General features: G+C 35.9%; 4 protein-coding genes across 7 annotated transcripts in view; 2 read left to right on the forward strand and 2 right to left on the reverse strand.

Annotated features, from left to right (window-relative positions):
• The window catches only part of SYN1 (synaptotagmin C2 domain protein, Syn1), a 19,692-nt gene extending 18,883 nt beyond the window's left edge, over positions 1 to 809 (forward strand). The window contains exon 12 of the mRNA XM_051216136.1: positions 1 to 809. This exon is cut by the window's left edge and continues 213 nt beyond it. The gene's annotated coding sequence lies outside the window, so the exon portion shown is untranslated.
• A 2,028-nt stretch (positions 810 to 2,837) lies between these two features.
• Positions 2,838 to 19,070, reverse strand: OS9_1 (Protein OS-9). 2 transcript variants are annotated; one of them, XM_051216137.1, is made up of 10 exons: positions 18,886 to 19,070; positions 18,687 to 18,851; positions 18,514 to 18,645; positions 18,199 to 18,472; positions 16,380 to 16,483; positions 14,346 to 14,592; positions 9,298 to 9,359; positions 9,183 to 9,238; positions 6,963 to 7,113; positions 2,838 to 4,832 (listed from the first exon to the last, which is right to left on the reverse strand). In XM_051216137.1, exons 1-7 carry the CDS (start codon positions 19,003 to 19,005, stop codon positions 9,301 to 9,303), a joined length of 1,101 nt encoding a protein of 366 aa, XP_051066690.1. In that variant the 5' UTR covers positions 19,006 to 19,070; the 3' UTR covers positions 2,838 to 4,832; positions 6,963 to 7,113; positions 9,183 to 9,238; positions 9,298 to 9,300. The 2 variants fall into 2 exon arrangements, with proteins under 2 accessions (XP_051066690.1, XP_051066691.1); XM_051216138.1 differs by lacking the exon at positions 9,298 to 9,359 and having other exon boundaries at positions 3,086 to 3,837; positions 4,192 to 4,832.
• Positions 19,071 to 43,685: 24,615 nt separating this feature from the next.
• On the forward strand, positions 43,686 to 59,522 carry MS3_00000454 (uncharacterized protein). Its single transcript, XM_051208218.1, has 8 exons — positions 43,686 to 43,797; positions 46,538 to 47,132; positions 47,169 to 48,093; positions 48,132 to 48,289; positions 48,325 to 48,429; positions 48,469 to 49,348; positions 52,099 to 54,285; positions 57,365 to 59,522. Exons 1-8 carry the CDS (start codon positions 43,794 to 43,796, stop codon positions 58,196 to 58,198), a joined length of 5,688 nt encoding a protein of 1,895 aa, XP_051066692.1. The 5' UTR covers positions 43,686 to 43,793; the 3' UTR covers positions 58,199 to 59,522.
• An 11,792-nt stretch (positions 59,523 to 71,314) lies between these two features.
• MS3_00007801 (uncharacterized protein) overlaps positions 71,315 to 72,089 on the reverse strand; it is a gene marked incomplete at its 3' end in the record, with an annotated part of 13,213 nt that continues 12,438 nt past the window's right edge. Inside the window, exon 7 of one of the 3 annotated variants that reach the window (XM_051216140.1) lies at positions 71,315 to 71,843. Coding sequence is in view for 2 of the 3 variants with exons in the window: in XM_051216141.1 (XP_051066694.1) it covers positions 71,376 to 71,843 (468 nt within the window). The remainder of the gene's footprint in view (positions 71,844 to 72,089) is intronic. The other 2 variants (XM_051216141.1, XM_051216139.1) reach the window with 2 other exon arrangements.

Here is a 72,089-nt window from a genome sequence, read left to right on the forward strand (position 1 = left end):
AGAATTGTCTTATTTATAACTAACGTATTATTACTAATTATAAATGTTGTATCTTTTAATCAATTTTTTTTCCAAACTACAAAGAATAATGTTATTGCTGCTTGATCAGTTTTTTCATTTTTTTTTTATTTTCTCTTCTTTACTGCAAATATTTGTTTGGTGAAATTTCCAATATAAAATAACTAAATATTTATGTTATTGCATACTTCTTTAACATAGAAAATCTATCTTAGTTTCATCTAATTAATAAAATCAAACAAAAAATCAATATACTTCTAATCATTCTTACCTATCCAATTACTACTAATATTTTGTTGTTCAAGCATTTTTGTTCATACACAAATTCTCTAAATCCATACAATAACAAATTGAAACTCAAGTTAATTAATCTCAAAAAAACAGAATTATTTATCACTACTATTTGTCTAATTATTTACTACTTATAATTTACTTATAAAATAAATTGAAATGTGACAATATTAATCTGTCCAATTGATATTTCAAAGTGCTCATATCAGTTGTTTATTGACCTTTCAAGTATTTACTTATTTCTGTGATGTTTTCTTATTCTGCCTTTCTCTCTCTCCAACTCCCTCTATTCCTCCATTGCTATACTTATTATTTGAAGATATTAAGAAATTTTTATCGTCTTGAGAAGTAATTCGACTAGTGAATCTTATTTAAAAATGGAAGCCGATCCAAACATAATGAATGACCAGAACAATAAAGGTAGGAGATTAATAGGCTTTTGTTTTATTTTTTAAAAGTCTATTGCTTGTTGTTTATCTAGTTAATTTAATTACTATCCTACAAAATTATTAACAAATCATGTACAAAGTGATACCGTTTCAGTGGATGACCAAATGATTGTCAGTCAGTCAGCTACAACTTAGGACCAGGCACATATATGCATCGGTCCAAGTTTCCATACCTCATTAACACAACAAGATGAACACCGGATTCATGAAAGTAGTTAATTCAGTGGTGGTAATATATGAAAGAAAGATTGCATATAAGAATATAGTACAGGAAGAAAGAATTAGTTCGTAGAAAGATATGAAGCAATTTTAATCTCTTAGTTTAAGGGAAGATAGATAGTGTATACACCTACGCCATTGTGATCGATTCTGAGCCATGTCACTCACAGTCTCCAACCATTGGTTACGATAGTCACGCGGATCCCAACCAAGTAGTCTGCATCTACCAACATGGCTCAGACTAGAAGTTAGTGACTTCAAGCACTCATGCCACGTTTTGGTTTGACCGCCCCTAACTTTCTTCCAACTATCCCGAACACCGGTTAGCATTGCACGTCGTGGTAATCGATGTTCGGGCATACGTAACATGTGGCCTAACCATCTCAGTCCATGAAGATTCACAACCTCATTAACTGATTCCCCATCATTCCCTAATACCCTGGGTCTAACCTCACTATTACTTACCCGATGATCCCACCAGACGCCAGTAACATTTCTAAGGCATCTGTGGTCAAATACTAGTAGCTTCGGCTTCCTCCTCAAATGTCATCACAGCCAACGACTCTAGTGCTCAAAACACTGTCCCAGGGATACTGAAACCTCGCTCCAAACTACACATTGGAGCCTTCAACGTATCCATCGTATATCGAATCGGTCAACAGACTTCCTTGGCTAGAACCCTAGAACCTCGTACCATTGATGTATGTTGTGTCTCTGAAACACGCATACAGGATCCCAGTGTGGTCATTCACTTGACCTCACCACGACAAAACGGAGACCCGACGGCCAGCTCTCGTGGACTGGCAGGAGTAGGGATAGCACTAAGCATGAGGGCGGAACAAGCACTGTTAGAGTAGATCCCCGTTAACAGTCGTTTATGTGCTGTTCGGCTAAACCAAATGATTGATTGTCAGTCTGATTTGTTCGTCCGATAATGTGAACTGGTGTTACTAAAATCCCACACAAGCGAAAGACCTATTACTTGGTGTTGAGTACACCATAAGCTTCCAATCATAAATCGATCTCCTTGATTACTAAGGCTAGGCAACTAGAAATTTACTTAAAAATTGAATTTAAGATTCTACTCAAACTTATGAGCAACATTCATTTCAGGTACAGTACCCAAACAATAAAGGAATCTAGTAAATCCGAGTTAGTATAAAGAAACCCCTGAAATTTTTGCTTTTAAATCTGTCATTTCTAATAAAGATCAATTTTGTAAGTGCATAGTGAAATAAGTCAATATTTAAAAAGTAGTAAATTACTAAATCACTTCAGAAAAGCCTCAAATGAGAATAAAATATTTGTCCAGTACTTCCTAGTTTTCAGTGATTATCCAATTGACACCAGCCTTTAATCTAGGCTAACTTCCATCTCAGTCTGATTATTTAAGTCAGTAATCAATCTTCGTAAATTTCTTTACAACGTTACTCCATCGGTTTCGAAGGTAATGATCAATTGGTCGTATTAAACCGACATTTAGGACGATTTTCAAATTAAAACTGAATAACCGACACCAGACTTGGAAGTATCTGGAAATAAGAACACATAATATTGAGAACAAACGTGTTTTCCTATCCATCGGTCAATGTAATACAGGCTCAAAATATTATCTCGATTACACAGATCATTACTACTCCGCTAATTAAGTCTTCTTTGACTCCAAATTAATGGTAAATATTAATCCATATCATTAACTCAATTGTAATTTCAGATCTTATCAGCAGTTTTTAAATATGTTAACTGAAACTTATAATATCACTTCATACACCAAACCATAACCACTATGTTATTAGGTTAGGATAGATACTGTTTATTTAACAGATATTTCCTATTGTTAAAACTTTTAGTATTCCGTCATTGGTCTTATCAGGACCTAATTGATCTTTGTATTCCGTTTCTTGGTAGGGAAGATTTAACAATCACAAACGTCCCATCTTGATAGTAGCATGAGGTTCGAATAGATTGATCTCTTAATGTATTTGAAACGAGTCCAATGAATCCGTCTCATTCCATCACATATTGACGTTCTGATTAGGAATGTCTGTAAAGAATTCAGAGTGGGAACGATAATTCTAAATAATGGAATTGTAGAAAATATATTACGTGACGACGATAAACCATATACGAAAATAAGCTTCACGAGTCTGTAAATCACACCGGAGTGCAGAAGTGGACGATGGTTGAATCCCCCAGCAATACTAGCTGCTGCTTAGTGAAAAATTAAATGAATCTGATTAGATATGGAAATTTACTTTATTACTCGATCGAGAAATACAATGTTTTGAACGGTATACTGACTGTTTTCAAAAAAAAATAGTTCTTAGAAAAGGACATTGAACTCAACATTTCAGAGATAGTACATATTTACACACATAGATGATAGATACACCAATAGGAACATATCACTTGAAGAAAATGGCCAATTAAGAGTTGTGATGATTGACGAGCTTGAGAAAGAAACTGAGACGAATATGACAAGGTCATTAAGGAGGAAGAACGAATTTGTATGACAAAGAAAATAAAACAATTTTTTAAAGAAAATAGGTGAATATAAAACCACACTCAAATTAACTGACAAAAATATTGTGTTAGCAGCAACAGTAGCACATAGTTTAAAAAACTGACTCGACAGATTTAAATATTAACATATTCCGAAGTATATTATTACAGATTATGCAGAAAAACAGATATTGAGAAAAATAGAATGAAAGAGTGCAGGTGACTAAAAGATTACTGATGAAATACAATTTTATGCCATAAATCAATGATACTATATTTCTATTCAGTGGAAAGTAAAGTGATAATTTTGTTCAAGTTTCCTGACGCGTTTTTCTTCCTTCTTTCTAGGTCCACCAGGCTATAAAACATAAATATTAGGGAATGTATATACGAACTCAATAAAACCACCCAATAATAAAAAACTAATATAAAAATCAGACTACAACTTTTGCGATAAAGCTGCATTATGTGACTAGCAATAACGCAAGTGGAATGTTAAACACATAGACTTGACCCCGCTGACATTATCAAATGCTAACATTAACTGTTTAGTGTTCTGTCTCTACATACATCGATATATAGGGTTCATCTACTTTAACTATTTATTATTATCTACTTTAAAATTACTAAGCATTTGAATGAATATGTATAACTCAATGTGTAAAATGGAATCTAAATAATTTTGTATCCAATTATATATTTATGAACTCACCATAATGTAATACGTAGATAAACCTCCTTGATTTTCTGGTTTTTCAACTATATCCACTTCGTCCGATATTTCTGGATCTAAGTTAGTTACGACTTTTTGCATAATCTCTATGATCTCCCGTTGTTTAAGAGATGGCAAAAGATCGCGATCCCATTGATCTGCAGCATCTTGATTATATTTATCTTTCATAATACGATTACCACCTTGTATCACAACAACATTGACATTTGAATCAGTAAGTATATTGGAAAACGTTTGTTTCAGTCGGTTTTCTATATTCTGGCTAAGCTCTATTTTCTTGTGAAGAAAGAAAAGTATCTTGACATATAATTTCGAAGTCTCCAAGAAGAGATCGGTTAAATCTACAACTTTTTTAATTCCATCAAACAACTTCGAGTATTCTTCATAACTTAGAGGATTATCCAACACCTTCCCATCGTACTGTAAGATCTCAATATTCTTGTCTTTATTACTTGAAAATGTGAAGTCTAACTTATACTTTAGGTATGCAGATTTTGCATTGTTTCTCGATTCGGTAGGTAGACGGGTTAAAGGTATATCTTCAACAGTTGGTATATCTAAGTTATGCTTTTTATAAACATGGATCACAGTGGATAACATTGTGTGAGCCTCATTAGGATCTGAATATAAAAAAATAAATTTTCTCTAATAAGATTTGCACAAAAAACTACGATTTTTAGTTCAACAGAGACTATCTTAATGAATTCAACAAACTACATTTCGAAGTCTATCCTCTTGGACATAGTAAGACAATTACACACTAGCACCATGTAGTAATTAAAAGTAAATTATATGAAGTAGACCTCATGGTTTATAGGGTTTAGGGCAGAACTGTGACGAACGCAAACAAAAGGTAACTTACAGATTAGGCGTATCATTTCAAGCCCAGCTATCTATTTGGTGTGGTTATGAAACTGCGTCAGTGCATTACTTTTATGCGCTTCTATTGACTACCTAAATCAATCGTGTCAGCTGCATGAAGTGGACGAACAGACATTGATATGAAGCTTGCCACTTGGATCAAATGACATACAAACTGTTAAAATCCTAAATTAGATCCGTAAGGTAGGTATTAAAAGATAAAAGTTGATTATACATATATATATATATATATATATATACTCTCATAGTAGTTTCAAGGTTTTTGCATAAAGTCTTTAATCATGTGATGCACTTGAAGTTTTCAAGTAACAGATAATTTCACAAGACCTTTCGACAGACTCCATGAAATATCCCCTCTATGTCAAGGAATCCGGTTATAGTCATGTATGTGTCCCAAAACCAAACGAAAAGTAAAAACCTATTTAACACACTTATTTCCATAAACTTGTTCTAAAGCAGAAAATATGAGTTAGATGATTCTTAAGCCTTGGACCTTCAAAAAGATGTTCATGCAAATGATTTTACTGAATGGTTATCACCAAAGAACTTCAGTATTTTTCTATAAGCTGGGACAAGATCAAACCGAAGAAATTCCATCTAATCCCAAAGCTTTAGCTGATACTTCAAGATCACTATCCTTAAACAACTTACTTAGGTTATCGAGGGTAGTTGATTAACACTTAAACTAACACACTTCAATGGACTCCACTTAGTAAAGCACTGGTCTATTTTTCACGGAAACAGTCACCGCCGTTTTCGAAAACACCTTATTGGTGTGTAGACAACCGTTTGTTAACATCTATTTTAGGCAGTTTTCATATTTTTACTTCCGCTACCTACTACCACTCGCAAACTTGAATAATCTTTATTAAAGTGAGGACTTGCTATATTGCAGGACAACGTCAAAAACAATCATGTCTGATACTTATCCATTTTGAAAACATAATGTGCACCCATGATATAGGATTCTGGAGTTTCGGGAAGTGAGACCTGTAATCCGGTTTGACGTAAGTTCCAAACGCCTCAACGCGTAATTTGAATGGTTGTTTCAAGCGACCGTAGATATTGATCCTCAACTTACAGACAGCTATATTCAGAGGCAGTATATGGTAATCAATAGCAAGGAAATTTAGGGGCTAACAAGGAAGATGGTTGATGATAAATAGGATAAAATCTATTATTGTTGACAGATCAGTATTTGACACTCATCAGAAACCAAAACTAAGTTGTTTTGTTCTGGAAAACCTAATAGTCTTATTGATAAGAGTGTGATTACACAGCCCAAGGGATACGCGATTGAGGGTGTTTGCACACAGACTATCGGAAATTCTGAACTACTTTGCATGATGAGCTTTAGAATTTCCCTAGTTTTTTCCTTGACCTTATTACTCCTAAACGTAAGACAGATGATTCTCTCTAGATTCCATATGAAAATAGAACTAGAGATAATCCTTAGGAAATATCTTACTCTCCAGATTATCCACCTTTGAACCTGAGACTCATCATTTTTGGCCCTACCTTCAACCTTTCTTCTATTTTAGGACCTAGAGAAACAACTTTCCAAACAATATATCTTGGTTACGCAATCGAGTCTCCCATATTACGGTAAAAACAAACTTGGATATATCAAATATTTTAAAGCAGCTAAATGAAACGCAATCTATGTACACTGTCTTTCCATAAAATATTGAACATGTACGAAAGGACATGAATGGTATATTAAAGGTAGATGGGGTGAAGTAAGAAACTAGAAAGGAGCTTCCAAACCCTTGACGTTTTTACGAGCACAAAACTAGCAGGACTTCCAAATAGAATTTAAATGATGTCATAATATTTGAAAAAAAACGGGCGTATTATATTATATATACCTGTACAGCTAAATAGTTCACGCCAAATACGACTGATAGATTCGTGGACATCACTAAGATTAAATAGATGTATCATTCCCACTGTTTGCATAGGAGCAGTAAGAAACGTATTGAGCAATTGTCTATAGTCCTCTACTTCCATAATAACGCTCTTGATAGTGGAAAAAAGAAATAAGATATGCAATAACTTAGGCAGGAATTATACTTTAACCATTGAACGGAACTCATATATACAATATTGACCATAGATGAAGCCAGAATTTAAAACTTGGACTTATAGTTCCAAAACCCGGTTACTGACTTACACCGTAAAGTCACGAATAGTAAAAATGATCGTCAAACACCATTTGCTCAAACACGATTTAGGTGAAGATAAAAAATTCCATCAACTATAGATAAATAATGCCACTTTAGTGCTTTTCAACTGCACAGAAATCTGTTAGGGAAAGTATGCACCTTGTTTCCTTATTCTCCTGAATAGTGTTTGACGAAGTTCGTAAAAAACTGGGAACATATAAAATTCGAAAATTATTCTCACGAAGCTGGAGAAATATCTGGCGAATCAATAGATAATGTCGCCAAACTACTTAGAATAAGAAATGAGCAACCACATTTAATGACAAACTAAGAAATCTACAATTGTAAATTCTTGCAGTTTACTTCAGAAAAATTGGTTCATTGTAAATCATTTATACTGCGGGAAATGTCTTAAGATCTTCGGCAATCACAAGAACTTCAGTAACCATTTTGACGAAGATTTTAATAATGTGAAACAACTGCCAACTTAAAATTTGAATTAAACAAATGAACCTTTTAAAAAATGATTCCAGATAAAGAGAAATTCGAAATCGAAGACTAAACACTTTGTATTAGTGAAACCTCTTTAACAAGAAGTAAACTCAGACAAAGAAAAGTTGATAGATGCCCCACAGGATTCCAGTTAGATATTTACTAGTTTTTTAAAGTGTAGTTGTGCTGATGAGGTGTGGCAATTTGAACCGATGCATATATGTGCCTGATCCTATGTTGTACCTGACTAACTGAAGTTTAGTCATTTTAATTTCCATAATCTTGTATCCCTTTTACGAATTGTTTGAGTGTTCAGAAGATCAGTAAAAGCAGGTGAAAAAAGAAATGTAAACGGAATAACGTGTAAAGTATTACGAAGAATATAAAGAATGAAAACATCTACATCATTGTACTAGACTTTGAGTAATTTCTTTTAGTCTCCAAGTACTGATAACTAACATCTTATGAAAATCAAACAAACGACGTACATTTCTCTACACATGTCACATCAACATTAAATGAAATGTGGATTTGTGTCGTTTTCCGGTATTCCAACATTTAACCTTTCTTTAACTTACTTGAACTCCTAACAATATAACACATCAGAGTAGACAACATATGTAGTAAATGTCCGAGCCTCTTACCGAATTCAGAATTTTGTAACCCTAACGGATTAATTATTTCCCCTCTTTAAAGTAATTTATCTATTTATTTAAACACATAAACATTGGTACAAGGAAGCACCAAATATATATGCACCACACAGATCATTCGATTTCTGTGAGGGCTGGAATACTGTCCAGGAGCCCGAACCGAAATAGGTGGTTTTCTTAGAGGACCACTCCCCGAGACTTTCACCTAAAGGTTTAATCTATAAGGTAATGGAGAAACGTTAGGAGATGCAGTTTCATGGTACCTGGTGACCAACAATAGGTTTATATGCCTTTACTCCCTCAGGATACTGGAACCTATGTTCACCACTGGTTTGGAATCAGGATTTTCCGACTCCTCTAGCTGGATCCTCCATCCGTAAATTCAACTGGTTAGTCAATCAATAACAACCCAGGACCTGATACAAATCTGTATCGGTCCAAATCCACATATTTAGACTATCTCAGTAAGAAAAACAAGCGAGTGTGAATAATAATACTAATGGCAATGGCAAAATAATAATAGAAAGTAGAACTCAATCTTTAAAATAAAAAAGTATGTTAAAGGAAACATCCAAGCCACTGTCACTGATTCTTAGCCACATATTAAACAATTCTACATTTTATAGATAAAATCGCGTTCAACAAATTATCAGAAAATTTCAAAACTGAAAACCCAACATCTGATTACTTGCCAGAAAATATTGGTGAAAAGTTATAAAGCTAACTGATAGCAATAGATGAAACAAGTAATGAAAGTATGGTAATTTAGGAAGCTTACCTTAGTTACAATAATGGCTACTTTCACAATATCCAAAGGGACATGACGGTGAGATACTAAAGAAACATAATAGAAATGATAGAGATGTAGATGAAATACACATGCAAACACTTACGTTTTAAAGGGCACGATCTATTTGACCCAAGTAATTTCCAAAGTCAATAAACCAAGGACAATCTTTTCAGTTGCGTTGTTAGAAGCAAAAATAGGTAATGTATTATTAAAGAACTGTAGGAATGATGGTAATAATTTGATAGATTATTAATCAGATGAATTAACAGTAGCTTGTTATTATGAACCCAGCTACTTTTAAGTCAGTACCTAGAAGCTTCGGAAAATAAAGATGAGACTCGACGATTGTTAGTGGGACATAGATTGGATTAAAGCACGTTCCGTGAAAGATGGTATTGGGGCACGCTGATTAGCTATTTCTTATCCAATCAACGCTAGTCGATACTTGGAGAAGACTCTAGAATCTTTTCATGTGAAAACTATAAATATACTAACGTTTCTCTTATTGTGATTCCTACTTACATATACCCTTGTTATTTGGAATATAATTTCGTTCCTGTTCAATCGTGTTCTGATTTGGTGACTTGTCGAGTGAATTTGTATCCAAGAATACTAAGCAATATGAATAGTTGGGTCGTAATAAGAGAAATTATAACAACGATTAATTAGTCATTCAACTAGAACCAGATAAGGATACATTGTTTACTGTGTAGGGTTATAAACACAACAGAATTATATTGTGGTGTAAAACAGAAAAGCACGGAAAACGAAGACAGGAGGGAAAACATTAACACACAAATTCAAAGGAAACTTTCGTTTGACATGAACAATTAAAGAGAATACAGTATATCTGTTAATGACTTCGACCAATCACTAGGAGATGAACCTAAACAATTGATCTTTTTCTTCAACTACTTCTAGAATCAATGAAAAATGTCTAAACATATAGAAGGACATAAGGAAATACACTCTCATCTCAGAACGTAGTGTCATAGGATAGCCTGACTGGAAAAAAACTTATCTTAACGAAAGTATACACCACTTAGCCCAATTATTTGTGTTGCTATGCAGTTTTAGTGAAGATACTGTTTATTATTTAGTTTTAATAGTTGAATTCATGAGTCAATGTAAGTTAAACCACCATTAAAAACCTGGAAGCACGGAATGACCGTTTCGTCTCAGCATGGGACCACTCAGCAGTGCGCATTCACGATCCCGCAATAGGGAATCATATTCAGGACCTTTGGTCTCGCGCAGGAACGCTTAGCTTCTAGGCCACTGAGCCAGCATCCCGCCTTGTCAATGTCTAACTTTAATCGACCCATGATCTTGCGCAAACATTCATCTATTATCTGAGATAGATACCTGTTTCTACCCGACATGAATTGGAGTCGACTGGTGATGGCTTCTCACTTTCAGGTTTTCAATGGTGGTCGACTCTTGAATTCAACTATTAAAAATTACTAAAACCTCCACAACCCCCCCCCATTTTGGTCATATTATTTATCTATTTGAACACATAAACATTGGTACAAGGGGGTATCACATACATATGCGCCATACAATAACAATGACGCCAGTAGTAGTTATCATTGTTTTTTGTGAGAGCTGTGATACTACCCGGGTGCCCAGACCGAAACAGGTGGCCTACGTAGGGGTCACACCCGGAACCTTTGACTTGAATGTCTAATCCACAAGGCAGTGGAGCAACGTCGGGAGACGCAGTCCCATGGTAGCCGGTGACCAATAATAGGTTTATACGCTTTCTGTTCCCTCAGGATCCTGAAGTCCATGTGCACGATTGGTTTGGAATCCGGGTTTTCCAACTCCCCTAGGTGGATCTTCCACATCCACCAAGGCGCCGAAAATTCGCTTTTCCTCCTCTCAATTTCGTTAACAACACAACAACAGCTTTATGGGATTCCAGTAGTGTATTAAGATGATGTTCATGTTTCAGGCTAAAGTCAAAAGTTTGACATTTAGACGAAATGTGAGACCATCGTTCAATAGGATACAAGGACTCACTCATTTCAATAGGATGTAAAGAGGTAGAAATCGGCACACATACAGTAGAATGATCATAAAGGCTAGTATTTTAAAAAGTATATTAACCAAATTGATTCTTTTGTGATAACTGAAAGGGGATTCAGGTCCTTTCTTACAAACTATAACGATTAGTGATCGAGACCAGTTATATAGGATTACATCTAGCTTCCACACTTCAGCTAGTATTTCGATCAACTAAGTTGGTAAAATTGGACCACCACATCCTACGCTAGTCCATTATATTTTACTACGCTACCTTATTTTAGACTAAACATTCTCTTCTAAATCTCACCAAGAGTGGATGGAATTGTGTCAATTTCCCATTCACATTGTTTGGGGATAGTGGGTAACTGAGGGGGGGTAGATGGAAGGCAATTAGCGTGTTTATGTAAACATTCCGTCCACCAATCGAATGTCTTGGACTGAGAAGGAGCAACTGTTCATTTTTTACCGATGTGCCCCGAAGATGGGAGATGATGTGATTAATTTTTGTCCAACGTTGTGTTGATGTTTGGGGGTCGCCAGGTTAGACTGTATGATTAAAGTTTGTACTTGTTAGGAATAATCAGTTGTCTGAGTATAACTCCGGCAGACGGTCACCGTTATTTGTTCATTGAATTGCGACACTATAAGACCCACCCAAGTGTTTGATAGTTTGACTCAGCCTATGACTACTGAGCACCCGAGATTCTTAAAGGGGTCATAAAATTTCATGTAAAACCTATTTTTACTTCATCTGAACTCCAGTTAGCCATAGGCAAAAAAGGCGAAGAGAACTGTGTGTCTCTACCTTTCCGAGTTTTTACTGTTATTGAAATGGAAGGTGCATAAGCGACTACTGATAGGAATCCAGTCGAGAAGTTTCTGTTTTGCTTCTAGACCTAATGTTACACACATAGGTAAGAGCATGAGAAGTCGCATCTCCATATACATGAATGGTATATAGTATTCGCTCTCCATACCCGCCACATGCGGTCAAGTGGATGACTACTCTAGGACCCTATATGTGGGTTTCAGAGACAAGGTATACGTCAATATGAGATCCTAGGATCTTAGTTAGTGACGCCTGTTGTTTGTTTTGACGTAGGGTTCGGACAGTGATAGCTCCAAAATGTAGTTTAAGGCATGATTTCAAGAGAACTAGCGGGGCGGATTTGTGGATTTGAGTCGTTAGTACTGGCAGCACATGTGAAAGAAGTCGAGGACAGACCAAGAGTGATAGTGTAGGTATAAGAAATATCTGGTAATGAAGATGGGACTTGATTATGAAAAAGTTGACCTTGAGTGTTGTTAAGAGTATGAAGGCAGTCGTCACTTCCCAGTTTCCCACACCGTGGAAGGATACCTCTCATTAAGATATCTACTGTAAATAAAAATCGGTTATGAGTAGTCTTGATGGCCTGGGAGCATGAACTCAGTGCCCAAGGACAGTCACACACTTTTCTGAACAATTTTAAACGAATCAACTCATGGGGAACTATCAAAGGAATTAGCAACAACCAATGACAGATTTAACAAATAGACGATTGGAGGATATGCGAACTATAGGTTATCCACTCTTCAGTAGAAGTAATATGAATCGACCAATAAAGAAGCCATTACAAAGAACAGAAGCTATTTCTGGGACGCTGTCTCGCTTGATTCGAGATCTGCACATTACTAACATCTAGTTTTGTTCCTAGTTTATTCTGTGAATCATAAGCCGTTTCATGTATAAATCACTGCCATATTCTTTTCTAACCCAAAACTAGTGATTTAAACGTAACTCTTGCATTTCATGTACCTACTCTGATGGCCTAGTTTGGAAATTGTATTTTACTAGTTCTTTATCCATTGTAATCTCCTCAGTCATATATTATTCATGCGCCTTTTTGGGTTAGTATGAATCCGGAATAAACCGGACAATAGTCTCAGCCAGACTATCTACCTCTACTTGTCAGTCAACCGAGTCACAGGTTAGTGGTAGGGTTGCTTTCTTCTGTCTTCAAGGTTATTCAGTCATAATCAAACTCACTTGATGCAAGTCTCAAAATTGTACTAAGTAACCTATCATATCCAGTTCGTAAACTAGGCCGAGACGATCCTGTACCTCTCTCCTCCTCTGAATATTAAGCACAGAGTCGTGGTCACACAGACCAAGTACGTAACAATAACTAAAGCTTAACTATCAGGCTTAATTATTGCCTCATGTCACGCTCATGCTAGATAAGAATGAGAGGTAACTGAAGAGTAGCTGGAGGCCAGTTAAATCGCCCCTGCTCTGCTCGTTGTTCCAATTTCTTTGGCTGAAAACAGATCGCCATTTCATCTTATCCCTAGAGTCTCACCGATACCTGGCTTCTCAATGCATGTTTCCTTCATGAATCTGAACAATTGTCTAGTGCTATCAATTACCACTGCCCTTTCCATATCTTTTGCTTTTGTTGCCCATCACTGCTCATGATCATTAGGTAAACTTCTTGCCTGTTTGGTTAAGTTTTTTCACTCTTAATTGTTCTTCGAACGTGACAGGATAACACTCTACGAATCTATTTAGTAGAGGTTGTTGAAATACAGTGATCTTTTCAAACCTTTTAGTTCAAATTGTTAACAGACGTCGCTACTGTTTTTAGAAAAGACTAAGAATCTTACCAAGCTACTCCAGAAAACATTCCTTACATGGTAGACTAAGTACTTGGATAGTTATGTCCTAGACAGACCCTTGACTTTTAAACTGAACTCGAAAAGGTTTGATTTTTCTGCGGCCAGTATGGTGTGATATGAGTCCAGATATATACTATGGGAATAACAGTCTTCAGTTGAATTCGTTTAACGATAACTGACAATTACTGTGAATATTATTTTGTAATTTCTCAGATTAGACCTGAAATACTTGAAACGGTAGGATGTTCTCTTTTGGACAACTTAATTTCTTTATTATGTGATCATTTATTACGAATTTATAATGATATTCCTGCGACAGTTAGCACTAGGGGAAAAAAATAGGATTTTTGTATTAGCCATATGTTAATGAAAGTATTCAGACCAACAAATACAATAAAATGTCATGCCCACCATCACAGATATACTCATGTTCCAAAAGAGCAAAAAAGTACGCATACTCACTTTCATTCCTCCTTAATAGAACAGATGTAAAATTTGAGAGGTCACTACTAAGCGAACCGATATGGAGCCATAGCTTATATAAACCGGCTGGATTTGTAGGTAACAAAGATATAGGATGGGAACTCCATGAAGATTTAAGGTTTTGCTTTTTGTAGAGAACTGATAATCTTTTCAAAGATCTAAGGAACATTCCTGTAGAGCGCTTGAGAAATTTCAATTTGCGCCTGCGTCGGTTGTTACGAATTTTCTGCAAAATAAGACATAATTTGGAGATCAACACGAAGAATGCGACAACTTAATGAACTCGTGGAGAAAAAGTACCGAATTGTAAACTGCTCTAATATATAGATAAAAGAGGCACGGAACGACATTCGGATAAAGTTTGACAGTGAACTAAAAAAAATTATTTACTTGTAACGTTTATTCACTAGTTGGAAAATATAGTGTGAACAACTGTCTCCCCCCCCCACAATATTTTACAGTTTATGTGAAACTACATGAAAAACTAGGACTCTCAAGTATATATGTGTATGCATATATGTTACCGAAAGGGTACTAATATGAGTTTTTGAAGTTTCTTCAACTCTCAAAAGCTTCATATCTCATTAAAATTTGAAACCATGTTACACCAGTGACTTGAATGGCAAGGGAACTAATAGATACTCCAAATGCCCTTGTACAGCCGAGAGTGCCTCCAAATGCTCTGGTGTGCTCGAGGGTTGGCAGAATCAGCTCGCCCTCTCAAAATGCCATCATATGGCCACGCGTATACAGCTACTGCTAAGGATGTCCTACTCACTACCTTATCGCGGTGGGGGTATTGTTTACGAAATTGAGAGGAGGAAAAGCGAATTTTCGGCGCCTTGGTGGATGTGGAAGATCCACCTAGGGGAGTTGGAAAACCCGGATTCCAAACCAATCGTGCACATGGACTTCAGGATCCTGAGGGAACAGAAAGCGTATAAACCTATTATTGGTCACCGGCTACCATGGGACTGCGTCTCCCGACGTTGCTCCACTGTCTTGTGGATTAGACATTCAAGTCAAAGGTTCCGGGTGTGACCCCTACGTAGGCCACCTGTTTCGGTCTGGGCACCCGGGTAGTATCACAGTCCACACACAAATCAAGTGACTTGTGTGGCGCATATGAATTCAATGCCCCTTTGTAATAATGTTCATGTGTCCAAATAAATTAATTAATTAACAGATAACGTGTCAGGAGTGAAATCCAATGAAAAAAAATGCAACAATCTGCTGGAAAATTCAGGAAGACTGGTTTGAATTCGGATGAGCGCAGAAATTGTTGGGTCTATATTTTTACAACCGATTCGGACTCGGTTTTCAAATAGCGTATTATATTACTGGTGTCTCAAATAAATGAAGAAAACTGTTGTACCAATCACATCCATTTATACTGAATCAAATTGCTGAGTAAATAAGTCACTGTTCACCTTATCTTGGTGTCAGATAATGTATCAACACTCAAGGAACAGACTATGTCATTCCCTGTCTAGCCATTACGTTATACACACTCATAAGCCTGCCTACATAAAACAAAAGATTTAATCACGTTCTTAATAGATAAGGTGAAAACAGTTTTCTTGCTGACGAGATGATTTCTGCTGTAATTCTGAAAAGTAATAAAACAAATTGTTTGGTGGTTAGCTCATACAAAAAGAAACCAACAAAACCATGTGATGGGTTAACTGATAACTATAGTTGCAGGTTAAAAATCCCTCTATCCTAAGTGCGTCAAACTGTGGCACTGATTCAGCATCTACAAACTAAAAGTGGATTGTAGTTAGCAAGCAGGTTTCTCAACAGGTTCCAAAGTCGTGGATTACAGCCAAATGAAGAAAGCACTGCCTTTAAAAACCACATTCAAAAATTAACATTAAAATCCGATTCGCTTAAATATCTAGCCCATTCCCTAAAATATATGAAACCGAAACAGGTGTACTAACAAAGTACTAATAAAGAAACACTCAGAAACTTAAATGATAGGATAGGTTAACTAACTGCTAACAAACTTACATTATACATATTTTTGTTGGTATATAGACGCTTCGAAGGCAAACTGAAAGTTTGTGACATATTAGCTAAGGACGACTGCAGAACTGGATCCCTTGCTTTATTTGCTACACACAAGAGTAAAAGAATAAAACGTGACCAAATAAAATTAATTAATTCACCATGTATTCGAGTATGAGTCTATCTTAATATGTAAAGACTAATGATACTATCCGACTTCCCGAAGCGAAGTGGACAGAACGAGGTCCGAACCTGGGACCTAGTGACTGAAAGTTAAACGACTTGACTACTAGGTCACCACTCCACACAACATATGTATATGATATATAAGTCGTAGCACCCAATGGCAAACCGAAGCATATAAAAAAACATTGATAAGTGGGAATAAGTTTTCTAAAAAGTTACACATACAAACAACATAAGATACCACCTTTTGTAATAGTCCATATGTTAATGAAATTACAGCCTACAAGAAAATATTAGCGATAGTGGCAATATTCTGACAGTTGACCGATTGTTTCTGAACAAAAGCAAATACGAAACCAAGGAGTGAACCACCTAAAACACCATCAGTACATAAAAACAACGGCTTATAGCACTGATCAACATCAATCGATTTTATTTATTTTCCGAACGCTTTCAATGACCTGACATCTAAAACGAACGTCTCACTGTACAAACGAAAGTCAAGAATTGAGGCCAATGTATGATAATAGATTTTTAGTGGCAACACTTAGTGATGATATGAAGCGTAAGCATAACGGTGATCAGGTTGACCATTGACGTGGTAATATATTTTGTGTAACTTATTTACCAGATAAAGGTTTATGCAATTAGTCCCTTCGATAAATTTGGATAGTGTAATAAGAAGACGAAGATTCAGAACTATGTGATATATTAGCTATCCCCTCAGTCAGTCAGTCAGTAACAACGTAGAACTTCGTACGTACGTACATCAGTTCGAGTTGCCACATCCCCTAAAATTCACAAATAGATGGTATTGCAAGATCAACTATAGCCTTGGTAAAAAATACCCTGTCTACATCACCTCGCCGTTCAAATTTTATTCAAACAGCCTTCTGTTGAGACAAAGGCTTAAATCAGCTATTAACAAGACGTATTAAACAGCAAAGGTCATTATCAGGGAGAAAACAAGGTCCATGCTTAATCGCAAACCTAAAAGAAATGAAAACGATTGCGTCACATACCATTGAGTTTGTCAAATTAAATATGTGAGGCCTCCTAGTGCGGACAACAGTGGCGAAGGCCTAGCATTTTAAACTCCTGGTACGGTGGCCCATTTAGTCGTTGTACAAAAATCCCAGCTCATACCTTTGTGGTGCAGAGTTCTCGGTAAAAGAGCGAAGACAGACGTTTAAAATGTAATTAAAACTTATCGGTACGGTGATCATTTTGTCCACTTTTCGATTTTTCGGTGAGACTAATTTATGGACAACCTTTGAGTGACGCTAACGTGACCTTGGAAATGTTTACCTGCGTACTAGGGCTAAATGAGGGTTATAAAGCAATTTGAAGGATAAAGATTATGATTTACAATTGATGGTTAGGAATTAGATTTATGGTTTTCATCACTAACCGAAATCAGCTAAAGTGCCGAAACGCTATTTAGACAAATGGGCTAATGAACTTTGCTCCAAAACCCAAGACCTGTTATCCTAAATTTGATTGGTTCGTCCACAAATTATAGTCTCGTTGATTTCCTGAATACCTGAAAAACACATCACTCTTATTCGTTGGAAATATCCAATAAAAGACATATAGTTGATCATATATGAACAGGAGAATTATAACATGAACTTACAAGCATCATAGCGATAGTAATCTGGTCCGCTGAGAGTTGGGTGACAGGTAATATCATGCGGTTTGGTCGAAAACTGAGAGGCGAAATGCGAGTTTCCACATAAACTCGGAGTTGATATTTTTAAGAGATAGACACAGGATTCAGGTTCTTCAACAGATAAAATATGAAACGTTCGTGAATCAGCACAGACAAACTGCACTTCTGTTATCCGAGGCATATTTGTCAAATCACAAATACTTCCATTTGAATAAAACTGGCTATGGTATTTGGGTTTCTGAATAGTTTATAAGGCAATGTATGAAGTGAGAGAAATACCTCTGAAGAATTGTCCCAGTCAAATTCCGACTCGAAAAGTCCGAGAAACGTCTTAGACGTTTCCTTAGACTCGTCATGATACTGGGCGACATACTTTCGGAAACAAAACTCGTATGTCCACCAACCTTTTTTCTAGAGACGTCAAATACGTGTGAAATAAATATAGCACTCACCACTCTTAGACAATCAAACGCACTAAACATGGACAGTAGTGAATGTACGACGCTGCTGGACAGTTGTGAAGTGGCGTTATCAGGTTTTATGCCACTGTCTGTACCCCATGAACAAGAGAACTTCTGACCAGACTTTGAAAATACATTAACTCCAGCATCATCCAACTGAACAGATACACGGTAACAAAAGAGATATTACCTTATCAAGAACCGCACGTTCCTTGATGAGAAGGTTGTATTTGGTGCTTTCTTCTGATAGTAATGGAGAGACAGAGATGGCGAAACAAAGTACATAATAAGCTAAGAAATACTTGCACATAGGTGCATACAACGCAACTAACCAATCTACCCGCTAAAATGACATGAGATTCAAGATCATCTCAGTTTCCTTTCGGTTAGGACAGGAGGCAAGGTGACCTGTGTTAGCCCTGAAAATGATGGTCTCTTGATCGATTCAACTCTCTTTTGATAGATGGAGCTTCAATCACGTGTTGAGTTACCTATGGACTGGAAGGACGCAATCGTCACTCTCATACATAAAACAGGTCCACGACAAGTTCCATCAAATTACAGACCCGTAAGACTCACCAGTGTTGTAATTAAAATACTGGAAAGAATAATCAAACGGACCATAACGGCATTTATGGAAACCAATAACTTGCTGAACATGGCACAACATGGTTTTAGAAAAGGCCTATCCTGTACAACGAACCTCCTTATAGCTAGGGAGTTCTGGATTAATGCGCTAGACATCGGAAACTCAGTGAATGTTGTCTACATAGACTTCAGTAAGGCTTTTGACAAGGTGCCAACTAATAGACTGCTATTGAAGTTGGCAAACCTTGGTATTGCCGGACCTTTTTTAAAATGGATTAAGGATTTCCCAGTAGGTCGTAGGCAAAAAGTAAGAATAAATTCCAAGTGCTCCATCTGGAGACCAGTACTTAGTGGAGTACCCCAAGGTTCCGTCCTAGGTCCTTTACTTTTTATAATGTACGTTAATGATCTTACAAGGACTAGACAAGCATGAGATTGATCACCACCCAGTGATCAATCAATTGTGATTACATCTCAGTCCTACAGGAGGTTAGTCACGGCTCGGATAGCTCAGTGGTAACGTCTCTGACTGTGAAGCTGGATGACACGAGATCGAATCCGCCAGGGAGCACCAGTTCCCTCAAGATTACAGGTACACCTTGCTGACGAGTGCCAAGTAGCACGAAACCCGGGTCCAGGGTTTCCTGTTGACTACCTCCAACCACCATCTAATCTCAATACATAGTGCCCGCAGTATCGAGTCACCTAGACTGGTGGCCACATTGCAACATGATCGATAGCATTCGATCTGCACTAATAAGGACTAGATAAGCATGAGATTGATCACCACCCAGTGATCAATCAATTGTGAGTATAGTACAGTCTCCAATGTTATTATACGCTGACAATGCAAAAATTTGGCGAGTAATAACTGGTGATAAAGACGTATTTACTCTTCAGGCAGACTTAAATAATATGATAAACTGGTCTAAAGAGTGGCTGATGCCTATCAACTCGGAAAAGTGTGTCTACATGCACTTGGGGGATTCAAAGGTTAATACGTACAACATAGGGGATGTGTCATTACCCGTAGTCCAGTCTCATAAGGATCTATGGGTGACAGTTAGTAATGATTTTAAGACGACGGCCCATTGCCGGGAGGTCGCAGTTAAAGGGTTTCGAACCCTCTGGGCTTTAAAAGCGACATTCACTAAGTTAGATATTACCATGTTCACCACAGTATACACATCCTTAGTGAGAACTAAGTTAGAGAACTGCGTTCAGGCTGCAAGCCCCTGTTTAAAAGGTGACTCAGACCTACTAGAAAAAGTACAGAGAGCAGCTACGCGTGCAATTCCGGAACTCCGGGGTTTATCATATAAAGAGCGGCTTGAAAAACTGAACCTCTTTACTCTGTCCTATCGCAGACTAAGAGGAGATCTAATTTTGATGTACAGAATACTGGGAAATGATTTCGGACCTAACTTATTCTCTCTCTTTCTTCCCACTAGATCGGGACACCTTAGAGGACATAGCACTCGAGTAGAAAAGCCAAGAACGAACAAAATACCCGTGGGATACAGGTTTTCACACCGAGTCATCAATACTTGAAACCTGCTGCCTGAAGAAGTGGTGTCCGCACCTTCAATTGACTCTTTCAAGAGAAAACTGGACACTCAAAGAAGCATACTAGAAAAGGAATAACATAGGCCGCAGGCCTTTTGTCCTTACTACACAAATCTGAATCTGAAATCTGAATCTAATGAATTCCACTTGTAGGTAATTCTATGGGAAAGTCGATAGTCAGCCGACAAGTAATTTGCTCTGGGCTTGTAAACTTTATTAATGTCCTCGTGAATCCGCATATTGGAAGATAAGGAAAGTACGGTCACATCAGACGCAAACTTATCACTAAGTAATTTGAAAACTGTGATCACGTAGCTTCTGGAAATAGATTTAGTTTAGCCATTCGAGCATCATACGAGAGCTCTGCTTTTCCGGAAATCAGTTTAGTTGCGGTCTTTTGAACCCTTCCAACAACTCACTGTCTCTTTTCAGGGAGGGGCTAGCTGCTTGCATGCAGTTGTAGCGGTAAATGAATCCTCAAAATAAATAGCTCTGCAAATTTTCGACATTGGATGCTGACCACATGTTTTAGTGGACTCACCTAGCTGAAGGCGCTTGGTCATGCATCCGCACCAGATCACGAGTGGGAACGCCGTGCTCAACATTTACTGCAGTCGCTAGCCAGATTAGATCAGACGATTCCCGATATATTGATATCACATCAAATATATCTTCTCATCTCCTCGATTCTGTCTTTTGATTTCTCTTGGTGGGTACGCTTCATATTAGGTGTTACTGGTTAAAGCGTTGTCAAACATGGATTACCTGTACCATCTTTACAGTAATCGAGTTTGGGAAGCACTAATACTGTATACAAAGTAAAAAAGGTTTTAGCATCGACATAGCTATAGGCCCTACGTATTGACAATAGGGTTCTGAAATCTTCGGTGTCTATTGTACTACAGTGTGCGGTGGTTTCTAAGTCTTTGTGTGTCTAGACAGCATGTAGCTCAATGTCGTTCATCGTGTTTGTACCTTGATGACCAATATACATCACGGTGCACTTGGAAGCATTTATCTGCAACTGCCAAGTTTGAGATCGTTTAGATAATTTCTCCAGGTCATTTTGAAGTTCTAAGCTATCACCGTTACTTCTTATCGCTCTTCATATCTTGAAATCCTCAGCATATAACAAAACCGATGATGATAGGAGACGAGGAAAATCATTTACATACAAGAGAAACAACACTGGCCCCAAAACTGTACTTTGAGACACTGTGCTAAGTACAGTTTCCCAATTAGACAACTTTTAGTTCACTGATACTCGTTGTTGGCGCCCAACTAAGAAGTCTTTTATCCACATTAATAAATTGCCTTCAACCACGATATTGCTTAACTTATGTAATAGCCGATTGTGAGGATCTTTGTCAATAGCTTAGCTGAAGCCAGATCTTTAAGGGTGCATTAACATTCACGGGCTACTAACAAGCTAGTGAGACAGGAATAACCTGTTCTAAAGCCACGTTGCTTTTCAGAAAGAATCCGGTTTTCGTCAAGATAATTAAGCGAATCCTTCCGAGTAATCTTTTCCGGAATTTTAACAACTACTCTGGTCAGGCCTACGATCGGTAGTTCTCGGCATTATGTTTCGTACTTGTTTTGAAGACAGGTCATACTATGGCTTTCCCAAAGTCTTTCAATAGTCGACCCTGGGTTACTGATAGATTGAAACATATTCTCAAGGGATTCGAGACGTCATTTACTAGTTCTTTTAGTAACCTAGGATGCATTTCATCGGGTCCTATGGATTTGTCCATATCAAGCTCATTTGGCAGACCAAAGACGTCGAGTTCTTTTATAGTCATAGTGTCCAGTGTGTGTGTGAGTGTGTATGAACTGAAGGGACGGGTACCTCTATGATATATGCATCCCTAGGGTATTTTGAGAATACGTGAGCTTTAAAGTAGTCGTCCTCCATCAATGACAAAATACTACTGTCTCCTCGTAATTATGCAACATTTCCTTTTCTTTTTGTTTTTTGGTTTATGTGTGAGTATAGGCTTCTAAGATATTCTGTAGGTTCCATAACAAGTTTTTCCTCGTACAACCTTCCAGACTTACGGAGGATCGAGGCACAAACATTTCGAGCTTCTCGATATTAGGATTTTGTCTCGTCAGTATCCAGTGACCTAAATCTTCCCAACATTCCTCTCCTCTTACGAGAAAGGGTGCAAAGCTCTTTACTGAACCACTTTGGGGGATTTCCCGTACCTCTTAGTGTAGTCCAAGGGGTGAGCATTGCAGGAACTTTTAAGTACAAGTTTGTAAATACACCCCAGGCCGTTTCAATGGGAGACTCTGGTTCTGTTGATCAATCCACTGACGATCCCGAGTGCACAATACCTTGTATATCTGCTTTCCAAACATTTGGTCTAAGTTGGGCTGACGCGTGCTCGTTTTTGACAACTATATGGACATCAAAGATTAGAACCGCATTGTCACTTTTACCTAGAGTGGCATACATTGGAGGTTCGTGATGCCACACTCATAATTAGTCAGTGTGAGATCTAGTAAAGACGATTCGAAGTGAGGGTACTACCCGGTTACTTCTTTCACATGTTGCACCTGTAAACCTAGCTACGATCATTTGTTGAGCGAAATCCGGGGATTTGTGTAACAGATCCGGAGCCAAGTTAAATGACTTCGTGCTGAGCCCGGGGTGGTCTCGGCATGACTCTCTGTCGAAGCCTCATAACCCGAAAATCTACAAATTTTAGGTCCTCTTCGCCAGCATCTAACCTTTGTTTTAGTTTTTCAGCTTCTCGTCTGTTCGTACGGTCCGCGAGTGGCAAGTCTTTACGGACAAAAATTCCTGGCCCCTTTAGTTTATGTCTATTCCGTAGTATTAAGTTTGTTTCATCGGGAGATTTTAACACTACTTTTAGCAACCTGGTTTGATTCTGTTTCACGTTTAGTCTGCTACCTTGTCTATAAACCTAGCAAGATGACTTCGGAGATATCCCGAGGCATTAGCTGATTTAGTGGCTTTTTTATCAAATCACTGTCACGTTCAAAACGAGCCCTAGGCTCTGAACGTTTACCCTCCTTGACTCTGTGAAAGACAACTGACATATCGCTACGATCAGCCTTCGAATTTCCGGCCACAATTTGGGGAACTGGCTTCTCCTTAACAAAATTAGATAGCTTCTAATTTTTGACGTGTACCCATTCATCAACTTCCATTGGAGTAGCAATCACAGTCGCGTCACACACATTGTGAGATCCTGGATGGCTGCCGATGACTTCGGTAGTCAGGCTTTTGTTTCTCCAGCTAGAGACAGACCTGGCCTCGGTACTGAGTCTTCTAGTCGTTCTCTGACCTCTGCTATTTGAAGGATGGTGCATAGAAGAAACCTACCTTCCCAAGCTTATACTAGTAATTCCATTGATCTCAGTTTATAGACCATTGCAGAAACTACACTACAAATGGCAGGTACTTCACAGGATCTTAGCTCAGAGAGCAGTGAAGCGAACTTGATAGTTTCAGAGTAAGTTATAGTACAGTAAACAAATGAATTTACAGTATGTTTCGGTTTTCAGGAACTGTTAACAAACGTTAGAAGTATCTTAGTGGACGAAACAAGGGTTATGATTATTACCAATCAAATTCAGATTTGTGTATTGATAACAGATGGTTGATGGTCCTTATCAGCTTCTTCCTAGTAAGTAACGGAGAGTTTCTAGTCTTCTTCTGAATAAGTCGAATTAAAATGATGATGCCACGTTTCCTAGCAGTAGCTTCAGAGAGTTGATTACTTTGTAAGATAATATGTATGTCATTGGAATTTTTTCGTCCTTTGATTTTGAACTCACTTGGTATGTCGTCTGAACTGTCTAGGCCTATTTGAAGGAGAAAGCGAATTTTATTAGGCTCGAAAGTCTTTTTTACGGTTCTTGTACACCGACATTACTTCTTTATCTGTGGTGAGACAGATTAAAGGAGTTCGGCTTCTCGAAGGACACTGTGCTTAGCAGGTCTGGAATGCTCGAGTCACTTTTTAGACAGTCGCTTACAGCCCAAACCCAGTTTTGGAGTTTAACACTCACTAAAGTTCTGTATATTATGGTTGACATATTTGTATCTAACTTGTCAAATGTCCGTCATAAGGCCTGTGCATCAGCGCTCATCGTTATTTGAAGCCAACTCTTGACGTTACCAGCACAAACTATCACTGGGTCTAAGGGATGCACGGAATTTCATCCACATGAGGTATTAAATGCACAGGATCTAAATGAAGCCGTCCGGTGCCTCATTAAGTATTGGTCTCAATGTGGAACGTTTGTAATTCATTCTTACTCCTTATCAGCAGCTTAATATATAGTTTTTGATTTAATTTAGCAAAGATAATGCACTTCGGAAATTTCAACGAATCAATATAAGTCGATTATACGGCGTCTTATCAACTGTTTTTCAGAAATTAACAGTAAACAAAATTCACTAGTTTTCAATTATCAGGTCTTGTCCATCCTTCTCCTGATATTAGGGGTTTGTTGTATACGATGATTCTCTTCTGAAACCATGTTGTTTCCTGATTAACAAGTTTGTTTTAACCAATGTCATAATGGTCATCACAGTTACTTTTTCAATATTTTGACCACGATACCTATGAAGCTGATAGGTCTGCGATTTGAAGGAGGTTGTTTTGATTATTTCGTGTGAGTGGGAATGATAATAGTGCCTTTCTAGTCAGTGGGCAACTCACTCTCGCTGGGTGGCAGCTTGAATATTATAGTACGCAAGTTAGCAATGCATATTGTAGTTTGTCTCAGGATTGCTAGACTTTTGTTACGTTCAAAGTCTGTACTGATCTATTTTTGAGGGACGATCGATTGATACACTCACAACATGTGGCCTACATGACAAGAAAACGGAATTCCATTCCACGTTTCAAGAGTTAATTCGTAAATTACGAGTATCCAACCCAAATATATTGTTCTAACAATAATTATGACAAATTTCAAAACAAACCCTAAATTTTTATGTTTCCTGGATAACAATTTAAATATGCTAAACAAAACAGTGGAAAACCGAAAATGTTCAAGGTCGAACTCATAACGAAATAATTTCAAAGTTTGAGTATAACGAATATGTCCACGACCTAGTGAAAATAATTGTGCCTACGATAACAGTTAACAGCCATTCAAATGCTTTGAGTTCCTCTAGTGACATTTATTTCATCCGATCCTGCCGAGCTTCCCGTGCCTGAAGAGTCTGGTCATTTACTACATCACCTTCGTTGGGATAATTATTGAGTAACTGGTTTCGCTTCCCGCCTCAGTCCTTTGTCTGGAGGAGGTTCATTAGCACAAATCATTCAGAAGCTGCTGGCCATAACATCTGCTTTCTTAATATGCATGACCTTTCTTAATTAGACCAGAACTCCATAGGTGCGTTCGCACTTTGTTATTTACGTATGGAAACAGTAGCTTCGCATGCCTGAATACGGTTTGTGTTGACTGATTTTCATGAATCCTTTGAGCTACATGAACGTTTCAGACACTCATTCCAGATTGACTTGTAACGTTCCATCACATTCTTTGTATAAGACATGAAACGTCTCATAAGAAGTAAGACACAAACACGAATGAATGTATTGTATTTATAATTATGAATCAAGCATTCAACAAGTACAAAAGAACCATTAGTTAATTCAAACACCACACCCTTCTACATTTCTTTCTTCAGCCCCTTGTGCACAGGTGTCCTCATCATCTGTAGAATTATGGTCTATTATGATATTAGTACTGCTCTAATAATAGACATCCAAAAATTGTAGACTTGTCATGATATAACTGCCTAATCCATAAGATCATACGTAGAAGCCATACCATCGTCTTCACCATTTCATTGTATCGTAACAATCACCAATACATGATATGGAACAAGCTTAGGCTAGAGATAGGACGATATATTTAATACGAATAAAAGATATAAGATAACATCCAATAAGTGCCACGCCTGCAAGGCCAAACCATGTCATTCAATCAACTCCAGTTAATTAAATTCCTTGTTCCCACCTTCTCCGTCGTTAGGTATTTCTCCGCGTTAAATACTGAATATCTATTTTCCCAGTACTCTCGTGTTCAGCTTTGAGAATTGTGTGGTTATGATCTAATGCCACTACACATCTACTGTTTCTTAGGGGTCCATCATGATTGTTGTGCTGATATATAAAACCATGGTGATGAGCAGGTTCATTATGTCCTTAAGATTTATTAGTTGCTCAATGTCATCAGTACTTCGATATCCATCTGTAAGAAGATTTCTAGTCTCGTTGAGCAACTTGATCGACTCGATCGTCAGCGGAAACATTGTGGATAGGCATGCTTTTTACAGCCAACATGATTGTGGCTCGCGACACCTCTTACATGCAGCACAGGTGAGTCTTGTTCATACGTTATGGTATCAAATGTTACAGTTATTGAATCGCACTTGATCTTCGATCGGAAAGAAACCTGGGGTTTACCGAAGAGATGTTTTGTCCGGGACTTTAAATTAGTAAGTCGACATAGGAAATCATTTCATGCACCAAAAAAGAGAGGAAATCTGGAATGAAAAGTGATGAGCCGTAATAAATAGGCAAATTAACGTCTCTCCTCTAAATCAGTGTAACAATCCGTGACATTAGCTTTTCCCCCCAATGTGACTTATGGACAGTATTTTATTCTAGATGTAACACTTCATTCAGTATAACATTAGTTCGTTTACAGTTTGACATTTGACATTGCTTTTATTCTCAGAGTAACACTAGTCAGCACAAAAGTGAGTATATATTCTTTATGTAATATTAAATCAGGTCCATATGTTTCACATTAATTAGGCATGAGATTTTGTTCGTTACGGCAGGTGTGAGCTTTGCTTTGTGTTGTAATCATAGTCTTTTTATTATACTGCGTGAAACTTATCCGTATTACATTAAAACTGTGTATTTTTACGTGTAGCTTCCAAACCAAATACTTTTGGGACGATGAATAACTGTCTAGGTTGGTTTAGATACGTACTATCGCCCAGCCGAAAGAAAAACAAGGTAATTGGGCAAAGGAAGATTCTAAATTTTCTATGAATTTGTTAACTAGTCAAATGCTACCACCTGGTGATTCAACCAATAATTGTTCAATCAGTAGTCAGACCTAAATTACACTGAGTAGATAAATTGGTATTTGATGTAAGAGAATGACAACGTTCAACAAACAAATGTTATTCTATCCTTTCTGGATAAATCACATATGGATTGTTCGGAAAAATATATCTAGTTTCGTTATAACGCGGAGATTTTTCAATTATAGAAGAGCGCTTCAGTTCAAAATCATAAATGCACAACCTCAGTCAATGTAAGCAACACGATCAAGAAGGAAGCGAATGAACATGGCAGTCGCCACAACCAAATATCGATTAGAACAACATAGATTCAGTCCAGGAAAAACAGAAACTCAGTAAAATTTACGGAAAACATGACGTATAATAGAATAAAAATAGTACCAGTACATCATGAGAACTCTTGTGGTTTCTCGCTGTTCAAGTGTGAGCAGTAAAACCACGGATATGACAAAAAGATATTTCAACGACCAGTAGAACAAGAGAGCTAGGAACACTACAACGGAAATTTATGTAATGCAGAAAGAGCATGGGGAAATCGTTTAACAAGATAACTGTTTGATCCTGCAAGCTTAAACCATTCAACGAAATCTCTCCTCCGTCAAAATATACACAGTTAAAAACCAATGTGAAACTGATACTACGCAGAGGTTAAAAATTTTTGATGAGCTGACTAAATGTTTGAACTTTAGGCAAATAAAAAACAAGCATTTAAAAGTTGAAAACAACTGAGTGTATAGGGCCTACTCAAGAAAAAATAATGCCGCTGATCTTTTTAAGTTACCTACGCCAGTTATCAGGCATTTCTATGCAAAAGCTCCATAACACCCTCCCAGAAACACGTAACTACACTCCGTCTACAGGAAGACTAACCTTGATTCATATAGGATGCCAAGAATCTTTAGTACAAACCTACATTTTTCTGGCCATGATCTAAAATATATGTCTAGTAGATTGTTACAGGAGAACTGAAGACATTTGGCGATTAAAACTTTTTTATTGTATGTTAATAATTTACTGAGTTTTTGGATGTATTTGTTTTATTTAACTTTTGAACTTGTTTGTTTATATCATTATTTCGGACATTTTGGTTTCCCTTGTTGTTGGTTTGGTATTTGGTAGTTTTGTTCCGGGAACCTACAAAATTGAAGGTTTGCTTTGTAATTGTTATAATTATTGTTGTTAGAACGACATTTGGGTCGACTATCTGTAAATCGCGAATAAACTTTGGTATCTAAATTGGAATTTGGTTCTATTGTTAATTTGGGTTCGTGAATTGCAAATAGATCGACATACTGTACTTCAATAAAGGGAACGAGCAAAAACTTGGACGTGACATAAAGTTCTTCAATTTTGATTCTGTGTTCATACCTTGGATTTGTCTGGATATTTTGGGTTCAATTTCGTTTGGATTAACTCAGATTTGTTTTGGTAATCGATTATTTGGAACAAGGAATACGATGGAAACGTGGAGCAAAAGGCTGAAAGAAAATGACGAAATGGATGGTAAGATTTCTAAAGCTGTTCGTGGTATGTCTGATGTTGATGATGATGACATCCCGAAAATCAGTTTTTGTTAGATCGAATTGGATAAAGCCAGAGACCCACTGGCGTCTACAGATGTGTTGAATTTAAACAATATCTCTGAGTGCATATCAAGGTGATTTCTTTTAATCTTGTGCGCACATGGTACGTGTGTCAAGTTGCTGGATTCAGACCGCTTAGACTTGATGTATTTTTAGAGTACACATGTCCGGTATATTAAAAACGATTACATTGCTGCATCATCCTATACTTTCAGGCGCCTCTGAAGCAACGTGATTCACGAAATTATTGGTGTCATTCATCTAGTCTGTAATTTCTACAAGGTTGAGGTTGATAAGATACCAAAGTTGAATAAGAATGTTCATATCAACTTGCAACTTTCTTATGTCATCTATATGGTTGCAATGAACAGCCATTATTATTTACTAAGAGTGTCTGGAATGGCTAGGACTGACATAAGCTTGTTCGTTTGTGGATGAGTCGAACAACATAACTCATCAAAATTGCTTGAAATCGTGTCAGTAAGCTATAAAATCCGATTACAATTTGAAGTATAGCATATAATGTATTATAATGCCTCGTCACATATGGTTGTATGGTTTTGAGTGTTTGATCAAGGTTTAAATTGAGCCAGTAACTCCAGAAAGCATTTGGGCCATAGCATCTCAACACAATGTAACGAACAGTGTGCTAAATTTGAAACAGAAATCCTCACTATATATGATTATATTTTTGAAAGTGATAGTTTGTGGTTCTGACAGATAGTCAAAATGGATATATAATAATATGCATACGATCAAATATGCATATGACTGAGATCCAATCATACTCTAAAAAATATACCACGTATACTTAGATGTCTTTGAAAGTTTTCGCTCGTAATTCAAAGAAAAAATAATCCGTCCTATTCTGTGTGAATCCTGGAAAAGAAAGCTGCAGACCCCGTCTGGGAGTAACGTACATTGTGAGTTTTAGCAGCTAAAGTTGACTGGATAATGTCAAAACATTATGGGTCAAATGTTTACTTAAGTCCTTATTTTGTACAGGCATTATATTTCTCATGATTCTATTCTATTGAAAACTTTGTGTTTGAAAAGATAACCTCGGACTTAAATCGTTTTGTTTCACAATTCGAACTATCCGAACACTAGTTATTTTATTCTATAGATTAAACCAGGGTTATATACAGGCACAGGAACTTTATGAAAATTGCAAATAATTGTCCATTTGATGGCTCTCATGTTTTACTGGGTCACACTAAAGAAAATCAGATCAATCACATATTCATCAGTAAAACGTTCAAAAGGTTTGTCGAATACTCAAGAACAAAGAAAGCAATTTATATAGCTGCAGACCAGAACCTGGTGGTTGGATAAATATAGAAATAAAGAAGCTTTGCACACATAGACAGAGACCACTACAAAATTTTAATACAGCCTTCCTCCGAAATACTGAAAAACTCAATACATTGTGCATGTTGCTCAAGGTCATACACTTAGACAACATATACAGTCATTTTGTGGTAAATGTACAGACTGTGAAAATTTAACAAAATAAATGCAAATAATATCAAAAACTGTTTACAAAATAAGTTTGTCATTCTTATCTCCACAAGATTGCTCTCAGCAAGATGCTCCGGGCTTTACAAGACCTACTTACTCATAAGCCAATCACTATGAAGAACAACTAGAAAGGGATTAAATGATCATTTCTTCGACATGACAGAAAATACTGGTGTCAAGAAGCACCAGAATAAGATTAAGAAGAATATTTGTAGTCGAAATTTGTGATCTCTGGGCTGGTCAGAGTTCACGCCAAAAGAGAGAAAACAATCAAAAACCATATGAGAAACGGCCACACAGTTATAGATAGCAACTAGTGAAATTTCATATCATTAAACAATGTGTTGTTCGCTTGTGAAGCAATTCTAATAGCTCAGGCTCTTTTGAAGTGCGTGTTGGTATCGCTTAAAAATCAAAGATTCACAACAAATGCACCCAGCCTAAATACCACAGCACTCGCGCCAGAATAGAATATACATCTTTGCAGATACCTTGGGAAAGACTTAAGGAAGTGATAACCAGAAAACAAAATCCAACAGTAACCAAACAAGAGCACACTAAACTGAGGGACAGACTGGATATACCAAGACCAACAAGTGAGTAAAAGTTCTCGATAATTTTCGTAAGCGGACATATGCCGGAGGCCTAGAAACATCAGCGAAAGAAGCTGCTAGGAGGAAATGGGGGAAATCGAAATGATAGAACGTACAGGCAAGCAGAGAAATACAATAAACTAGAACGACCATTTAGAAATAAGAGGAACTAGTCACTGAGATTCAATAGCAGAGGAGGTGTAGTGAAAACTTTGAAGAGCTTGTAGAATTATGGTCTACTATGATATTAGTACTGCTCTAATAATAGACCTAATCCTGAAATTGTAGATTTGTCATGATATAACTGCCTAATCTATATGATCTTACGTGGAAGTCACACCATCGACTACACCAACTCACCGTATCGTAACAACTACCAATACATAATGAAGAACGAGCTTAGGCTAGAGAAAGAACAATATATTTAATATGAATAGAGACCATGCCTGCATGGCCGAGCCATGCCACTCGATCAACTCCAGTCCATTCAATTCATTGTTCGCGCCTTCTTCATTGTTAGGTATTTCTCCGCGTTAAATATTGAATATCTATTTTCTGAGTAGTCTCGTGTTCACAGCTTTGTGGATTGTGTGGCTATTGTCCAATGCCACTACACTACTCTCCCACCAGAATCAACGTGATGTTGGTTCGATACCAAATTGGATGGGATCGTCGTGCGCCGAAGGTTACCAAGACTAGGAAGAATCCCCCGGGTAATGATAAGCTGAAAGATAATTCAAAAAGAAGGCGGCAGCATCTGGTCGGGAAATACATGTAATAATTTTTTTTTTAAAAAAAATCTGTCTTCATGCTTAACACACTTAAAATGACAATTTGGGTGAAGATTATTTGAGCTATAAAAAAATGGGATTACAGTAATAATAATAAAACAATGCGTGTTAATAGCCGTTGGTTAATAACTTGACGTATAGGTAGTAAGTATTTTGTGTTTAGAAATATTAAAATAATGAATATTGTAGAAATGTTAATATTGGTATTAGTTTTGGTTCAAATTATGAAATCAGATAACGATTATACCGGTAAGTTGTCCATATGAGTTGAATTCCAATTGCATTTATATTAGTAGGTTAACTGAAGGAACAAAAGTTATAACGTGGAGAATAATTCCAACTAGTGTTCCAGTTAGTTTGATACGGTTTATTTAGTTACGGGGAGATTTTCTCAACCTCATCTTTACTTGACCGTGATAGAATTTAGTAATACTACTAATACACATGAATGGTTATCAAAATAAAATTTAAATACATGAGTAATAATTATATGGATTTTGGACAGATAGCTAGGAAAAATCGTTAAACATGAGTGTGTTCGTAAGAGACATGCTCTAGACTCAATGTTCTGATCTGCGATAGACTTTATTTATATTTATACTTGCCGGCTGATTGGGCATACAAGTTAGTTGCAAGTATGCAGTTTATCATAAGGCGGAATAAGATTAAATTGAGATATAGTGGTTATAGGTTATTAAAATCAGTTAGGCCTGTGTCATATTACGAAGTGATGTGGTGCCGCAGGATGTATTCGGCTAAATAAGCTTTTACAAGATGATTAACAGTGAGTGATGCTCATGTGATTATCAGGAAGAACACAAGTTGTAACCAAGGGGAGTACACTCCCAACTCACGTCTATGATAATGGCTTGAACCTTAGTCAGTGTTGGGGTAAATTCGACATTGATGTTTTCAGTTTGCAGGAGATTTGCTCGACTGCTTATACTGATTATTTGCATGCATGATTGTGTCGCTAAGCCTCCAATTAGACTGACAAGGTTTTGAGATATTTACTGAATGAGCAACTGATAGAGAAACATACTGTAATCATCCGTAGTGAATGAAGATAAAAGAAAAACAACACTAGTGATAATTATAAGTCAATTTGCTGACCGATTTTGTTAATAGTCTCATTAATTTTATCAATCATATTACGTGATTGTCAAGTTATGACAATGCTTTATGACGATATCCTGAAACTATTATATTTAACTACTTATAGTGTTGATTAAGGATTAGTCAGTGGAAAAATAGGTATTTTTGCTTTAGGTAATTCAAAATTATCAGAAATTTGTAGTGTTACAGAATCCGAGACGCCTAATTATATTACAATTTTCAATCCAGAAATACTCGTCTAGTGTTAATTCTAGTAGGCTACGGAGTTTTGATTTTAAACGTTTGTTTAGCCAACAGCTACCTGAGGATTTAGTTACTTTACTAGTGCAGTTGATAGTACCTAAATTTTTAATCTTATTATCTAAACTATGTCCGCATTTTAGGCTGCTAATATGATAAACCAATCCATAAACCTAAATACGATTAGCAACAACGACTATGATGGGTTTATTGATAAATGTTAAAGGCGATTCAGATGATTTCTAAATTTAGAAGACATGAAGATATAGTGTTACTTATGTGCGGACCAGGTTAACAAGCAGGTTGTTGACGTATATAAAAATTTAAAAATAATAAACATGACCAGAAAATAATTTTAAAGTTTAGACTGCTTGTGAAACTTCAGGCAGGAATATGACGCGTTATAAACATTCCATAAGAAGTTACTGCATTTAGCCTAGGGACACTTACAAATATATAGCAAAAGGAACCGGAAAACATATACATGTTAAGTACCAAAAATCCCTAAGTAAAATAGTTGAACTCGCCTGGGTTATTTTTGAAAATTAGATTATTCAGTGGACGACATATATAAAGCCATTCGTGAGGAGTAGTGATGATCCATAAGTATCCAGAATAAAACATGCAGTATGGCAATTAATTCCATGATGCTTGATGCTGTTGACGTTTTTGGGACTCGCTCTGATCAGAACAACTGAATGAATCCAGATAATTGTGTGTGCCATTGAATGAGCCATCTAAAATGAACTTATGATTGCAGAAAACTTATAGCTGAAACTCACCGTATGTTTTTGGAGAAGTGTCATCCTCGTTGTTTGGCAATGGAACTCGAGAATATGAAATTAGGCAGGCAGTGGTCGGAAGAAAAGATATTACAGGATAGTGCATCGTTTAAAACAGGATGAGGTGTTGAGTGAAGGAACACTGAGAATTAGATCCAGATAACTATTTAGTCCTTGATCGCATTGTTAGTCAATGTATATTTACGCTATTTACAGGTCATATTTGCTAGAGCTTGATGTTTAAACAAGACTATGTCGCTGAAGCATGTAAATGCTATTACAGCTTGTTAACAAATCATCAAAGCTAATTAGTTAATATAGACGACCAGTTTTTATTATCGATTGAGCTAGTTTGTCATGAGGACTAATCAATATAACATTACGATAATGCATGTGAGCATTAATCAGAGGACTATTGGAATACAGTGTTAACATAAATATAAAATCGATCGAGAAAGTTGAAGTGGAAATAAGGATTAGTAATATTAGGTTGCGTTTCTTTAGTTGGGCTCACCAATGTAGAATTATGGTCTACTATGATATTAGTACTGCTCTAATAATAGACCTAATCCTGAAATTGTAGATTTGTCATGATATAACTGCCTAATCTATAAGATCTTACGTGGAAGTCACACCATCGACTACACCAACTCACCGTATCGTAACAACTACCAATACATAATGGAGAAGAAGGTTAGGCTAGAGAAAGAACAATATATTTAATATGAATAGAGACCATGCCTGCATGGCCGAGCCATGCCACTCGATCAACTCCAGTCCATTCAATTCATTGTTCGCGTCTTCTCCATTTTTAGGTATTTCTCCGCGTTAAATATTGAATATCTATTTTCTGAGTAGTCTCGTGTTCACAGCTTTGTGGATTGTGTGGCTATTGTCCAATGCCACTACAAGCTCTCTAATAGACCAGTCCCTCTAAACCCACTGGACGCCAAAGTAGCGCACACAGAGCATACTTCGGTTATTATCACACCAACGGTCAAGTTCATCAGGTAAATTAAAAACAGCAAAGCAATAAGATCAAGGAGCACACCAGCCAATGGTGTGTCCTTTGACAAATTGGATATCTGTCGTAAACTGGGAGATGTAATCCAGTTGTCGTGCTTCGCGAGGTGAATGTCGGTCGTACGATGTGTGAAATGAGTAACATAAAGGTTTGTGATCGGTCATGATGGTAAAAGTTCGTCCTTGTAGTAAAAAGTTAAAGTGTTTAACGGCTAAGTAGATAGCAAGTAACTCCCGTCCAAAGCTACTATAGCGTTCCTGGGCTGGTGACAATCTTTTGGAGAAAAACGCTATGGGGGTAGTCATATTGTTTACCTGTTGTTGTAATACTGCCCCGACGGCTTTTTGAGATGCATCGGTACACAGAATTAAGTGGGTTGTGGGGTCAGTATTTAGATATTGTAGCATGGTGGCATTAGCTATCATCGACTATGCTTTTTCAAACGCTGTTTTGGCATCAAAAGATAGGTTGAATGTTTGATTCTTCTCTCTCTTCGTACTTTTTTTGTCGGCTTTCAACAGACCGGTTAATGGCTGTAATACTTCAGCACAATGTGGTAAGAAACGGCGGTAAAAATTACACATACCGAGGAATCGTCGTAATGACTTCACCGAGGTTGGTTCGGGATAATTGGTAATAGCTTCAACCTTTTCTGGGAGTGGTTTGATGCCTTGAGAGTCAATGTAATGTTCTAAAAACTCTAAGGCTGGGACTGCGAATATGCATTTCGAAGGATTGATGACGACGCCATGTTTCTTAAAACGTTCAAAGAGGATCTGAACATGCTGGGTGTGCTCTTCTATTGATGAGCTTGCAATCAAAACGTCGTCTATGTAGGCGAATACGAAGTCAAGGCCTCTTGTTACGTTATCCATGAAGCGTTGGAATGTCTGCGCAGCGTTTTTTAATCCGAATGGCATCCTTAGAAACTCAAACAAACCAAAAGGTGTTATTATGGCTGTTTTCTCAATGTCTTCCGATGCCATTGGAAATTGGTGATATGCTCGCACTAGGTCGAGTTTCGAGAAGATGCATTTACCATGTAAATTTAACGCGAAGTCATGTATATGTGGAATGGGATACCTATCCGGGATGGTTTGATTGTTTAATCGTCGATAGTCACCACACGGACGCCAATCTTGGTCCTTCTTTGGTACCATGTGTAACGGCGAGGCCCAGGGGCTGTTGGATGGTCTGATAATACCAAGTTACATCATGTGTTCGAATTCTCTTTTAGCTACTTGCAACTTGCTTGGTGGTAATCTCCTCGCCCTGGCGCTAATAGGTGGTCCGGTGGTAGTGATATGGTGTTGTACCAGCTGTGGGTTACCTTCCTCTTGGTAATCTGATTTCGTAATGCACTGGTATTCTGTTAGAATGTCGTTGAAGATGTTGTTCACAGGTTTCATTATTCGAACACCATGGATCTCGTTGTCGTTGGAGAGTGTACCATTTACCTGTAAACGTGTGTTTACGTCGATTATTCTCTTCTTGGTCATATCAACTAACAGGTTGTACGCACTAAGAAAATCGGCCCCGAGGATGGGTCGTTTGACTTGAGCAACTATGAATACCCATGCGAATCTTCTGCGGAGCCCGAGATCTAATATAAGCGATTGCTCTCCATAAGTTTTGATAACTGATTCGTTAGCCGCTACCAAGGACAATTTAGTGCTTGTCGTATGTTGTCTGCGTGAGAGATGGAGTGGGATGATGCTGATTTCTGCTCCCGTATCGACTAAAACGTCTGAGCCAGAAATACGGTCCCTGATGTGGAAGAGGCGGCTGACATGTTGGCCAGTAACAGCTGCCGCTATTACTGTCTGGCCACTTCGTTTCCCTGATGGTCTGGCTTGCTTGCCGTGAAGTTGCACGGTTTTGTGCAACGACGTGCTTTCTCACCATAATTCGAATGATACCAACAAATTCCGGCTGCCCGCTTAGGTGACCTAAGACGATGTCTGGATACTGATCTCCTTCTGGACCTAGATCTGGGGCGTCGAGAATGGATGGTGGAGATAATCGCCTGCAATGATGTTAGCTGCCGTGTTAAGTGTGCCATTTGTTGCTGCATGTCAAGAGTAGGGTTCATAGCACCTCTACTAGCGGGTTGTACTGCGTAAATTTGTAGTGGCATTGGACAATAGCCACACAATCCACAAAGCTGTGAACACGAGACTACTCAGAAAATAGATATTCAATATTTAACGCGGAGAAATACCTAAAAATGGAGAAGACGCGAACAATGAATTGAATGGACTGGAGTTGATCGAGTGGCATGGCTCGGCCATGCAGGCGTGGTCTCTATTCATATTAAATATATTGTTCCTTCTCTAACCTAACCTTCTTCTCCATCATGTATTGGTAATTGATACGATACAGTGAGTTGGCGTAGTCGATGGTGTGACTTCCACGTAAGATCTTATAGATTAGGCAGTTATATCATGACGAATCTACAAATTTAGGATTAGGTCTATTATTAGAGCAGTACTAATATCATAGTAGACCATAGTTCTACATTGGTAAGCCCGACTAGAAAAACGCAACCTATTATTATTAATCCTTATTTCCACTTCAACTTTCTCGATCGATTTTATATTTATGTTAACCCTGTATTCCAATAGTCCTCTGATTAATGCTCACATGCATTATCGTAATGTTATATTGATTAGTCCTCATGACAAACTAGCTCAATCGATAATAAAAACTGGTCGTCTATATTAACTAATTAGCTTTGATGATTTGTTAACAAGCTGTAATAGCATTTACATGCTTCAGCGACATAGTCTTGTTTAAACATCAAGCTCTAGCAAATATGACCTGTAAATAGCGTAAATATACATTGACTAACAATGCGATCAAGGACTAAATAGTTATCTGGATCTAATTCTCAGTGTTCCTTCACTTAACACCTCATCCTGTTTTAAACGATGCACTATCCTGTAATATCTTTTCTTCCGACCACTGCCTGCCTAATTTCATATTCTCGAGTTCCATTGCCAAACAACGAGGATGACTACTCCAAAAACATACGGTGAGTTCCAGCTATAAGTTTTCTGCAATCATAAGTTCATTTTAGATGGCACACACAATTATCTGGATTCATTCAGTTGTTCTGATCAGAGCGAGTCCCAAAGACCTCAACAGCATCAAGCACCCTGGAAGTGATTGCCATACTGTATGTTTTATTCTGGATGCTTTTGGATCATTACTACTCCTCACGAATGGCGTTATATATGTCGTCCACTGAATAATCTAATTTTCAAAAATAATCCAGGCGAGTTCAACTATTTTACTGGATGATTTTTTTTACTTAACATGTATATGTTTTCCGGTTCCTTTTGCTATATATTTGTAAGTGTCCCTAGGCTAAATGCAGTAACTTCTTATGGAATGTTTATAACGCATCATATTCCTGCCTGAAGTTTCACAAGCAGTCTAAACTTTAAAATTATTTTCTGGTCATGTTAACCTGGCCCATACATACGTTACACTATATCTCCATGTCTTATAAATTTAGAAATCATCTGGATCGCCTTTAACATTTATCAATAAACCCATCATAGTCGTTGTTGCTAATCGTATTTGGGTTTATGGATTGGTTTATCATATTAGCAGCCTAAAATGCGAACATAGTTTAGATAATAAGATTAAAAATTTAGGTACTGTCAACTGCACTAGTAAAATAACTAAATCATCAGGTAGTTGTTGGCTAAACAAACGTTTAAAATCAAAACTCCGTAGCCTGCTAGAATTAACACTAAACGAATATTTCTGAATTGAAATTTATAATTAAATTAGGCGTCTCGGATTCTTTAACGTTATAAGTTTCTGATGATTTCGAATCACCTAAAGCAACAATACCTATTTTTCCACTGACTAATCCTCAGTCAACACTATAACTAGTTAAATTTAATAGTTTCAGGATATCGTCATAAAGCATTGTCATAACTTGACAATCACGTAATATGACTGATAAAATTAATAAAACTATTAACGAAATCGGTCAACAAATTGACTTATAATTACCATTAAATGGTGTTGTTTTCTTGGTATCTTCATCCATCACAGATGATTACAGTATGTTTCTCTATCAGTTGCTCATTCAGTAAATATCTCAAAACCTTGTCAGTCTAATTGATGGTTTAGCGACAAAATCATGCATGCAAATAATGAGTATAAGCAGTCGAGCAAATCTCCTGCAAACTGAAAACATCAATGTCGAATTTACCCCAACACTGACTAAGGTTCAAGCCATTATCATAGACATGAGTTGGGAGTGTACTCCCCCTGGTTACAACTTATGTTCTCCCTGATAATCACATGAGCATCACTCACTATTAATCATCTTGTAAAAACTTATTTAGCTAAATACATTTTGCAGCATCACATCACTTCGTAATATGACACAGGTCTAACTGATTTTAATAACTTGTATTCACTATATCTCAATTAAATCGTGTTCCGCCTTATGATAAACTGCATACTTGCAACTAACTTGTATGTCCAATCACTCGGCAAGTATAAATACAAGTAAATAGTCTGCCACAGATCAGAACATTGAGTCTAGAGCATGTCTCTTACGAATACGCTCATGTTTAACGATTTGTTCCTAGCTATCTGTCCAAAATTCATATAATTATCACTCACGTATTTAAATTTTGTTTTGATGAACATTCATGTGTATTAGTAGTATTACTAAATTCTATCACGGTCAAGTAAAAATGAGGTTGAGAAAATCTCCCCGTAACTAAATAAACCGTATCAAACTAACTAGAACACTAGTTGGAATTCTTTACCATGGTAATACTTTTGTTCCTTCAGTTAGCCTACTGATACAGATGCAATTGGAATTCAACTCATATGGACAACTTACCGGCATAATCGTTATCCGATTTCATAATTTAAACCAAAACTAATACCAATATTAACATTTCTACAATATTCATTATTTTAATATTTCTAAACACAAAATAATTACTGCCTATAAGTTAATTTATTAACACGCATCGTTTTATTATTATTATTACTGTAATCCCATTTTTTTTATAGCTCAAATAATCTTCACCCAAATTTTCATTTCAAGCGTTTTAAGCATGAAGGCAGATATTTTAAAATTATTACATGTATTTCCCGACCAGATGCTGCCGCTTTCTTTTTGATTTATCTTTCAGCTTACCAATACCCGGAGGATTCTTATTATCCTTGGTAACCTCCAGCGCGCGACGATCCCATCCAATTTGGTATCGAACCAACATCACGTTGATTCTGGTGGAAGAGTAGTGTAGTGGCATTGAACAATAGCCACACAATCCACAAAGCTGTGAACACGAGACTACTCAGAAAATAGATATTCAATATTTAACGCGGAGAAATACCTAAAAATGGAGAAGACGCGAACAATGAATTGAATGGACTGGAGTTGATCGAGTGGCATGGCTCGGCCATGCAGGCGTGGTCTCTATTCATATTAAATATAATGTTCCTTCTCTAAACTAACCTTGTTCTTCACCATGTATTGGTAATTGATACGATACAGTGAGTTGGTGTAGTCGATGGTGTGACTTCCACGTAAGATCTTATAGATTAGGCAGTTATATCATGACGAATCTACAAATTTAGGATTAGGTCTATTATTAGAGCAGTACTAATATCATATTAGACCATAACCCTACAAATTCCCCGACTATCGGGATATATTTCTATCATCTTATCGGCCATGTCTGCTAAATCATGAAGACTGACAGAGGCTCCTGATACGCTGAGAATTTGTCTGACGCTATAAGGTAACCTTTGTGACCACATCTGCTTAAGTAATGCTTCGTCTAACTTGTATGAACCTGCTAGTTGTATCATGTGTCTAAGCAACTGTGAAGGTCTTTTGTCCCCTAACTCGCATGCGGTGAGTAGTTGCTGTAAGCGTTTTTCATCAGACTGCGAAGTACGGTGGATTACTGCGGCTTTTATTTTGTCATAGGGGTCCGTTTCTGGTACGTTATCTATCAGGTCTCCGACTTCTGCTGCCACTTCTATGGGTAATGCTCCAACGATGTATGCATATTTTGTCGCTTGCGAGCGTATACCTCTCGACAAAAATAATGCCTCAACCTGTGCAAACCAGATCCTGGGATTATTAACACCGTACGTTGGTAATCTTAGTTCCGAGATAGCGTTGATTGAGTTTAAAACATTATCCTCTGGTTGTGGAGAGTTTAGAAGGTTGGTCGGTGAACTATCAATATCAATAAGTTTACCCGGAGAGATCATAATGACAAAAACAAAAATATGGTGTCGTGCCGATTATTAATAATAATAAAATTATGTAGATATATATAGTAAATGTCTATAAAAAAATAATCGAGGCTCACCAAATAATTGTGGTGGACCAAACAATATATAAACGCAAAAGTATCAACAAAGTTAATAGCAATCAATGGTACTATTAATATTTACAAGTTAAATGTTACAAATGCAATAACAAATTAGGGACGTTACTTAAATCGGCTAGTCGTTGCGTGTTCTGTTGAGTTTTGGTCTCAAAAATCCACAATTATAAATGCGTAATAATTCCACAGAGGTAAATATGACGCCAATAAGTTTCTTTGATGTAGGATATAATGGGAATGACACTGCAGTCTGAAATGAGGATAATATCCAGTTTAGAACGCAATTGACTTGGTAACGAGCGAGAACAGAACAATGGGTATGTGCGTAATAGCGTATTTGTGAACAACCGAAAATGTGTGTCACGTTATGTTCGAATTACAACGGAAAAAGTGTTCAAGGTCGTTGACTAAAACAACACGTACAGTCATTTAATGATAAATGTACATACAGTGAAAAATTGACAAAACAAATACAAATAACATTGAAAACTATTTACAAAATAAGCTTGTCAGTCATATCTCCACAAATACTTCTAGTTATCATTTAAAGTCGATCTCTCATCATACTTATCTTTACTCCATTATGTGATAAACTAAACACCACCCAACCATGTTAAAGAACAAGGAGACACTAGCTGTTGGAGTATGGTAAACGAGACAAGGGTAAAGAGTCAGTAGATTTAGTCAAAAATATGTATTTTTGGTGGTTAATATTAGTTCTGAGAATGACTAAAATGACTAATAATATTCTACCCAAGAAGCCAATTGTTCTGACTCAGCCTGGAGTCAGTGCAGAATGTCCTCAGTGCACGAAAACCACACGCCTAGATTTATGATTATTTCTCACAATAATTTGTTTTGTTACTCTTAAAATTACTAATCAGTTTTCGTTCTAATTTCCTTTTAGATATACTATGTTTACTCCTTTCTCTTGTTTCAGTTACGCTCATTTGCATCTTGGTAAGTGTAAGGTATTGAAGACCAACTTTTGATAATGAATGGGTCTATACTAACTTGACAGAATTGAGGGATTTGCTTGAAAAAAGTACATGTAAGCAAAGTAGACCCAACGACTACAGAATTCCTGTCAACTCCACTGTTCGGATGAGGATAATAACTGGGCAATTCTTATGTGCTCATTACGCGGTCTAAGGGCACCTCACATTAAACTTAGCTGTCAAGTAATTTGTAACGTGGCTTCATTGGTGCAACTGATTGACTGGAAGAATAAAATTATTCGAAATTGCTTAGGGATGCGTAATAACTCAGACACTGATGATATACTATTCGTCATTACTAACTATGAAAGATGATATCTTAACCTTTCATCGGTTTTCAGATTGGCTGAATGTGAAGGGAATGTGCGAAAGCTGTCAATTTCAATATCCAATTGAATTTAGGTAAATCACCATTCATATCACGTTTCTTTATGAAACACAGGAAAAACGTTCGTTTCTCCAAAACTCGTATCAACTGTTCAAATGGAATCTTAGTTTCAGCAAGTTAACGAGCGAACGAGAAATTTCCGACATAAAAATGTAAATGTCCAAACGAGTGCCAAACTCATATAAAATATGTGCCCAAGAGTCGCAAAGCTCTCTTGCTTCGAATAGACAGAATTCAGAACTTTTCACAAGAGGATAAAATGACTGGCGTAAAAGTAGCATTTTCCCAATGAAATGTTTTGTTTGAACGATCCACAAGATAGCGGGGTGTGTAAAAATGACCGCCATATTTTGCGTTTTAACTAATTTCCTACTTAATGACTTTTCTACTTTTCTTCCTTCGGAATAAATCCATGATTTTAAAATGTGTAAGTCTGATTTATAAATAACAGTAGTAGGTTAAATCTGTCTCCGTTTTGTCTTCTAAATGTCTGTACATTTTTAAAATGTATAATCACGATTTACAAGGGTCTTTTTTATTGGTAACAGGTGTTTGTCAGTCATTAGTATAAAAAAATTGCATGGGTCACAATTGCATGGGTGTCATATAAACCGATTCCGCCATAGGATTGGTCTCTCTAACTATAATTACATATCATTTAGATTGTTTTTCATTCCTAATAGTGGCTAGTGAACGACGTAAAATTATATTTAGCTCAAAACAACTCATTTAGAACCAGTGACCGTCACTGGAGTCGGTACTGAACTGGCCGCCCACTGAATATTACACTTGAAGAGTCAATTGACAAACATCATTATCAATACTGTATGGCTTGCAGAAGTAAGAAGCCAACTCATCTTCAGCAGTCCTTTTAACTAAGACATTAGTGAAAACTCATTAAATGTCCCATCTAGTTCATGTTTGCTTGGGTAGATGACCTGTTGGTTTGCTTTAAGCCATACAGTTATCAGGTATCATCCTACCAAGTGAATGATACCAATTATTTATGAATGCTAATCCATAGACTAACCACTCAGAGAAAAGACTTAGTACTGAAGCCAAGATGACCTACTTCTTATGGTTCTTGGGGATTTCCATTCTGTTGCTTACCCTTACAAGGACACAAAACATTACAACAAGCAGTCCATCATATAGGATGCTTTTATGACGTAGCTTTTAATGTACACTAAGTTGATGAAGTTTGAAATCTGAGAATTAAGTTAAAACGCGTTGTCACTTTGAAGGTATTATATATGTTAGATTTAATTTTTATGGATTACCTTCCCAAATTGCTATATCAGAACACTTTGCGTGTTAACAAGACTCACTTTTTTGAAACACACGATCCTTAGTGGAAGTCATTTCCTGCATGAGGTATGTAAAGTTTCGCTGAGACTAGTTTATGGACGACCTTTTGGCGACGCTAAAGTTTCTTCTTTCTCAGATCTGTTTGGTGACTCATACAAATCTCTATTACCTATCAAAACGATATTCGTTTCAGAAGACATGTTACGGAAGATAGTATGGTATTATTAATGTTAGGAGCGAAAGGAATGGAAGTATCTTCATATTTAGACATGTTAAGAGTTGCGTCTGTTTGTTCAAATAACCCACCGCTCAATGTATAATCTTCCTCACCATCACTGATACTACCTTTGCCTTGATTTTTTCGTTATCGTCTTGTTAACTCCACCTTCCGTGTTTTATATGAAACTGGTCTGGCACGCACTTATGCCAGGCCCTGTATTTATTACGATTGACTGATGTGCAAGTAATGCTCCAGATAAATCTTTGACCAAATACTGGTAATCTACGATTGTCCTCTACTTTTAATGCCCATACTTTTAGACCACAAAATAAAACAATAAAAGATCATCCCTAGCAGTCAGACTTCCTGTTTATGTCATGGGTGATACAAATTGACTAAGACCAAGTGAAGTTTTTAAATCGACCCGAGGTTTCATCAGCAGAGTTGATGAGACTTTCGCGGTAATTTAAGCGGTTTATGCTCTTGGCTGTTAGATTCCCTTTTATCACCGTAAGCAATGACTGAACCAGTTTTTGGATAGGGAAATGCGTCCAAAGCATTCTTGCGTTTTTGCCCGGGGGGCTTAGAAGACTCTTCACTTTGTCAGCTTTTCTGAAACAGGACAATGTCATCTGTGTATTGTTAACCAACCAGCGTGTCCTCAGGAAGAAAATCAGCTGAAAAAGTTAGTCAGTCTTGTGTGCTGTTAGATGTATAAGGGCAGTTTTCACTTCCCGGTTGCCCACACCGTGGGAGGGTTCTTCTAGAGGTACCTAAAAAGGAAATTGGGTTAGAAGTGGTCTTAGTGACCTGAGAGCGTGACCGCAGTATCCAAGGGACAACTGCTTGAGGTCGGTCACACACGAACTTTTGGCGAGTAGTTTTCATGTTAGTTCCGTACTTGTTGGGGCCTTACCGCCGGAGTCAAAAATACGTGGAATAAGGTGAGGTGTGCGTTTTTAGGGCCGACCTTTTCTAACCCCACCCTTCCTTATGGGAAGGTATCATCGCTGTTATGCTGGTCGTCTGAAGGGAACACCTTACTACCGTCACATCTCTATACAGTAAGCAGTACGACTTCGCCCTCAAATCTTGGGTTTACTGCTTTTAGTCTTACCGTTCTTCAACCGACCTGTGTATCATGGTAGGACCTTGAAAAACGATTAGTTCAGTTTGTATAGCTCGATTGGTTCATTACGATAGACAGGCTTAACCATCACGTCAAGGTAGCAGCAACGGTTAATCATAAGCTCAACACGTATCCCATTTTCGATGGTTATATTTCACACCCACAAGGTAGGACAGTGAACTTTGCAATATCCCCATTCAATAGTCGGTCGGGTTTCTTGGGGATAACATAATCACTTTACACGTGCCAGGTGTAAGGCGTATCTAGAACTCTATTTCTAGATACTAATATGGTTTAGTTACGACCCGTTAAAAGTTAACACATCGGTCTATTTTGGTTATTATTTTGTAAATGAGTTCGATCACTGCTTAATTCTTTGTGACCACTTAGTATATTACTTTTGCTAGTCATTTATTACTTAGACTCGATTATACATTTGTATGATTATTAAGTTGCTGTAAATTTTACTCTTCACACTTTTCGATATCGTCCACATCACATGTACTGTAGCTGGTGTAAATATGCAAGGTTCAACCACGGATCAAATCACCTATACAAATGACCGTCCCCAAGGTTTATCTACGGAGGCCAAGATGGTTCTCATGCAGCAGCAGTTAGCACTACTTCTACATGCTGATCATTGTGAACGCCTTGAAAGGAGGGGGATGGCAACAAACTGTGCGGACCGAAATTGTGGTGAAATTCGAAACTTGCTGCCTCATTTACAGAGTTGCACTCGAGAAAAGGAGTGCAATGTTCCACATTGTATTTCATCTAAGTACATAATGCGACACTATCGTTCTTGTGGAGATATGGAATGCAAAGTTTGTTCGGCAATCAGGAAACCCATTGGGAACTCTACACCATCATCAGTATCATCCGTTAGTTGCCCACAAAATGGACTCACTTCAAACCACAAATCTGACATATCATCCTTAAATGGCATCAAAATATCAGACTCTCCGCTTCCACACCAAGAGACTGCTTTTACAACTAGTTCGTGTGAATCACAACCAACGGTTGTGTTGAATGGTGAGTTCAACCGGGTACCTTTACATGAAAGCCGCATCACCGATCAACAGCGAGAACTAGCTATGAAAAAATTGTAAGTTCTAGTTCTTCATAAAGTTATTTTTTATAGTGTGAATGATATTTCTTTATCAATCTTTCCAACGGCAAATCCTACTGCATACAGTGATCCCAGGATGAAACAATTTCTCGATTATGTGAAACGAATGGAAAAAGACGTTTATGTAAAATCTAGGTCAACAGAAGAATATTTCAAAACAATGGCACTCCATTATCACAATATACATTCTGAATTAAAGGAAAAGCGTCGTCTGAGGGAATCCTGTCCACCACTACAAAATGGAGATATTTCTGATGTGACACAACCTTCAGACCTGTCAAATTCTGTTTCATCAGAAAATAACTCATTGAAAGCTAATTCTTATGATCAGGATCAGTTTTCGGATGCTTTAGAAATCGTATCCAAGCGTGAAGAACAGATTCAACGGGAAATTAAAGTTGAAGTTACAACAGAAAGCTCTTCGAATTCCTCTGACTCTGCAGGGGTTTTAGAAGACAAGGATAATAAAGAGGATTCAAATTCACCAGAAGTTAAATATCGTTCTGTCGCGTCCGTAGAACCTAGTGAAAGCGAAGTAAAGACAAAGATTGATGAAAAAACTGATCTGGAGTCGGATGCACCTGAGCCTACCAGTTCTGATGAAAAAAAAGAGGACACCCAGGCTTCTCGAGAACCTATCAGACGGAGAATATGGTACTCTAATGAACTGTTGCAGCATTTTCTACCAGTTGTGCTAAAAATAAGCAAAGAAAAGGATGCAGAACCATTTTTGACTCCAGTGGACTGGAAGTTCCTTGAAATATATGATTATCCTCAAATAGTTTCTGATCCTATGGATCTGTCAACTATACGGAGAAAACTAGAAGACCGAGAATATAAGGATCCTTGGGAAATAGTCGATGACTTTTGGTTGATGCTTAACAATGCCTGGCTTTACAATAAGAAGACATCCAAGGTCTACAAGACCTGTACAAGGGTAATTCCATATATTTTTACGAATACACATTTCTTTAGTTGGCTGAGACATTTGAAACTATTATTGACCCCGTAATGCAGTCGCTTGGATTTTGCTGTGGCAGGGAATACTATTACCAACCACCTACCTTAACCTGCTTAACGCCCAAGTTTTGTACAATATATCGCGATGCCGTTTATTACGTCTACAAGAGCGAGTAAGTCCTTAGTTTTTGTCATAATATTGTGATAGTGGTCAAACTCCTGGACTTTTGGAACAAAAATACACAGTATGCGAGAGATGTTACAATGAAGCTTTGGATCAAATAGCCCTTGACAGTGACTCCAGTAACCCAGTGTAAGTTGCATTTGCTTTAAATTTTGAGTGCATTTTTAGGAACGTTCAGAAGAGTTTGATGGAGAAGTGCAAAAATGATATCAAAGAAAAGGAACCATTCGTATTTTGCAAACATTGTGGGAGGAAGTGGCACAGAGTTTGTGCCATATACCTTGAAGAAATTTGGCCAGACGGTTTTATTTGCAATCACTGTATTGTGAACTATGGATTAAAGCGTGTTGAAAATCGTTTCACAGCTAAGAAATTGACAACATGCAAATTAAGCAACTTTTTAGAAAAACGTGTAAATGATTTTTTGAAGAAAAAAGAAGCCGATGCAGGTGATGTCATTATTCGTGTTCTTGCGGCAGCAGATAAAACTGTTGAAGTTAAATCTGGCATGAAGGCTCGGTTCTGTGATAACGGAGAAATGCCTGAGTCTTTTCCCTACAGAGTGAAAGCCATTTTCGCATTTCAAGAAATCGACGGTCAGGAAGTATGTTTTTTTGGTCTTCACGTTCAGGAATATGGATCAGAATGCCCACTTCCTAATACCAGAAGGGTGTATGTGGCTTATCTAGATTCCGTTTACTTTTTTCGTCCTAAACAATTCCGCACAGAGATATATCATGAACTTTTGGTTGGTTACATTCACTATGCAAAGTTACTTGGTTTCACAATGGCTCATATATGGGCTTGTCCGCCTAGCGAAGGTGATGATTACATTTTTCATATGCATCCACCTGATCAGAAAATTCCTAAACCGAAAAGGTTACAAGAATGGTATCAAAAAATGCTTAAAAAAGCACTCATTGAACGGATTGTGGTGGATTACAAAGATATCTGTCAGGATGCTAATGAGTCCCATATGATCTCTCCAGCTGAACTTGCCTATTTCGAAGGTGACTTTTGGCCAAATACTTTGGAAGAAATATTTAAGGTAATGCTCTTTAATGTTAAACGAGTTATAGCTGTCCTCGTAACTACAATTATAATTTGTATCAAAATCTAGTACCTGTCTATAACTTTTTAAAGCTGAACTATGTATTATGTTGAATAAAACCATCTCAGTTAGTTTCTTGGTATCATGTGTCGAGAAATGATCAGGTGCTTATTTCATCTATCACCAACTTTTGAAATAAATGTAGTTAAGTCCGAAACTTTCGGTTATGTTACTATAGAATTTTGTTAGGTCACTCTATCTATTCCTACCTTGTCTGTCAGCATCTTTCTTGTCTGCTGACCGAGTAGTAAATTTGTGCTCGTTTACCCTCATATTGTTTGTTGTTGGAAAACCCATCAAAAATATTTACGAAAAATTAGGCTATTATCCAACAATAATTTTAATGAGTTTATATTTTCGTAGATTGAAGCAGCCAATAATTATCGTCTTCTCACTTTTATAGCACAAAATATCTTCGGGAGGTTATTTTGTGGATAATATTTAAGAGATCTGATTTTCGACACGTTCCCATTATTTGAACTAAGAATGTTATAGTGAAAATTCGCTTTTAACTATCAGTCAATGACTAGAACTTTCTAGTTGGTCCATTAAAAATGTCGTCTGAAGTCTCGTTGCTTTACAATTTTCAGCTGTCTTTAGTTAGGTTTGTAACTATAATTGTGTTCATGAGCTGATTTAGGGAATAGCAAATCGTTTTGCTTAGTCAAAAAGTAATGAGTCTGGGCGTTGGCGAGTATTATCTCTTGACCAGTGCAGTCATATCATTGCAAATGTTAAGTAATTTTAACATGGATTTGTCTAGTTTGGAAAAGGTTGCATCACTCAAGGGTAGTATTTCTGTAATAAAACTTAACAGTATGCTTTTAGTTACGGTTATGTTTCCTCATGAACTCCTGATTTAAATACTACCTGTGAGTTTTGAGGTGGTTGCTATTGTTGGTACCAATGTCCTGAGAAACGTTTCTTACCTTACGAACTTTGTTTATATATAGCTATAATGCATCATAAATTAATTACCATTTCTATTTGAAGCCTGGTTTGTTAAATAATTCTATTGCAACTATGTTTCGAAATCGCTTCCGCTCCCTAATTAAATTGGCTTACGGATAGTAAATGCTTACTAACTTTAGGTTCATCTGTGACTTTCATATGAAAATGCCTTGAGTTAAATCGAAATGAAGATGCTAACACGAGGATGTGAACATAAATACGACACTTAAGATTCACAACAATTGAGACATTAGTAACTCGTTGGTTGGCATTTTTCTATCCTAGTCAAATCCTTACATAGTACGATCGCTATCTACAAACTCATTCCTTATTCTTAAATTCGTTCGCATTCCAGCTGCTGTCATTAAAAAAATAACTCGTATTTACATGCGATAAACCAATGGTAACAGAACGATTTATGTTATCCAATAGTCTTTAAGATCATAAATAATTATTTTCATTATTACTAATATTTTTCTACATATCTGGGCGATTTCTAAATTTTCTGAATATAATTCTAAAGAATTAGGTCTTTTCGAGTTTACTTTTCACGGAAACCCGCTAAAAGATTCTTGATGAATTTGTTTCGGTTGTGAATAGTTTTAAACCTCTTACTTGGTCTACGAGAGTATAATTTCGAAAGTGACTAGTTATTCTGCTAACAAGTATGTATGACATCCAACGTTCTAATTGGAAAATTCATTTTACTTTGAAGCAAATGAATCATGATACAAAGTAGCACCAGAAATGTTTCACGTAAGGGAAGTAATAATATTGAGTAAATAAAGAATGAAAAGTAGTAAAAACAATAAATAATTGAACATGAATAGCATTTAGTGAGAAATGCAGTTCAGCTACAAAAGCAACTGCTAAATGCTTTTCAATAAAGCTCATCTCACTATTATGAGAAGTATAATAGAAAACTACAGAGGGACCACAACTGGCTTTTATTCTGAGCCATATCTGATAATTCACTTGGTATTGTTTGGCTTGTATCTTCCCATTGAGGTTTAAGACTGCAATTGATCAGTCTGTTATTGGCATATGTGCATACTGTGCGTATGCCTTAATTCACAAGCTATTTTTAAGCAGTGATGGATAGTGGCTAGCAGTCTTAAACCTCAATGGGAAGATACAAGCCAAACAATACCCAGTGAATTCAAATTCACCCTATTGCACAAGCAAGTGGCTATCAGGACTCAGTAGCTGAGTGGATAACGCGATAGCGTTTGAAGCGAATGGTACTGGGTTCGAGTCCCAGAATGAACATTAACTCTGAGATGCAGGTACATCCAGCTAACGAGTCCCAAGTAGGACTAAACGCGCGTCCTAGATTCCACTGCTAGCCGCTCACTCAACTACTAGGATGCAAACTTTTCAAATTTCTTTAACTGTTCACCACAAAAAGTGAGTACAAGCACAAATTCCCCCTGGTAGAAAGATAACAGTTTGTCTCTAAATACATCAGCGAAAATTGTTTATTACTGTGTTGTAATGAACTTGAGAGGGTCGACTAATGTTAGGCATATTCAAATTCAGTTCTGTTACTTAGTTAACTAAGAGGTATTATAGTCAATATGCACCATTGACTTTTTGTTATAGTAAATTATTGCTATTTTAAGAGTAACAAATCCCTAATAATCAGTAATCTGATGTTAACTATTTAGCCTACATATTATTAGGAGGTTACAAGTTTGTGTGACGAAAATATTGTTTTTTAAAAACCTCTTCTATAGGAAATGGATGAAGAAGATGCCAAAAGAAAACAGGAGCAAGAAGCATTGGCTCGCGGTGGTGATGACGATGATGAGGCAAAAGAAAACGTGCAGACTAAAGAAACCGATGAAAATCCGGGAAAGAAGAAAGCCAAACGAAGAAAGCTCAAACGTAGTGCTTCTATAACGATCACAGGTAAACGAAAGCGCCTGGGTGGTATAGGTTCAGGTGATGTTGCAAATGAAGTTGCACGTCGTGTCTACGAAATAATGGAGAAACATAAGGAAAACTTCTTTGTCATTCGATTGCATCCTCAAAATTCAGTCGCTGCACTTCCACCAATTAAGGATCCAGATCCACTTATCAACTCAGAGCTAATGGAATGTCGTGGTGCTTTCTTAGAAAAAGCTCGTGAAAAGCACTTGGAATTTTCATCATTACGACGTGCTAAATATTCCACTTTGGTGATGTTATATGAATTACATAATGAAAATCGTCAACCTCTAATGTACACTTGCAATGTTTGTAGTGCACAACTGGAAACTCCATGGCATTGTAAACAATGTATCGAATATGACTTATGTCCCCGATGCTATGAAACTGAAAACCATCCTCATCCTATGGTGAAAATAGGTATTGGACTTGACGATTGTAACAAAGGACAAGAGCAAAGTAACGATTCAACTATTCAAGAATCAGGAAGAGATAAATTGAGTCGTTGGGTAAAAGCCTTGGGTCATAGCTGTTATTGTCGTGATGCAAATTGTCGTGTATATGCATGTAAGACAATGAAATATCAGGTACAACACTTTCGTGTACATTCAACAGATCGAAATCAATGTTCTGTTTGTCGATTCATCTATTATTTATGTTGCTATCATTCCAAAACTTGCCATGAATTGAAGTGTCTTGTACCTTTATGTCCTAAACTTAAGGCAAAAATGAAGCAACAGCAAAAGCAACAACGCCTAAAACAAACACAAATGTTACGCAGACGTATGGCCACGATGCAGCGCTGTAACAGCATGACTCCTAATCATCAACCAACTCCCCCACCATCTCAAAATTATCAACAATGTTCTCAATCTTCGACATCTGATTGCATATCTTCCCCTATGTCTGTACCTATGCAGTCATCGCCATTTGCTTCTACAGCTGTTACTACTGTTTCCTACAACCTTACCTCTCCACATTCAAGAAGTCAATCTTCTATCCAATCTCCACAGCAAAGTCCGTTTTTTCACCCTCCTTGTCCATCATCTTATCAGAATTCTCAACAAACTTCTCATTCATCAAAGGCATATGTGTCTAGTCCGTCAGTTCCCCGATCCCCGTCAATATCTGTTATGCCAGTCTCTACTTGTGTTCAAAATCTCCCTCAGTCAACTGGAATTCATAATAAGCCAGTTGGAACTTTAGAATCGGACCAGCTGATAAACACACATGTAGATATCAGTAGGACAGGTTATGCTTTTCAGTCTCAATCAAAATATTCTTTATCTTGTACCCAGCCTACAACATCTTTCAGTACCCAGCAACAAATGCAACGACATCATATACAGGAACGCCCACAAACAAGCCTTAATAATAATTGGGCCCCCAATTACGTTGTTTCTCAACATAGCATCCAGTCACATGGATCTACTTCTGGACACTCAGTCGCACATCGACCTTTGATTACAAGCAATTCAGTTCCCATAGATGCATTATCTCCAAAACCATTTGTTCACCAACCAGGTGTGACTCTTATGGATGTTGACCCGTCGTATCCCCAGCAAATAATGTCAAGTCGGTTTCAGGGAGAAACTGAACATAATAATTACATTTTCAATAAGCAATCCCAACAAGCGGTTACACACCACCCTTCACTAGCTTATTCTCAAGTTATTGAAGGGCATAATCCTGGAACCCTTTTACCTCCTAATCAAACTTCATCAGGAACTATTTCCAACTCTAATTGGAGGCAACCTGGAACTGCACCTCCAGGCAGTACTATGTATCCATCAGGGTCATCTGTTAGCTCTACTCAACCAAATACATCAATCGTTCGGTCTGCACCTATGCAATCTACGTCCTCTCAATCCATAGTATCAACAACCTCGCCTAACACTGGTGTTGTTGTTCCGTGTAGCATCTCTCCAGAGGACGTGCGGATCGTTCAACAAGCATATACTACAATGCGGCAGCGAGGTGCTCCGGCGTCTGAGGTAAATCAATTTTATATTCCTTTTTATTTTGATAGATTTTCGAATATATTTCAGTGGTTAATTTAACTTTTATGTCTGTTACTCAGTAAGTTCTTTTATCCCTTCGAAGTTGATTAGGAGATTAAATAGTTTAATGGAATGCAGTTCATTAGTTGAGTGTACTGTGGGATTGTTCTCAGTCTTTGTTTGCCTTAGGTTTTCTTAGTAATACTTCTCTTAAGTGCTTTAGGTTAGTATTTTTGAATATAGTGACTCGAAACTGCGTTTATTCGTGTGTGTAATAGTTTATTGCAGTAGGACAGATTCTTTAGTTCATACCAAAACTGGTTGTGTCAGATTGAGGTTTGAGCTTTATATTTACCAGAAGTTGTTTAGTTTGTTTCTGAATTTTTGTCAAATTTTCAATCAAAATAACCTTTCTATACACAACCGTCTTTAAGTGATATTCATCTCCCTTCAAAATCCAGTCTAAGTGAAAAGCAAAACTTTCCTTAGCAATAATTCCGCAGAACGTCATTCAAAATGTCAAGTAATTCTTATCTAAGTGATGAGAACTTTGGTTATCATAGTCTTTTGATCCCAAAAATCAACATGAATTAGTTAGACCAAATCAAGTCTTATCCCCAGTGTTTGATTTTAATGGTGAATTAGCCGCATCCTATGCTTTTTACAGCTCTATTTTGTGAAAGATCGGTTTACAAATTTACTTTATGACTATCTTATTACAACCTACACTTATTTTCTTGGATTCCCTCCCATTTACTATAAGCATAGAAGAGTAAACATTTAGATTCTATTAGAATTATTTCGCCGTCTTAGTCTTACAGAAAACGACCTATTTGAAGTGTACTTCATTTTCTATCCTACGATATTTTGTTTGTATACAATCACGTAGTATGTAGTCGTCGCTTTTAAACTTTAAGCTACATGAATTAGAAGAGTTGCTAGATGTTAGTCGTACATGGATCTATGCACCTGAATCATCATATAAGAACAGTAATAAACCGAAATTATTCATAATAATTTTCAACATTTCCTTAGTATACTGAAACGTTATGTTCCTTAGTCGTAAATAATTTGAAGTACTCGTATTGTAGTTACATCTAGTAATTAAATCAATCATTTTTTCTACACTTTTTAATATTACTCTTTGATACTTATTCCTAAATTGATATAGTTTTGTAACACTAAATTTCCCAATGTATTAATGTGAAACAATAATTAAGTTACACTTATATTCCTACAGTTGTAAATTATTCTAACTAGTTTGTCATATTATAGGCAAGGATACAATTTACACCAAACTCATTAGAAATGTTTATGTTTATTTACAGTATATAATATTTTGGCTTTTCATAAGTAGTTTGTATATATAAAAAGTTTGTGAATTTCATGTTTATTAATTTAAGTTTATTATTAATTATTATTATTATCATTATCATTATTATGGAAAGTTCAATTAATATTGATTAGCACTTATTTGATTAGAATAAATAAAATTTTAGCACATATTTCTTGACATTCCAATCAATTATTTTTTATAACGTTTTCTCTATTCAACTCATCCATATTTATAATGAATGTATTTAAGCACCAAGATTTATTCAGTAAGAAATTCTCTATATTATTTTTCTATCTGTAAATGTACAATAGTTTTACAAGACTATTTTATCTAAATTTTCCTTGGTTAATACACATGGATAAATAAAAATTATAGAAAAACATATCTCGTTTAGTTAATTACAAGTTTATTTACTTAATTTTTAGCCACATATTTCGTGTGTGGTGTTATCAAAGCATATAGTAACTATTATGTTCAATTGTCTAGATTATTACCCTAATTGTTAGGAAGGACATGATCACCTAACCAGCTTTTCTTCATTATGAAATTCTGTAACAGTCAGTGTCTAACAAATGCAAAAGCTTACTGGTATCTTTCTAATCATAGAATTTCCCAAGTGTATACTTTATCATCATTACTTTTGAAATATTTCGTAACTAACAGAGTATATGAATAGATATTATTCTAAAAAGAATTAATCTTACACTTGAAGATTACACAAAAAAGTTATTCTGTTTTGTGGAAATGGTTACAAAATCCAATCTTTTGAACACCGTGAACAATAAAATCAAAATAATGATATTGTTTTTCCCATCTACAAACCCTAAAGTACTTTAGAATTGATTTAAAAATACACCTAATGTGTCAACAAGAAAAATCTTTAACATGTAATTTATCGTAAGTAAAGAATCCAACTATTTACTGAAGTGTACTCTGTAGTTTCCTTTATCCTACTGCGCTGTTGTGAACCATGACACTCGAAGATAAAAGATACAGAGCCGTAGATATTCAATCACAGATATCTCGGGCGAATTTTTCAGTCATCAATGCAATTAATCATAGAAGTAAAATGGAATCAACCTCGGAACCAAAGCAAGATAAGATGCCAAGTATTTGATACTCGATCTATCTATGCTTAAAATTCGTTTGAGATGGGGTTTTTTCGTCCTTTACTATTACTGTATTATTTATCACTGGGTATTGGGATTCTTAAGAGATAATCGCAGATAAAGGATTATCATGTATTCTTATTTCATTCTAAGTCAGGTCCTCGTTAGAAAGACCACGACTACAGAAGTATATCTGTAAATATAATCAATCTTTTTGATTTATTGTGCTGTATATATGATATTAGCTATATAGACCTGGTTATAAAATAATATAGTCGCAATGTTGATACTGTGATGGGAACTAACCAACCAAGCATTAATAATTTTTAGGCAAGTGCGATGATCATATAATTGTTTCGAAATAATTATGAACATGAAATCTAAGGTTTTTAAATGGAACATCAACTGTTAATTTCAGCTTATTTTTCGCTATTACAATTTCGCACATACTGTTTTCATGCTAGTCAACATTTTTATTAATTATAACTGTATAAATATGTCTAAGAATGAAACATATTCGATGATAGTGATCATATTTGGAGTTATTTTTCATCAGCATTTATATAATTATTTCTATTATAGTACACTTCTTTGCAAATATTGTATTTTGATTAATATTATGTTACAGTTTTCAAGTTGGTTGAACTCCAGTCCACAATATGCGAGGGCGTGGCAGTATATTCAACAATCACATTTACACAACCAACAGCAACAATTATCTCAAATGTCCGGATGTATGCCTAGTACTTCTACTCCCCATTGCCCTATGGGAGCTCAGCTACATAGTACATATTCTGCTTGTCAGACTCCACAAAATTCTCAGTCATTTACTGGATCGCGTTCTTTACCTCCTCAGTCAAGGTATCCGTATTCACAGGTTCAACAGCAGCAGATTATTGGAAATCCTCAGTCACACCAATCACAGTCTTGGTCCTCTTTGCCCACACAACAACCTCGTTTTCGGCAAGCAGTAACTCCTCCAAGTTTTAATCAACAATCTAATCAACAGTTTTCAATTCCTTGTCATCAACAAGTTGGTAAACCTCCATCTACAACTATATCTCCAACTCAAGCATCTAATTCTCCTCAACGCTACATGACTCAAACAAATATGCCTCAACCTATGACCAATCAAATTCCTATTTCACCTCCTGCTTCTAACATATCTCGATGTGCTAATACTGTAATGCCACAAATGGCGTCACTTCCACGTTGTACGAACAGCCTCTCAATGCCTTCCATGGGTCTTGTAAATTCTGCTGGTATGAGTCCTAATCGGGCAGTTCAACCCTCTCCTCATTATTCGTCTGTAATGCTATCACAGTTATTAGGGCCTGGTCAAACAGCTAATCTTGTTAACACCCCATCATCTGTTTCAGAGTATCCTAATATACCAAGTAAACAGCATCTTGTTCGACAGGAATTCATTCCTTCAACAGTTTTCCAGCAGAAATTAAATTAGGGCTAAATATTGTTGTCCATTTATCTATATTTCAGCTGACTTTTCTTGAAATACTTGTGTTAAGTTTAAACCTTTCTTATTCAGATGTATGTATATATAATATGAATTTGATTAATGAATTATCTGTGAGTTCTCACTACTACTTGTTATTTTTCTTTATTACAAAAATGTGTAAATAGTACTTTTGACCTCCCAGAATGCTTTTTTAAAATTCATTCTGTATTAATTTCGCTGTCTACTTCTCACTTCAATTTTCCCCAGTGGTGAGATCATGTGATTTTTTTGCCATTTTCTGTATATTTGTACAGGCCATTGTATATCTGTACGTGGCTATCCCAATTTTTGTTGAGCTAGATTATACACACATTCACATTGTCAAACCTTATATTAATGTAATTTTGTTTTCTTTAATAAGAAATTTCTTTTTAAATATGAATTCACTCAAATGTAATTATTTCTAGCGTTTCGGAGTTCGTTGGTTTATGGTCTATTTGTTCAGTCCAGTATGGAACTAAATGAGCTTGATATATATTGTTAAACAAGAAAAAAGTGCACTGCTTAAATCTGAGTCTACATGGTAGATGCTATGGATAAACTCTTTCAAAGTAAATTCTGAACATAGATTCAAGCTATCTTACTTGGGAACAGTATGTCGAAAAAATAATCAAAATCTGTATTCAAGATAAGTAGAAACCAAGTAGATCATAAGCGAACTAAGAAAATCTGTGGGGTAAATTACGTCAGAATTGTAAAGAACAATCTCAACTAACAATTCTGAGATATCTCACTTTATATCTTAAACCTTCGATCCCTTTTATCGTAAATACCAGAGTCCATACTCTGTTCTTGAAGCAATTGGCAATAGTTTCATGATATATGGGTTTTGTGATTGACGTTTCCTCCATTATCTTGATAATTAGGCTGACGTCACACTTCATTTTAGATGGAGACTTAGTGAATCACTCCGGTCACCTATCAAATAATACGCCTCTTGACTATAATCGGCACTTTATCACGTAGAAGCTTTCGCAAATTAGTCTAGTTCGACCATATCATCTCTTGTCGGCCACTTTTCAGAAATGATGGTACTATTTACACACTCACTAAGACTATTATTAGCATTGTATGCTAAATGTATATATCCTGGTAAGTGGAAAAACTGACTTTGTAAAATATTAATCTCCTTATTTTTAGGGTGTCAGTACAAATCAATCTTGGATCATAACCCAAATTGGCAGTAAAGTAGTCTTAAGCGCCGCAGCAAAAACTTCGATACAGCCCAGAGCTACCAACATGAAACAGATTAGTATACCCAATGCTGTAGAACCCATTAACATCAAGAAGTTCAGCGTCATTCAGTTGACTGGCTTTCTGACAACAATCTCTACAGACTTGGGATTTTGGGTATTCCACTCCATACAGGAATTCTAACAAACAACGATACCTACTTTTTCCATGTTTCATAGTCAGTCGAGGATTCTGGCCAAATAACCTATTATTTTCAACCCTTCAATAATATGGAGAAGTTTGATTTAGTAAGCCAAGTCCCTCACTCAAAACATGATAAATGAATGTACCAGTACTAGTAGATAGAATGACTATCATGTTCATCTAGGTCTATTTGTCGGCTTTGGGTCTGTCTTAATTGTGTCAAACGAAATACTGCTCTAAAATGGAGATGGATGTTTCTGGAAAGCTCATTACGATCTCTCATGCCTCCATTAATTGAATCGATAATAAATAACTACCGTTAAGAATGAAAGAAAGTTTGCCCGTACTTTTTAAAAACTTTAAATGAGTGATACTTGAATAATCAGAAATACATTCAGCAGTTAGAAAAACTATTGGTACTAGATGACAAATCAAAATGTTCAGACTGCTTATTCTCGATGAATCATTGACTTCTCATCAGTATTATTGGCACTCGTCTCTGATTTTCTCATGTTACTCTTATTATTATGTAGACCGGTAACTACAACAAACAAGCAATACGACTTGAATTTATTAAATCATAGCCTTCTACTACTGGCTAATCGAAGGTTTAAATTTTGCCTCGGGTTGGGCTCCTAAACTATTAATATAGCTCATGAAACACTAATCAGCCATGACGAAGACTTCGAGATATTTTTTCAAATCAGCTGTCACTACGGCTATTATCCTAAGATACTAGATTTTCTAATAGGCAGTAACATGAATAAATTACTGTTGTGTCTCGAACAGTCATCTTAACATTTCAGTTATCGTCCTTATTCACTAAAAATCTGAGGAGTCACTATAGTATAATTGAAATAGTAAGTCATTATCCTTTGAGCACTTAGTGACATAACCACTTACTCCAGCGCTGTCTAGTAGGATTATGATGCTGCAACGAGAATCTATCCTGAAAAATGACCAGCCTAGATTATTTGCTTGACAAACCTATTAGTTATGGTTATTAGTTTAATCATTTGAACTAGTAACAGAATGTTCGAAAGCCTTCATTGAAACTCGTCTCTAAACTTTGCTTCCCAATCAGTAGATACGTAACCTGAAAATAAACATGTAGATGTAGACATATACAATAAGTTTTAAATTCTTAAGCAATAGAAAAGGTAACGAATAACTTCAGTCTGCCCCTAAGTACAGATATCGATTTTTCAATTATTGATAGCCTGAATTGAAAAACTATATCATTAGTAAGAGTTAAGTAAACAGTAGTAAAATATTCTGCTCCCCTTTGACTCTGAACAATATTTTCACATGATTACTTGAAATTTACCTAGTTTTACATCTGGTGAAATCTCAATCTAACAATACATCTGCCATCTATATATATATATATATATATATATATATATATATATATATATATATATATATATATATATATATATATATATATATATATATATATATATGTATAACCATACTCATTCTGTTTTCTTCAGTGATTGGACACAGTCTAGCAAGTTGTTGTTGACGCCGGCTGTGCTCCCTCATGGCTTGCTATGTAGTTAATGTACGTACTCACAAAATTGTATATATTTGTACAAGAAAGTTGAGTGGAAACTCCATTCGCTGCTTCACAGATAATGTAATTTACCACTGATGACGTAATGTAATTTAATGATAGCTTATGATTATAAAATGAGCTATCTTACTTTATTTCTTATAACTACCTACAAATTTCTCTCCAATGTGTGTCTTTCGAAATTTTACACCATCAACAATTAATTACTGTTGGTTCTAAGACGGGACATTATTATAGAGTTTTTCTCATGGATATATGACCTAAAATAGTTCTGACACTCATTTAAAAGTATTTTTCAAAGAAATATCATTCGTACATAAGACTAGATAGATTGATTCAAAAGAATTAATTTGTACAGAACTGCTGTATTTCTGTGTCTAGTTTAACACAGAAGTGATATCATTTCACTATTTCATAATTTTCAATGATCATATGGTCTGTTTAAGTTTGGTATGTTGCATCTTTTAAATATTTGGTTCAAGAAACTGTCTTATAGAAATAATAAAATATTTTTATAACTGACTTACCCATTTTATATGTAATCGATAGCTTCCAGTTAAACTTAAATGCTTTCTATGGTGTTGATTAGTCATGCGACGTTCTTATTATACTTCCAACATTCATTCCTAGTACGTATGTTTGCGAAAGATGAACAACGAGAATCACAGTTTCAATTTTCATCTTTAAGTATTTTGTGGTGGTAATAATACAAGTTCATTTTAACATTAAACTAGAGTAAATTTATAAACACAAAATTGTTATGTAGACTGAATTTCTGCTGAAAATATAAAAAAATTGGAGTAAAAGATGTTATCACTACGATAGAGAAATGTAAAAACAGGTTTTTTATAAAAAAAAGGGGTCAAAATTACTCACTAGTGAGACATGAGTGTCCACTTCAACTTGGTACTAAGTTCATTGACCTTTTAGTTCTGAATTTCCATTTCGAAAAATGATTTCCGGGAAGATTTACAGAAGACTATGTAATAAGAATAGACTAAAGAATGCACTCCAACTAGTCATTAAATTCAGCAATATATTTCATTAGATTATATCTGCTTCAATATCATCGATGTATTTGAAAGTTAAAAAATGGAAATTATAAAAAAGAATTTCTTGTTCGTGTAAAAATCCAAGCAGCAAATGTTTGAATTAAAAAGAATATCTTTTTTAGCACTTGATAATTACGAGAGAGCAGCTATGAACACACATATTATTCACTGAATTTTCGCTGAATATACAAAAATATTATGAATCACTTGTGAAGCATGATGAGGTACCAGATTCTTCATTTCGTCCTAGTTCCTAAGCGCTCTTTCATGGCGACATGTATAGTCACTGCTTCCTGGCGTCGAGGGGGGGTGTTGTTTACGAAATTGAAAGGATTAAAAGCGAAAGTCCAGCGCTTTAATTGGGTTGGTGGGTATGGAGGATCCACCTAGAGGAGTTGGAAAACCCTGATTCCAAACCAATCGTGCACATGGGCTACGGAATCCTAAGGGAATAAATGGCGTATAAACCTATTGTTGGTCACCGTCTATTATGGGACTGCATCTTCTAACGTCGTTCCATCGCCATATGGATTAAACCTTTAGGCGAAAGGCTCAGGGAGTGGCCTTCTAAGAAACCCACCTACTTCGGTTTGGGTTCCCGGACAATATTCCAACCCTCACAGAAATCAAATGATCTGTGTGGTGCATATATATTTGGTGCCTCCTTGTACCAATGTTCATGTGTCTAAATAAATAAATACGTTTCGTCCTCAACTATATACTTTCTAAGTAATAGAAATGATCTAGTGACACATCAGCTTGTAAAATATGATAGGATTAATTTCAAAAGAAATGCACTTTTGTGAAAATATATATATATATATATATATATATATATATATATATATATATATATATATATATATATATATATATATATATATATATATATATATATATATATATATAGCATTTGTTGTGTACACTGTTAGACTCCCTTTATATATAATGACTATAAGTATAAGAACAGTTATGATGAAGTTGATTATACTTAAACTTCTTTCAGATGAATATCTTCATATAAGTTAAATAAACTGCAGTTTTCAATCCTTTAACCTAATAGTCAATTTTCATTGCTTGAATTTAAAGTGTGATGGAAAGTAGAAATAACTACAAAAACTAAATTCTGCAAACATATATTTTTATTGAATAAGAAGTTTATTATTGTTCCGAATCATTTAAAAGTCCTAAACAAGAAAATAAAAATGTTACTATCATAATAAATTAGGGTAAGTAATAGCTCTATGTTTTCTTTTTTAGAAATGACAGAGAAAATTTATATTTCAGGTGAATGCTTTTGATAGTATTGAATTCTTTGAGTTAGATGGTTTAATTGAAGAGCATTCATTGTCATTTTGAATATGTTCAATGCCTAATTCTAGTTATTTCATTTGACTATTACTAATAAAATTGCCAGAAATCTTGTTAAAGTATCAATGAGATTATAGTAAATTATTCAACTACAAGTAATGTTAACATAAACTTTAATTTATGAAAAGTTTCGTCAATATAATAGTTTAGTTTGTATAGTTACCGATTAGTTTATCGGTATTAAATCGGTAAATAGAATGTTATACATTCAGAAATAATTGTACATGATTTGTAAATTATAATCGGTAAAAATATCCTTTCATTATTATACTATTTCATTATTTGTTATTCAATAAATATATGACAAAACAGAATATCATAACAACATACATTCAGATTCTCTGTAAAATAACGATTACATTTTGTTCACAAATTAACTAGTTAACTGTTAACCAAATATTTGTGTACATAAATAATATTAATACATTATTAGTACATATCACTTTATTAAAAGGGTCTAAATAAATATTCTAATTATCTGACTAGATAATAAATAAAAAAATACTTTCAAAGTTAATCAGTTAAAATTATTAGTCTTATCAAGTTTAACAATTTAGTGGTGATCATTTCTACAGGATCTATGCATTTCTTTATTAGATTTTCGGTTTAAATCAATGTTTAAAATAATTTCTATATTCATCAATAGTAAATTATGCAATTTGAATATGAAGAAAAAATAACAAGATAATCACCAATGTCAGTAAAATATTCAGCGAATCGAATTTTTGGCTTAAAGGGAGAGTTATCAGGTGTAACCCATTGAGGATTACTGCCGATTCCAACCCTGATAAACGAGGAGGGTTGGATATGAGGTCAGCAACCCCACCCCGTAGAAAACGACTTTGCTAAAAATCGCTAACCAGAATAAACAAATTAAATCATTTAGTCCGAGTTGAAGGAGTTTCATTCAGAAGAATTATGACTCCACATGGTGAAAGCCTTGATTCTTCGGAAGTCACGTGGTTGATGCCACTTCTAACAACCAGGGCAACAATTTGTATAGGTACATAGAATGTTCGGACGGTGTGGGAGATCGGGTGGACCAATCAAGTAGCTACGGAAATGAGGAGGTACCACTTGACGGCGCTTGGAATCAGCGAAACCCAATGGACCAAAGCTGGACAGAAAAGGACAGATTCGGTAGAAATGCTGTTCTACTCTGGTCATGAAGAAGATGCTCCGTACACTCAAGGAGTTGCAGCGATGTTCTCAAAAGAAGCACGAAATGCACTTGTAGGATGATTATGATGGATCCAGAATCATGTTGTGACTTTATGTCGAGCTTTTTATCATGTGATTTATCCACCAATCAAAATACGACTTATACAATCTGAGCGCTGTGCCAAACCAATGACGTTCGGCCGGTACGAGCAGCCTAGCGTCCTTATTGGACCTGTGTCCGCCTAGCCCGTCCATTTGAGTCTAGAACACCAATACCAGATTCCACTATGCGAATCGAATCGAATCATTTATTTCGGACATACCAGGTTTATATATCAAACAAACAGACCGCGACGCACCATAAAATAGAAAATAACATTTGTACACAATAAAGCCAAAAAGTGGCTGTGAACGTGGGAGGCAATAGTTAATAAACTGAGCATATTTTAGGGACAGTAAATCGTATATTAATAAATTATAGGTCAAAATGAAGCTTATAATAAGAGGAATATAAATATACATAATTTAATTATTGAATAGTTATACAATAAGAATATTTATAGAATGTTAGTCCACTAATAGTCCTCGGAAGTTACCAGTAATTTAATCTTCACTAGGATATAACAAATCATCAAGGTATCCTTCAAAGCAAAGAAGGAGGGGATCAATGTTATCCAGTTTTATGCATCCACCAATGATAGCAACGACGACAATAAGGATCAGTTCTATGATAGGCTGCAATCAATCATAGCGAATTGCCCATATTTTCCCCATAAACGCATAGAAAAAGTTACATGGGTCTTACCGGATCACGTTAAACAGAACCAGATCGAACATATTTGCATCAGTAAAAAATTCACAAGGTCAGTGAAAGACGTGAGAACCAGTAGAGGAGACGACATAGCTTCAGATCACCGCCAACTGGTGGTTGCCAAAATGAAACTGAAGCTAAATAAGAAATGGAAACTGGACAAACAGCACTACAAAGTTTCAATATAGCCTTCCTTCAACATACTGGCAAACTCAGCGAATTCAAGATAACTCTCAACAACAGGATCTACTGAAAGAAGAACAACAAACTATTACGAAGTACAATTGGAAAAGGACCAGAGAAGCACTAACTTCAACGTGTCAGGAGGTGCTGTGCCGCAAGAAGCATCATCATAAGGAATGGATGTCTATCGAAAATTGGAGAACTACCACAACCAAACAAAAAATACAATTATTTATAAACAGTTGTCTACGAAAGATACTCAATGTCTGTTGATCGTATACCATCAGTAAGAGCCTATTATGGGAGAGAACAAACTCTCTCTTTTCACTCACTGTCATAAACAAAGCAACACACACAGAACATGGTATCTTTCTTGTAGGATAACTCTGAAACAGATATGTTGAATTCAGTTTAGTTATATCCAAGCTTTTCTCAACTTATTTTTCAGTCTAGTACATAGGTTAAATTTCAATAATTGAAATCGGTCTACTTCAGTAATAGATGTTAATGTAATTGCGTTTAAGAAGTCACGTAAGATCCTTACCATGAAATCTTGACTCCTTCGTGTTAGGAGAAAATAGTATAGATTAACATAATCATAGAACCACAAGTAACCTTCCTAAATACTTCCAGACAATGATTAATTATTCAAATTATAATCATTTTTATTACAACTTATCTTCGACACGACTACAAGCATTATGAATATACTAACTATTATTGATATTGATGATAATGAAAAGCTGAATGTAATACTTTTGTAGCGAATGACAAATAGCCTATATTTAAGTAAATTTTATGAATTACCTGTTAGATTACTTAAACTACCAATTGTCCAATAATCATACATTTATAGTTTAGTTGTTGAAAACAATTAAATATCTTAAAAGTCTAATTATTCATTGATCCTCAAGTCGTAAAGTAATGGTAATATAAAATGATACACATTTGTAACAGCTAAATAGCCTTAGTAACTAAGGTGTATATTCATCATTTTAATCGTGATTCTGTTATAGCACAAGTTGGTTAAAAGAGAAATGGTTTTTTTTGTCATATTGATCTTATTCGATAAAAGAGACTGTCTCAGTTGACATTTAATCTAAAGTTTTCATGTTCTTACATAAAAAAATCGAATACATGTGTATGCATTAATTTCTTATTTCTACCAATTTATCTGATAATTCTAAATTTTAGCTCTTAATCTGACCTAGAAATATAGAAATTGCCATAGATATAGACAGAATGTATTCATCTTGAGATAGTGCTTATAATTAATTGTATAAAATGAGGCATATCAAACTTGATAAGTTTCTAGATTTAGCTAGTTCATTCAGTTATAAAATTGACCACTATTAGGATATTTTCTAATTAGTAAAATATATAGATAATTCAACATCCTACATCACCCTCCTATGATATATAATTCACTAAGTTGTTAGAGTGAGATAATGGAGTGATAAAATTTGTAATCCATGAAAATAAAAGTAGCCTTAATCATAGACGATATTTAAGATGAGAACAGATATTATAACTGACTGTTCATTCTTGTAAATTAAATTAAATTCCATACTGAAATACAGCTTCACTTAAGAATTCGCTGAGAACGAAGTACTATCTGTCAGTTATTTTTTTCTGGTTTCTGAAGTTCTGTACCTCACAGCTAAAGAATAAATGCATTCTTGTATTCATTGACAACAATGGAAAAGGTGAGTACAAAACAAAAAAGTCCCAAACCTTTCAATTTCAAACAACTTTTCCTCAGTAGGACAATGAGATAAGTAAATCGATTCCACAAGAGTTCAATATGTTTATTGATAAAGATTTTCAAGGAAAAGTGGAAAATTCGTCAATTGTTACTACAATTTTTGTTAGTGAGGTCCGTGTTAAAACGTTCAAACAGGTAAACACTTATTTCATTAATGTCAAATAATTAAAATGTTATATCTTTTAGTCTTACCAATAATGAAATCAGTTATGCTAATTCAGAAATTCAAATACAGGAAAACATTTCACGAATCAAAAAACAGCAGAACAAAAAGTATTATATCCCTTGATGGGCTATAAATTCAGTATTCATCCAAAAATGCCCAGCAATTCTAACCATCTTCAATTAATTCTGAACAACAGTCTATTTATCACAAGGGATTTTGTGGAGATTTTAGTAGTTTCAATGGTTGAAATCATGAATCAATTGAAGCTAGACCACCATGAAAAACCTGGAAGCACTGGACGGCCGTTTCTTCCTAGTATGGGACTCCTCAGCAGTGCACATCCATAAACAGTCTAGTTCAATAATATTTATCTAATAAGTGAATTACTGTTTTATTAATGTTTCTGTGTCAGAGTGTAGAATGTGCACAGATTGTACTTTTAAATCTGCTATGATTATTGAAAGTATAACTCTCATTTAAGTTTCAAGAGGAATTAAATTTTAATATTTCAAAATACGCTTAATCCTGCTGTTAGATGTAAGGAGATTATCACCAATGAATGAATAGTTGAGCAATGTCGCGAAGTGATTGAAGTTAGAAAGTAAAGCTATTGGATACCAAGTCGGTGGTCTGAAATACTTGAGTCTGATTCGTGGTGGAGTTGGATGGGCACTGCTGAGGAGTCCCCTATAAGAAAGAAAAGACTATCTAGTACTTGCTAATTTTCAATGGTTCTTTAATTAAAGTCAATTCATGATGTGAAGCTACGAAATTCATACAACTTTAATACTCTCTATACTTGAAATGCTGTACATGTCACCATGTATAGGTTATAAAATTCGATTCTAAATAGAGAAGTAATATCGTTAACGTAGAGATGTAATAAAAGCATCATATATAATATATATTATAGCATAGAAATAGGAAATATCACACACATATAGCCTGATAACATAACTCTCTGAGCTTCAGATCTAACATTTAACAGTTTTATTGACGAATTAGGCATCAACAGTAGGCTATATTTATCGAGAAGGTTGATGTATTCTTTTTTTGAAACTTTTGAATTGTGCGATGACCATATAATAAGTTATCGTAATCATGAAAAATCCATCTTTGATATTTCAAATTACGAACATTCGTAACTTATTTCACCTGTCTTTTTTAAACATCCTAGATCATACCCTTTTGTGATTTTAATGTTACATGTGAGTCCATTTTTATAGGCTAGTATTACGTTTCTTTATGCAAGACACTTTATTCCTTATTATCTTGACAACCTATCGAATACTTACATTACTCATCTTTAAAATATGAAAACTATGTATTTCTTAGGTTCTATATACATGCTAAGTGACAAGATTTTCGCGCCGAATGAAATCTCTGTTTCTCCATAATGAATAAATGTGAAGTGTTCATTAAACAATAACCTTAGATTAGCATAGTAAAAATTCGCTAAATTGATACATTTATTGTAACATGTGATTACTGTAACCTGTTCATCAATTAAATAACTTATACAATATACATTTACATATTGAAATTTTCGATCGTTTATCGTTGGTGGTTTGACCATTGATAAAATTATGGAAAAGATAAGCTATATACATTGTTTATTGAGAATTGACAAATAGATGGATAATATTGAGTTATATAATCCTCTTTGGTTGGTTAATGCTTACTTTCTTCTCTAATCCTCCTACATATTTCTCTATATTGAAATAGGTCAAAAGTATCGTGGTAATTGGCTAATAAAACAAACCAATAAGAATGACGAATTTTCGGTCTTGAAAATTTCATGACCTGAAACTAACCTTATTATAATAATTACTACTACACATTAACGATATTCAATCAAGTGAAATTTTCTAAGGCTCGTATGATTTTGTGTATATATGTATAATCTCAAAAAGTGACAAAGGAATGTAATCCCATAAAATTTGCCACAGGAAAAGTCACATACAGGTCGGAGTATTGGATTAGTCTTTAGTACTCGAAGTAATATTTCAAATATAGACTTGATGACGATTGTAAAAGAACAATTAGACGCGTCTCAGACTTGAATCTTTTCATTTTCTGACTTGCTAAACGTCAGATAACTATTATCCGTGGGTTTTGGTAAATTTTATAACAGCTTAAGTAGAAAATGCTAGACCATTGTCTCAACCTGCTACAAGTCATTAGAAGTCCATTTTTGATATCGACCAGCTTGAGACCAGAACAGTCAGGCTCCAAGAGAATGCTTTTTGTTGACATCGCTAAGGCAAAAAGTACCTGCAGCCTTAAGGGAACTGATGGTACGTGGAGAACTTGGACTTCAATCGACCAACTTTACAGTCTGAGACGTTAATACCAAGCTATTCAGGGCGCAACTGACCTACTGTAGAACAGATCACCTTGTTGACGAGTTTTTTAATAGCATATATATATATATATATATATATATATATATATATATATATAATTAACTGGGCATCCTGTTTACTTTATTGTTTTTACCAGTATGGGGTTGTGAAGATTGTTTTGACTGAGATCATTAATCGATGAATGTTAGACCACCATCGTCCAGTGCTTCTCGTTTTTCAATGGTGGTTTAACATTCATCGATTCAGTATATTTATCGTTTGCATATCCTTTACTTTTGACACGAAGAACAACAGAAATGATTGATGGACTTAACTAGTTTTCACTCTATTAATAAATTGCAGTAATATATTTGCTGCAGGGTCAAACTGAAAAATGTTTACAGTTTAATGAATATTCGCTGTTAGGGACCAAATATTGTAATTTCTATAACATCCTCTGTCCAATTATGGAAAGGAATGAGTGCATCGACTTAAAATGTATTATAAATAAGTTTATCGTTTACAATATTCAAACGACTCTTATATTCGTTACAGATCAGTAAGTCGACTAATCTATATCCATCACTAAATTTTTTGTAGGAACTGGTTTGATTTAAAGTTATTGAATGGTAAGTTACTTAAAATAACATGTATGTTTGAATCATTTTGAACTGTTCGATCAAGTAAACTAAGATTTCAAACATTAACTAACCTATTCTACAACTTCATTAAAATACTTAACAAGATATCGCAGATGAATCTCTATAGTTCGTACTTTTCAACATAACAACTAAGTAATCTTACATCTGTTAGCTAGGACTAATCGTACTTTTTGTTAGCTACTTTCCTGATGAGTTACGACAAGGACATGAATACTTGTGGAGTGAGAAAAGATTTACAAAGAAACAGTCGCACAATCAAACGACAAATTGTCAAAATAAGATAAATAGCAAACCAAGTTGTATTCACCTGATAAAGAACTAATAAAACTGAATGCATTCACGTTGTTCGTCAAATCTTAATCTGACCGAGATGTTCACGTTTGCTTTAAAGATTAAGTGTACGAGATTACAATCTAATTTCTTTTGTACATCTAAGTAAAGCAGTTAAAAAATTTGAATGACTGTCTCAATTATTTTCTTAATTTCGGATTTGTCTGGCAAGTAAACCAATTAACACTCAGCAGTATCTGCATTCACTAATTAAATATATGCAAACAAACATTAACCCCGCTGTCAAACACTGAAAAGACTTAATCATTGATGAAAAATTATTGGATAGAATCTATAAAATACAATGAGATACATATTATACTAATCCGTCCATTCTGAAATTAAAAGAGTTCCATTTGTCCCACCGAATCCGGATGAGTTAGTCATAACAATACGTCGATGACTATCGGGCCACGTAACTTGTGTTTGATCGTGTCTAGGAAGTACAGCATAGTTCCTAAACAGATCTATACACTTTTCATTAGAAGATATACTAGTTGAAGAACTGGAATTAGATTTTAAAACCTCCAACAACTCAGAAATTGAGATAGGATTATGCAGGTTGAGGTTTCCACAAATTTGATTCTGATTAACAGATAAAGCAGCGTACACGGTTTCTATGGCACCGGCTGCTGCCAAACAGTGACCAAGGTGACCTTTAATTGAATTGATTACAACAGGTGTATGGTATTGAGGATTAAAATATTCACCAAACATTTGTGCAATAGCGCTCAGCTCTGTTAAATCACCAACAGGGGTGGATGTTGCATGACAATTTATGTGTCCGATCTAAAAAAGTAAAAAAGATTATAAAACTAAGTTAATTAATAATTATAAATATGAAACACAGTCATATGTAAATAATTCTGGAGCATATGAAACGAAAAATACATTTTTTCGGTTTTTTTGAAGATTAATTACCAATAAGTAGGAAGTTATGGAACTCGGTTTCTTGCTTACGAGTGTATTTACAAATTAATAGCAAATGTATACACCCCGAGAAATACGAATTCATACCGTGTAGAAATGTGTCAA

Source organism: Schistosoma haematobium, chromosome 4 (assembly GCF_000699445.3).
Source record: "Schistosoma haematobium chromosome 4, whole genome shotgun sequence".
Classification (NCBI taxonomy): Eukaryota; Metazoa; Platyhelminthes; class Trematoda; order Strigeidida; family Schistosomatidae; genus Schistosoma; species Schistosoma haematobium.

Bases quoted from the DNA above. Each gene is read 5' to 3' on its own strand.
- MS3_00000454 (XM_051208218.1), top strand. The intron at 48,094-48,131 runs GTAATTCCATAT...ACATTTCTTTAG, and splicing joins TCTACAAGACCTGTACAAGG to TTGGCTGAGACATTTGAAAC. The intron at 48,290-48,324 runs GTAAGTCCTTAG...ATATTGTGATAG, and splicing joins TATTACGTCTACAAGAGCGA to TGGTCAAACTCCTGGACTTT.
- OS9_1 (XM_051216138.1), bottom strand. From the start codon at position 19,005: ATGTGCAAGTATTTCTTAGCTTATTATGTACTTTGTTTCGCCATCTCT. The intron at 18,473-18,513 runs GTATTTCTCTCA...TAAACTATTCAG, and splicing joins ACTGGGACAATTCTTCAGAG to AAACCCAAATACCATAGCCA. The intron at 16,484-18,198 runs GTAAGTTCATGT...TCTTGTGTGTAG, and splicing joins TTACTATCGCTATGATGCTT to CAAATAAAGCAAGGGATCCA.